Source organism: Paroedura picta, chromosome 2 (genome assembly GCF_049243985.1).
Source record: "Paroedura picta isolate Pp20150507F chromosome 2, Ppicta_v3.0, whole genome shotgun sequence".
In the NCBI taxonomy this organism is placed as follows: Eukaryota; Metazoa; Chordata; class Lepidosauria; order Squamata; family Gekkonidae; genus Paroedura; species Paroedura picta.
In genome coordinates, this window is record NC_135370.1 from 57,403,244 (window position 1) to 57,460,461 (window position 57,218).

At 41.9% G+C, this 57,218-nt stretch overlaps 2 protein-coding genes across 2 annotated transcripts; one reads left to right on the top strand and one right to left on the bottom strand.

Moving 5' to 3' along the window:
* The first annotated feature begins 1,451 nt into the window (after positions 1-1,451).
* Positions 1,452-30,719, top strand: LCT (lactase). Its single transcript, XM_077320204.1, has 17 exons — positions 1,452-2,094; positions 5,079-5,155; positions 5,950-6,036; positions 6,786-6,888; positions 7,321-7,399; positions 9,511-10,219; positions 11,956-12,601; positions 13,361-14,923; positions 16,317-16,585; positions 17,180-17,470; positions 18,085-18,283; positions 19,093-19,295; positions 21,000-21,097; positions 24,350-24,484; positions 25,089-25,312; positions 27,139-27,375; positions 29,767-30,719. Exons 1-17 carry the CDS (start codon positions 1,452-1,454, stop codon positions 30,003-30,005), a joined length of 5,802 nt encoding a protein of 1,933 aa, XP_077176319.1. The 3' UTR covers positions 30,006-30,719.
* Positions 30,720-30,861: 142 nt separating this feature from the next.
* On the bottom strand, positions 30,862-55,033 carry UBXN4 (UBX domain protein 4). Its single transcript, XM_077320216.1, has 13 exons — positions 54,730-55,033; positions 47,409-47,511; positions 44,807-44,835; positions 42,669-42,787; positions 40,295-40,433; positions 39,021-39,117; positions 36,984-37,038; positions 34,993-35,157; positions 34,179-34,306; positions 33,685-33,787; positions 32,527-32,658; positions 32,167-32,369; positions 30,862-31,462 (listed from the first exon to the last, which is right to left on the bottom strand). The coding sequence occupies exons 1-13, from the start codon at positions 54,809-54,811 to the stop codon at positions 31,324-31,326; spliced, it is 1,494 nt and encodes a 497-aa protein (XP_077176331.1). The 5' UTR covers positions 54,812-55,033; the 3' UTR covers positions 30,862-31,323.
* Positions 55,034-57,218: the final 2,185 nt, after the last annotated feature.

Genomic DNA, 57,218 nt, shown 5'->3' on the forward strand with positions numbered 1-57,218 from the left:
GAGCGTAACCATCTGGTTGGTATACCATGTGACCAAGTCACCTCCAGATGCCCTCCCAGCCCTGTTGGAGGCAGTGGCAGCCTGGATGTTACAGTTCTCTAGACTAGCGATCCCCAACCTGTGGGCCGCAGACCACATGTGGTCCTTCGACTAATTGGAGGTGGGCCCCGAAGGACGCCTTCTCTCCCCCCCCGGCCCTTTACTTCATCCCCCCCCCCAGCCCTTTACAACACACTTCATTGTTGTGGCGTGTCTGTATCTTATTTTGAATGGATGTTTAAACATTACCATAGCGATCAGAGAGCGTTAGGGCAGTGGTTGAGAGAAGAGGAGTAAACTACCCCCCCCACCGGGCCTCAGTAAAAGGCGTTGAGTGGTCCCCGGCGATAAAAAGGTTGGGGACCACTGCTCTAGACTACTAATTCTGGGAGGCTTTAGCATCCATGCTGAGCTACTGCCCTCTGGAAATAGGCTACACCTGGTGTCAGCCATGGCGATGCTAGGGCGCTCGCAATTTTGTATTGGCCCTACCCATCAGGCAAGCCACACTCTGGATCTCATTTTTGGTGCAGGGTTGAGCATGAATCGTCACGGCAAATGCCATGCCTTGGTCAGACCACTATGCTCTGAAGATGCAGCTAAGGCTACTGCTTTCTCAGTTGGGCACCAAGCAATGTCTAGCTTGCCCTCTTATGGATCCAATAGGATTCCTGAATGTTTTGGTGTGCTGAACATAATGCTCTTTACTGGACATAATGGTAGAGGTGGTCCTGCAGATACTCCAATCCTAGACCATTTAGGACTTTGAAGTTTAATACCAAAACCTCAAATCTGATCTGGTCTCCAATTTGGAGCCAATGCAGTTGGACAAGTACTGATGTCATGCAAGACCTCCCATATGTGTCTTTCCTAGCCCTTTTTCAGCGCCTATAATATGCTATTTGATTTAGAGATTAATTTAAAAGAGTTCATGGTATTTTATTTCTGCCTCCAGGCTTGGTACTCAAGCACAAGAGTTACAATATCCTTCATTTAAAGGGCACATTTTACATTGTTTGGTTAGTTTAAAAAAAAAACACTGAAAACTCATTCCTACTTCACCCTACCAATGGGACACTCTTAGCAGATTAACATTCCACCAGAAAACATGAGGAGAAAAGGGCTAATGCCTTCTGGTGTTCTGGACTGGATTTGCCAAGCACTTCTCCATTATCCAGCTCCATTTATTTGGGAAAACACAAAAACCAGATGAAAGCTGTCCCAGAATGTCCCGCCAAATAGCTGGCCCGGCAGTTAGTAAGCCTTGAACCTTTATTTTCACTATCTTGGTGCTAGTTGCTGATCGGCAACATTGGAACTGTGAGATAGATAATGCAAGTTAAATGTTAATTTTATTATCTGTGATCTAGCATAAATGGGATGTGAATTCTTGTGTCGCTTGATTAGCAGACATGGCGTTGGCTTGCAAAGTGGTTTTGCTTGTTCTGCTTCCTTGGCACTGTCTAGGGGAAGACTGGGAACTTGCAAGGAGGTTTGTTGCTCTGGCTGGGCCTCTTACTGATGAGTTAGTAAGTGATTTACACATGGAGAGGGGACGCGTAAGAGAGCCAATCTTTCCTTCCAGAACAACACAAACACAGTATCTTTGTCACTGGCGAACTCTCTCTTCCCTGCCTCCATATTTTTCCCACCTGTATGCAAGTGGTGTGACTCACTTTAAGATCTTCTTACCGTGGATGAGTATCTTGCCGTTGGGAACTGCCCAGAACCCAAATGAAGCTAATGTTGAGTGCTACAGAAAACTTCTCAGAATGCTCAGAGCAGCGAATCTGAAATCAGTTTTAATTCTGCATCAAAATCATCCACCAAAGTCTTTGGATCCGTTGAGGGCATTCGCTGATCTTTTTGTGGAATATGCAGACTTTGTCTTTGAGTCTTTGGGTGATTTGGTTGACACTTGGCTCACTTTCAGTAATCTGACTGAGATCGCAGAGAGATTGCCGCAGGATGGTTTACTTTCCCCACCTCTTCAGGTCCTAGCTTCAGCACACAGAAGGGCTTATAAGATCTACCACGAAAAATACTCTTCACAAGGTAAGTGGAATGGTGATGGGATGGGATATTTATTCCAGGGGGAATGGGATCAAGGCATATTGACTAAGGAGGAACTTGGGAGAACTGCCCTATATTTTCTTTAGTTGAATAAACTTGATTGGTTGTATAAGTCGGTGAGAGGACACAGCTATTGGTGTATATATGTGTGTTCTGTTTACACAATAAAAAGGGTTTAACTTGAACATTAGCACATGGAGGGATGGGGGTATTTAGGGACAGAGAATGTGCAAAGAACTGTGAAAGAACATCAAGGTCTAGTACAAATAAAACCCCAGCATGATCCATCAATTGCTCCTGGCAGTTTTCCATTTCACCAACATCTTTTCCCTGGACATCAGTTACAGTTCCTAAGTCCCTCACAGATAAATTCAAAAACAGCACTAGAGTAACACCTTGATTTAGATCCAACTGAAACATTACAAATGCATGACCCCCAGACCTCTTCAGGAGGCATATTTTGGAGAGAGCCAGGTACCAATCAGATGGAAAAGCAAGGAAAGAGCTGTATGTATGCCATTATGCCATACGAGGACCGATTCCACAAGAGGAATTTGCCCCTGGACAGCCTTTCATTGCTTGCAGGTTTTAGTTCTGCTTCCACATGATGTTGGCAGCAACCTGTAGCTGTGCAGGAGCTAGTGCGAGTTTTAGGCAGATTTGCTTTGAAATGAGGGAAATCGCAAAATCACGATTTGCCATTTCTTGCTGTGCTGCAATCTGGGTTGCAAACGGGGACAAGCCTGTATGGGCGGAGAAACGCGCAACAGTCTCAGCAGCATTTTGCCCACCTTCACACCTGCCCTCCCCTCTCCATTTCCAGATCAAGATTTTTTTAATGGCGCAGTCCACATTGTTGCAGGACCACAAAGCTACGTGCCCTCAATAAAAATAAAATGTTCTCTTAATTGTACTTGGAAATTTTGGGATCAAGCACCCAAAACACATTCCTGGCAGTAGGGTATTAACAGGGAAAGAGAGGGGAGAGTGTGATGAAGCATTTTTGCAAGCAGGAGGCATACGGGGGGGAAAAAGTTGCATCAAGCTTCAGTGATTTGGTAGAATAGTGGCTCTCTTTGGAAATAGAAAGCTAGGTTCCCCTGTAAGGCAAAGAGAAGGAAAAATATATATGATCATATTTTATATTAATAAATTTGGAAACTTAACCCATGTTAGCGAATCAACTGCAGAAGCCAAAATAGATGGTGTATCGCAGGACAAATTGCAGCCTTCTACAAGCAAAGACTTGTTGTTAGGGATGTCATCCTCAATTACATATACAATCTTTTTCTTACATGGCTATATTTTGTAATTTTCCAAAACAGAATGATTTGTTGATCGATCACATCTTTCCCCCTCCTATTTTACGTCACCCTTCTGTGAAACCTCCCCAGCCCATTCATCTTTCTCCCTGCCTCATCAACCATTTCTGCTTGTCTGTCTCTCCAGATGTTCTCTCTTCGCAGTTTCTGGTTGTCAAATCCCACACCATTTTATCCTTCCTCTCCAACATATCATGAAACCTCTCACTGTCTTCTGGCTCCTTTTTTTGCATGACTTCCTCCCTTCTCAGACATCAAAGTGTTTGTCGGGTGAGTTTATGCATGTCGTTTTGACCTCCCTCTCATACAACTCCAACACAATTTACATTCTGCCTTCTTGCTTTCAACGCTTGATGCTTATCCCCATTATCTTGACTTTCTTTTCTCCAACTCTTCGGACCTTATATAATTTGATTTGTGCACTCCTCTGAAAGAGCTTTAATAAAAATCTTTGACAACATCTTAGTCTCAAATTTCAGTTCCTGCTTTGTTTTCATCCTACACTCAATATTCTGTTTTCTGCTCAGCTCACTTTAGGATCTTTTCACATAAAGGCTTTCCACTGTTTTATTTGCAGAATTGCTGTGTTACTTCCCACCAAGCATGATTGTAACATCTTTCCCCCTTTTGTTATATTTCCATGATTTCCAAGTCATTCCTCTATGTTTTCTCAAATCAGATGATAGGTGGTTTGAGAAAGCACATTGAAATGGTGGGGAAACTACAGAAATATAACAAATGGAAAACAGTGTGATGAAGAAACTTGAAGAACCACCACAGTCCAGCATTCCAAAAAAGACTTATAACATCCTATCCTAAGCAGGAGTGGTTTAAGGATTTATGGTGCCTGTAACTCCACAGCCAGTTTAAGGATTTGCAGGGCCCTAGCTGAGTGATTGGAGACAGAGATGCCCCCCCAACAATGGAAACGGTGTCACTCCAATGTCCTTATAGAGGGCAAAGGGGGGGAGGCTACAGCCCTGATCCATAGGTGGGGTCACTATGTGGGGCCTCCGGAAGCATGGGGCCCATAGCACATACTGCATGGATAAACTGGCCCTTATCCTAAGAGCTCCTTCCTAGCTCTTTAATCTCTCATTCATTGTTTCAATTATCTCTATCAAAGACCTTTTGTAAACTTCTGAAGCCATTCTGCAATTCTATTATCATTTCCTGGATGAATTCAATAATCCTTTCTATACCTTGTGTATCATGCCCAGGTCTATCTTTCTATCCCTGGTCTTTCTGTCACTTAGATATTCTTCAATCAATTTGATTTATTTGATTTATTTATATTTACATACCACCGTCCCCTGAGGCTTAGGGCGGTTTACATGGAACTTTGCTTTGCTGACAGCTATACTTCCACTATTTTTTTACCAGTGCAAACAGGAGATCACACAGAGTTGAGATCACACAGAATCTCCAACAGGCCTTAGGGAAATGTGAATATGGGTTTAAGACTAGGCAACAAGTCCCTTCTTCATAAACTGACACCATATATAGTCACAGTCAATACTTTGTACAATTACGTACATTCACCATTCTACTTTGCCCCCAGAAAGAGCTGTGAGAGTTCTTCCTTCCACAGTAAATAATTTGAAATTATAATTATGTGATTTCTCCTTCCTCCTTGTCCTTCAGGTGGGAAAGTGTCTATTGCCCTAGATATCACTGACACCGGACTGGTGCCACCAGGATCTTTCTTAGCTTCAATTTCGGTGATGAATTTTTATTTTCTTGACAACCTTCCTACTTGCAATTTAGATCAATCAAAGTGGAGTCTTCTAGCTAATAGGGGCAACAACTGAGCATTTGGGTTAAAAATCAGAATACTGGATTTCTCCAAGCAGCTTGTGGGTCTGTCTCCCCTGCAAAGAGATATCTAAGCAAGCCATAAGGCCTGATTCAAACTTAGCTGTTTCTTTACACAGATATTATGCATTTATCCATTCCCATTTTGTTACATGTATTATCGTGGAGACTTGCAATTGATAGCAGATTTCCTGCAGTTATGTACCAGTGTACAAATATTATTGTATGGGAAGTGGGCTTAAATTTTAAATCCAAAACTCTGTACACTGCCATGCAAAAACACTGCCAAGGGGAACGGGATGATACCTCACCTGCTGTGCAGTAGTAGGTTATTGCAAATGGTCAAAGGCTGTTACAGTCTTAGACTAAAACGTAATACATAAATGACAATATTATCCTAAAGAAGTCAAATGATAAAAACTAGTTTGAAATAATGAAGTTACTATTTCTATTGTGTTTTAGTCTCATTTTTTTATGTCTGGAAAGTTCTGATGCCTGCACAGTCTAACAGAAGACCTTACTTTATCTGTATATCTAAGAGAAAACTTAACATCTTAACTGTTGAGCATTGTGCAGACTGATTTATTTTCTTCCTTTTGAAGATCACTGGGAGGGCCCAATCTGGATTTATAAATTATTTCGTGGAATAATAACTCTGTATTTTAAATACTGTCTGTGTTAAACTTTGTCTTATTTCCAGGATTCCCTAGATTTTATCTCTCTCAATCTCCAATATAACTGTAAGGGGGAAATGCTTTTCCAAAAGACACTGCTGAATGAACTGCAGGTAATTCTGAACAACAGTTACTTTCTAACTTTCTCTAGACCTTGTATATGGTCTGTTACACAAATACAGTCCATTTGAATTTAGGGCATTTATGACTAAAGTTTATCTTCTTAGCTCTCGATTTTAATATAAAGGGATTGAGGGATGATTCAAAAGACAGTGTAAGCGACAAGTGTTTTTTGATTTTCTCTGATATTGAACTGAACTGACAAACATGCTAATGCTACAATCAAACATAAAAACATTGGTTGGTTGGCAAGGAACTTATAGAAGATTTCTCAATTACTGCCTCTATGTCAACTTTTCTCAACTTTTTTTCCATTGAGAAACCCTTGAAATATTCTTCAGGCTTTGAGAAACCCCAGAAGTAGGATCTCCAGGTCCCAGCTGGAGGCTAGCATCCCTGCCACTGGTCAGGGGTGCCAGCCTCCAGGTGGGACCTGGAAAACCTGGAAAATGAAAGTTCCTCTTCAGACTGCAGGGATCAGTTCCCCTAGAGGAAAGAGCTGCTTGGAATGGGGATGGCCCATGGAGGTTGCATCAGGAGGTGGCTCACTCCCTGACCCCCATGACCTCCAAGTTGGTCCTCATTGGCATAGTACTCACTCTCTATTGACGACATATCCCAAAAGAGGGTCAATCAGGTAAGGAGTGAGTTGGCTGCATGCAAATTCAACTTAGTGATTCCAAGAATATATGGTATTGTCAATTATTATGTTTCTGTAGCTAATTTTTTTTTAACTTTCTAGTATGTCATGGGAAACATGGAAGTGTTGCTCTTCACTTTAAATTTCTATGAATGCTCTTCCATGCAAGAAGATCCATTTGTAACACTGGCTTCCATCTTTAGTGGTAAGTGTCTTTTGATTGGAGGAACTGTGATTTTGAGTAAGGGAAAGGATTTAGGGAACAGATGATCTACAAAAAGGGCAATACTGTGACCCATTGAGGTCAGCTCCATCAAAGAGGCTGATTTCAGCCAAAATGGGAGTTCATTGAAAAACAAAGAGTTCAAAATTAACAAAACATAAAGCTTATAAATTTGCTTAGGAATTCATCCCTGAGTCTCCCTTTGAAACTTTTTTGATAAAACATGGCAAGTCTTTTTCAGAATACCCAGGGAAGCTTAGAAACCTCAAAGCTGCTATTTGTACTGTAATTTGAAATTTGCATTAACAAACTGATTGATTTATTAGCTCAAAGCTACAAGATGAGGCTGAATCTAATTGGTTAAATTCTATACTTTTCACCTACACTTATTTTATAAATCTATATGTCTTCTAGGCATCAATAATGATCAAGTATTGGCAATAGGAGGTGATGTACAGGACCTACTGGACAGCTTCTCCGTTCACTCAGTTCGGTATATATTTTTAATTGTTTAATTGTTTAATTATTTGATTGTTTTTAGAATGATACTTTTGTGTGCTTATGACTACAGCCTTTACTTTGAAATAAACATAATATATGCTTAGGGTTGAACTACAAGAATGTGCAGTTTTTCTGTAGCCATTGTTGTTGTTAGTTGTGAAGTCATGTCCAACCCATCGCAACCCCATGGACAATGATCCTCCAGGCCTTCCTGTCCTCTACCATTCCACGGAGTCCATTTAAGCTCTCACCAACTGCTTCAGTGACTTCTGTAGCCATAGAGCTGGCTTTCTCGACTAGCATTTCATGAAACCCTGGGGTTTCTTGATAGCTCTGGAAGGGTTTGGGATAAAAATGTTAGTACAGTAGGTAACAATAACTTGGTTGAAGCATAATGACAATTCATAATTTGTCATTATATGAATGAGGCGTATAGATCCTTTGGTTCATGAGCTCCTTCTCCCTTTCTTTTCATACATGGTGGTAAAAGGCAAGAAAGCTCTTTCATTTTTTTAGCAAGCCACTGTTGACTGTATCAGCTATATCTTAAATAATAGCTTATTGTCTTCCCTCTACACTAGAAATTATAATTACACCTTTCTGCCAACTTTGTCATAATAAATGATCACAGAAAATGTCAATTATGATCACACCAATGATTTTAAATGCCACAATGCCTGTTCAGAAGCAGTTTGAGATCAACCAGGCAATGGGCTCATCTACAAGCTAGAGAAGCACTATCAGTGATCTGTGGGAAAACCAAACTGATTCAAATGCAAAATAGTTATTTGTCTGAATTATTTAATCGTAAATGGCAGCCTTTAACTTTTTTTAATATTGAGAAATCCCTGAAACATTCTTTGGGCTTTGAGAAACCCCCAAGTGGTACAGAGATGCAAGAATTTTTGGCCATTAAGGGTGGGGGAAGAGCAATGCGATGTGTACATGAGTGTGTGGGGGGGTCACCCTCTGCCCCTCGGTGCAGCTTAGTTTTGGAAGATAATAAGAATCTGGCTGCTGCAGCTCACTAACTGAAGATGGAAAACTTTGTGTGTAATATGTGTGAGAGAGACAGTCTGTCAAAGTGTTTTGAAGTTTCATCTTACCTGCACCAAGATCAAGTTTGTTTTATACAAATAAGTTTAGAGATTTGGCTTGATAGATCATTGTCTAATTCCCTGTAAGTATGTATGTCACTTTCCAGCATGAAAATTTATCCAAATGTTATAGTGTTGCAAGTTGGTGGTATTTTGCAGATCTAACAATTCTATCTAATTTATATAGATAAATTCAAAATGTTTGAAACTTCTGTCATTGGCAGTATTGTGAGGAAGGTTTAATGGTGTTTCACAGTCTACTAGGCTCTGTAGATGTGGTACCAACTGAATTGACACTATCCAGTGGTCTCCAACCCCCGGTCCGGGGACCGGTCCCGGTTCGGGGATCAGTCGGTACCGGGCCACAGCTCCTCCTCATCCTCCTTCCTGGCTGCTGCCTTGGGGGCTGCCCTACAACTCTGCCGCCAGCTCACCTTTGGTGCTCTCCAGTGGCTGGCAGCGCCCCCCAGAGGCTGGCGGGAAGTCAGGGGTGCTGGCGGGAAAGCAAGTGGAGCAGGGGCTCAGGCAGTGGCAGCGACGTCCCTTGGCAAAAGACTACCCCCCTCCGGGCCTCAGTAAAATTGTCAAGTATTGACCAGTTCCCAGTGATAAAAGCAGTGGGGACCACTGCTATAGACCATATTCTTTTGGATTGCCTTGCATTTTCAGAATTGAGAGCTGTATTGATTTTTCCTTCGCTGAAGCAGGACTCTAAATAAGTCTTTTTAGTTACTAAGAGATGAAGATAAACAAGTAACTTTGTGTCTTGTTAAATTTTGGTGGCTGTAGTAAAATCACATAATTGTGGTAGAGAAACTTAGGCTTCCATTTGAGTTTGTTCATGACTTTTGTTGTGAAAATAGTAATTAAGAAGAAACCTCTGTCAACAAACCAAAGTTCCATCTCTCACTCAAATGTCACAAATATGGTTCGACATTTTTGGACATGAACAGAAATTTAATCAGCACAAATTATAATTATTTATATATCATTTTTTCTTCTTTAGATTCTTCACAGAAGATTCAGTCAGCCAACAGAAACCAAAAGAGACAATAATACCTACTGTAACCCACCCCTCATCCTACATAAAAACCTGGGGGAAATTTGCTAACCAGACTAAGTTGGAGAGAGATTCTTTTTTGCATGATGTTTTTCCAGATGATTTTCTTTGGGGTACATCAACTGGATCCTTTAATATTGAAGGAGGCTGGGAAGAAAATGGAAAAGGAGAGAGTATTTGGGACAGATTTGGGCATCAAGGCTATGTCCACAGGAATCAAACAGCCAATGTTGCATGTGACAGCTACCATAAGACAGAGTATGATGTCTACCTGCTCAGAGGCCTTCAGACAAATATCTATAAATTTTCCCTATCATGGCCTAGGATTTTTCCCAATGGGACTAGGAGCAGTTTAAATCCTAAAGGGGTAGAGTACTACAACAAACTCATAGACAGTTTGCTGGATTCTCATGTTGAACCCATGGTGACTTTGTTTCACTGGGACTTACCGCAAGCCCTGCAAGACCTTGGCGGCTGGCAAAATGAGACCATCATAAGTGCTTTTGTAGACTATGCATCATTCTGCTTTGCTACTTTTGGGGACCGGGTTAAACTCTGGATTACCTTCCATGAACCCTGGGTCATAAGCTATGCTGGCTATGGCACTGGGCAGCATCCGCCAAGAATTGCTGATCCAGGGATGGCATCTTATCAGGTATCAACAGTGCAGTAGCTTGCTGCAATTTAGGAGATGTAATGATTCCATGGAGACCATACCTGCTTCTTTCTTTGCAGGTAGGACTAATATTGACCAGATTACCAGAAGGTATGAGAGAAGCCAGTGGAGAAACAAGAGAGGAGTTGAGAGGGAAATGTCTATGTTTCTAACCTATAGCACTGAAAAACCTTTTACAAGTCTGCTCCTATATGAGCTCGAAAATTTTGAGACTGCATGTCTTTCCGGGATGAGGATAAGAGAGTGAACTGAAAAGTATGTGGACTTGAGGAAAGGTGAAAGCAGTCAGAATTTAGGCAGGAATTAGTCAGAATTAGTCAGAAAGCCAAACAGGACACATGGTACTTTAAACAAGGCTAAGCAATGGGGCTCAGTAGTTTATGTTTCATCCGGGAGCCCCAACTGCTTTAATGTGATTCTTACTGGACCATCACTACTCAGATTATGAGTGTCTAATAATCATATAAAACGAGACAGTTGGGTAGAGGACGACTGTGAAAGAGTTTGCCAACAAATCTCAATTTATATCAAGCTTGTCATGATATTGGCATGTTGGATGGGTTATTGAATACTGCCTACAGACAGCTCTGCATTGGTCTGTTTTGAGGGTTATTTCTAACATCACAGTTGTTATTACCTGGAATATGCACTTACTAAGTTTTAATCACTGAGATGGAAGTTTTTTGACATTCAAAAGGAGATCTTTAATAGTCTGGAATAGAATCCTTATTATGACAGCTAAAATATCCAGTAGCACTTTCACATGTTTTTGTATGCTGTGGCCTAGTTCTTTCGGATGCCAGAGCTAGAATTGTGTCACAAGCCATTCGAGGAGAAAGTAGATTTCTACATATTCATTTTAAAAAGAACAGACCCTTATATTAAAATTGTACTAGTCCTACCTATTAAAAAGTTGAGTAAACTTTCCAAATAATTAGTTATTTTGATTTTAACTTAGTTTGTCACTCAGCTCTACCAGCCTCTGTTAAACCCAGTAAAGATTTTTAATGTTTTAACAAGATAGGGCTATGCCTCATTAATTTTATTTAGTCAGTCAATTATATTTGGCTTTTCTAAAGAGCTCTTTCAAAGCAAATACATATGGTCACCTATGAAGCTGCCTTATACTGAGTCAGACCCCACTCCAGACCCAGTCCATCAAGGTCAGAATTTTCCACCAGACTGGCAGCAGCTCTCCAGCTGCTCAAGCAGACATTACCTGCAACCTGACCCTTTTAGCTGGAGACACCCAAGATTCAACCTGGGATCTTCTGCATGCCAAGTTCTGCCACTGAGCCATGGCATCATCCTGGCAGCAGTTCTTCTCAGGGCCCACAAATCCTAAGTAGCCTCTAACTCACTTGAATATTGTTGAATTTCATGAATTGAATTTCAATTTTCTGGTTCACAATGCACCTGCCCTTTAAATTCCAAAGGATCGTTATCGTCAATGTATGTCAGGTCTAATACTCAGTGGACATTTGTCTTGGGCAACTTGTGCTCATGCCCTATACTGAAGCTGCCTTAAGCAATTAGACCATTGGCCTCTCTGCTCCAAATGTTAATAATCCCCAGAATCCCAGACACAAGATTTGTCCCAATCCTGCTATATGAGAAAAACGAGATTCCAAAGAATGGGCATAGGACGTTAAAAATGCAAAATATGTATTCTATTTCTGGGCTCTGTGGATTAACACTCTCTTCTGCCCCAAAAGGTGGCTCATGTTATTCTGAAGGCACATTCTAAAGCATGGCATGTTTATGACAACCAGTATCGTTCCAAACAACATGGGAAAATAGGAATAGTGTTGAATTCTGATTGGGCTGAACCCAAGTCTCCGGAGAATCCCGAAGATGTAAGAGCAGCAGAACGTTACTTGCATTTTATGTTGGGCTGGTTTGCTCACCCAATATTTGTTAATGGAGATTACTCAGACATCCTGAAATCCCAGATTCAACAGAAGAACCAGCAGTGCTCAACTCCAATTGCCAGTCTCCCTGCTTTCACTGACGAGGAGAAGGTCTTAATGAATGGGACAGCTGATTTCTTTGGCCTTTCCCATTACACTTCCTGGCTTATCAGCAATGCTTCAGCCAACTGTACAGCAAGCTATGAGAATATTGGAGGCTTTTCCCAAGATGTTGACCCCCTTTGGCCTCAGACAGCATCTCCATGGATTTCTGTGGTCCCTTGGGGGCTCAGGAGATTGCTGAACTTTGTGTCTCAAGAATACACAGGGACAAGGTTCCCAATCTTTATAGGAGGCAATGGTGTACCAACTGACACAGATGGAGGTGATTTTATTAATGATACGAAGAGAGTGGATTACTTTCGTCTGTATATCAATGAGGCTTTAAAAGGTAGGGAAATTTCTGTGTCTTGTTTCAGTGGACAAGTATGAAAATAATTGAAATTAACCTGTGCAGCCATAGTCAAGTAATTAATTGGCTTCTTCTCATGTTCCCTGCCCCACCCCCACCCCTGCACGCACACACCATGGATATTATTACCACACTGACCATGTTCTAGTAATTCTCTAGAACATGGCAAATATATCTATGGAAAGGGATGTTTTCAGGATAAATACTCACTGTTTGAGAAGGATAGATACAAGTATGTGGTGATTTTCTCACATGACTTTCAAAATCCAGAATTATAACAAGGGTGGAAATGAAAATCTGTTAGTTATAGGTTTGCCACATTCCCTTTGGAGTGGGATCTCCTGCCCAGCTAGCCCTTCCTTCTGGACAGTGGGAGAAAATGGAGGGACGGAATGAAAACGCTATTGTCACAGCCTCATTGTGCTGATGTCACTTCCAGAAATGATGTCATCGCAACACCTGTGATACTTTAGAATTCGATCAAAACTTCATAGTTAAACCATAGAGTTTTAGCTAAATGCTAGAGCACTGCTGTCAACATGATGACATCCTTTCGAATTGCACCGGAATTGAGGCCAGTATGTCCCTGGTGACATAGTTACAGCACTGGTGTGTGCCTGCCCATGAGGCTCCTGTCAGTTGCCCTTTATGCTCTAGATAGTGATGACTGTGAAATATTTAAATTGTTTAGATAGCTTATTGGAATTTACAACTAAATTACATTTTCTTCACTGGCAGCTATAAAATTAGACACCATTGATGTTCAGTCATATATTGCCCGGTCTCTGCTTGATGGTTTTGAAGGCCCTGCAGGCTATAGTCAACGGTTCGGCCTCCATTATGTGAATTTTGAAGATGCAAACAGACAAAGAACACCAAAAGAATCTGCCTATTTCTTTTCCACTGTTATTGAAAATAATGGATTTCCTACTACATTCAAAAGAAAGTATCTTCAGTCATTCAGAAAGAACATGCCCATTCCTGCAAGGCTACCTAGCTTACCAGCTTCTGAAGTTCCCTCCAAAGCAAAAGTGGTTTGGGAAAAATTCTCACGGCAGACTGATTTTGAAAGAGATTTGTATTTTTATGGCACTGTCTCAGATGATTTTCTGTGGGGTGTTTCCACATCTGCCTTCCAAATTGAAGGAGGTTGGGATGCAGACGGGAAGGGCCCTAGCATCTGGGATAACTTTTCCCATGTTCCAGGGAATATTAACAACAATGATACTGCAGATGTAGCTTGTGACAGCTACAACAAAGTAGATGAGGATATTTATTTACTAAGGGCCTTAAGAGTGAACACTTATCGATTCTCCCTTTCATGGCCTCGAATATTTCCCAGTGGAAGAAACCATTCCATAAATAGCTATGGTGTTGATTATTACAACCGGCTGATTGATGGTCTGCTTACTGCTAATATCACACCAATGGTCACTCTTCACCACTGGGATCTACCCCAAGCTCTGCAAGACATTGGTGGCTGGGAGAATCCAGTGATGGTAGAACTATTTGATAGTTTTGCAGACTTTTGTTTTCGGACATTTGGAGACAGGGTCAAGTTCTGGATTACATTCAATGAGCCTGCCATGATTTCATGGCTAGGCTATGATGCAGCAATCTTCCCACCAAATGTAAAATATGATCCTGGTTATGCACCCTACAAAGTTACTCATACAATATTGAAAGCTCATGCTAGAGTCTACCACACCTATGATCAGAAATACAGAGAGAGTCAGAAAGGTGTGATTTCTTTGAGCCTCAACATCGATTGGGTTGAGCCAAAGACCCTTAGTGATCCTCAGAATGTGGAAGCAGCTGATCGTTATCTGCAGTTCATGGGAGGATGGTTTGCACACCCAATTTTTAAAAATGGTGACTACCCAGAGGCAATGAAGTGGAACGTGGGGAATAGGAGTGAGCTACAGAAATTGCCATCTTCCAGACTTCCAGTTTTCACAGAAGAAGAAAGACAATATATCAGAGGGACAGCTGATGTATTCTGCCTGAACTATTACACCTCAAAAATTATAAAGCATAAGACAACCAGGCTAAGTCCATACTCTTATGAGCATGATCAAGAACGTGAGTTGGAGATTGACCCTTCTTGGCCTAACTCAGCAATTGATGGAATGAGAGCAGTGCCCTGGGGGCTTCGGAGGTTGCTAAACTGGATCAAAGAGGAATATGGCAACCCTCCCATTTATATTACTGAGAATGGGGTTGGAATAAAAACTGAATCTGATGTTGATGATACCAGCAGGATCTTTTACTACAAAACTCACATCGATGAGGCTTTAAAAGGTACAGTTGTTTTATTTAGCTACTTGGGTATAGTTATCTAGCTGTAGTTGTCCAACAGTTTAAAGATCAGCAATGCAATCAGGAAAAAAAAAAGACTGGTAATTTTTCAATTTTTCAAAGATGGCTATAAGTAGCAGGAAGATAGGTGGATATGTAAAATGCTTCCAAGTCACAGATGATTTATGGCAACCCCATTGGGTTTTCAAAGCAAGATGGTAACCCTGGTATCTGTAGGTAGTCTTCCATTCAAATGCTAACCAGGGCCAACTCAGCTTACCTTCTGAGATCTGATGAGATCTGCTGGGCTGGGCTATGCAGTTCAGAGAGGTAGGATACAATTATTAATTATTAAAATTATTAAAAATACAAAACTGGTCTCAATATAATCAATATCATTGACCAAATACTCAAGAACTGGTAAAAATAAAAAAGATTGACAGTATAAATGTGCTAATAATGTCTCAAGATATTCATTCCTCTTCTTGAGGCACAGTATGTTAAGGATGAAGAGAGAGGCATTGGCCTTCTTATAGCATCCTATTTTTACCCATCGAGACCCAGTTGTCATAAGTTTTTAATGGTTCTAACCCCATTTCAAACTAAAAGAATCCTGAGATGTATGACCAAGATAAAGTGCTTCTTCTTTTTGTAATGTGCTATTCCGCTAATACTTTTTTTTGACTGCAAGGGAGACAAATCTTCTCATCTGACGTCATCCCCACACCAACACACACACATTTATTCAGAACTCATTCAGATGTAAAAATATACTCCCGATTAACTGTACAGAGGATCAAGCTGCAAGTATCAGAGCTTTTCAGAGTTGAAATGTGTATATTTAATTATTGACATAATTTATTCCATTAGAAGATGAAGAAGAGTTGGTTCTTATATGCCGCTTTTCTCTACCCAAAGGAGTCTCAAAGCGGCTTACAGTTGCCTTCCCTTTCCTCTCCCCACAACAGACACCCTGTGTGGTAGGTGAGGCTGAGTGAGCCCTGATATTACTGCTCATTCAGAACAGCTTTATCAGTGCTGTGGTAAGGCCAAGGCCACCTAGCTGGTTGCTTTTGGGGGAGTGCAGAATCGAACCCAACTCGCCAGATTAGAAGTCCGCACTCCTAACCACTACACCATGCTCGGTCTCTAATGAGTTTTATTCATTAATGAGTTCCCTTTATATTAGTTATATTACTTATATGAAGGTATTAGAATAAACTGTACCACTAATTTTAGGTCAACAAAATAATCTATTACTTAGCAGAGTCTGAAAAGCCTCTTTTAAAGATATTACTCCTTTAGTGGGTACACTTGTAAGGCAAATAAATGTCTAATATGGCTTACAGTTTATTGTTACATTCATGCTGTACGTATTTTTTGTGCGTTGTTTTAGCTTACAAACTGGATGGGGTGAATCTTCGAGGCTATGTTGCTTGGTCTTTCATGGATAATTTTGAATGGCTAAATGGTTATGATCCAAGATTTGGGCTGCACCAGGTTGATTTTAACAATCCGAACAGGCCAAGAACCCCTAAACGTTCTGCTATATATTATGCTGAACTCATACGTAAGAATGGGATTCCACTCCCAAAAGAAGAGGAATTTATTTATGGAGAATTTCCAAAGAACTTTTCTTGGAGTGTGGCGTCAGCAGCCTACCAGGTGAGAAAATGATGCTTTAATACAGAACATTGTTTTGTGGAAGCTACCCAAAATTTCTTTTTGAGCTAAGAATGCAAACTGGCAAGGGAGATTTATTTATTTAATTCATTTATTTAATTCATCCCCCCCCCCAGGGAAGTGTTCTGAGGCAGTTGCCTCCTGGGAAGAAGCTGCCTGGGGGGGGGGGGGGAGATGGCTTCCCTGCTGCCCTCGAGGCGGCGGCTGCTGCACTTGCCGGGCGGCGGGCAAGCCACGGAGCCGCCTGGGGTGGGGTGGGGAAAGGATGGCTTCCCCGCCGGCCGCCGAGCGCAGCCGCCACCTCTTAGAGCGGGAAGGCCGCGCAGCTGACTGGGCGAAGGGGGGCGAGGACCCCTTCCCCCTGGACTGCCAAGCACACAGCTGTGTTTCGCGGCCGGGGGGGGGAAGCTGGGGTGGCACGGAGGGGAGGCCAGGAACGCCGCCTTGCACCGACGGGAGGGGGGGGCCCTTTCAAAGCCCGTTCTTATCAACGGGCTTTGAAGCTAGTAAGAAGATAAAAAATTAGTATTCAATTTGTTAATGGTCAGCCTCACTGATTAATTTGTTTCATTAAAGGTTGAAGGTGCCTGGAGAGCAGATGGGAAAGGCCTAAGCATTTGGGACCAGTTTGCTCACACTCCACTGAAAATCGGCAATGATGAAAATGGGGACGTAGCTTGCGACAGCTACCACAAGTTGGAGGCAGACTTGGCTATTCTGAAAAACATCAGAGTCACTCACTATCGCTTTTCCATTTCTTGGCCTCGGGTCCTCCCTGATGGAACCACCAAGTCTATAAATGAAGCTGGCCTGAGTTACTATGAAAGACTCATAGATGCTCTCTTGGCAGCCGATATCCAGCCACAGGTAAAGGCAGTGAGTTAGAATCCATACAATCCACATGTGGAAAAGAAGCTATGCTGGCAGTCAGATTGTCCATTAAATTACATCTAGGGCCCATCACAGCTTGATTTAGTCAGGTCTTCCCAGTTCAAATGCAATATCTTATCCTATTAATTTCATTTGCTTCACCTTAATTAACTGACAAATTAAATGGTTGTGATACTGCACAAGGGAAAGATATTAGAGGTTGGAAACTGTTGCTATGAGTTTGTTCAACGATCGATTATTGGAATCTAAGTGTCTGCCTTTGGCACCATCCCCCAAAACAGACACAATGTCCTCAGTCAGAAGTTTTCCTTTATTACTGTCCCCTTCCACCACTGTGTGGCCTTTCTTCCAAACCCTGGAAACTGTGGGTTTCCCCATCTGCCTGCCAGGTCTTTGCACCAGTTCTACCATACATCTGCCATACATTGTGGACCATGTATCTCTCTCTCTCTCCATTTTACTTGTATGAGTGCCTAGGAGGGTTGGAGTGGGGTGAGCTTGAGAAGAATTTCAACATTCAGTGACCTTGTAAAGCCATGTAAAGCCTTGTAAATGGCCTTATGTCACTAAATCCATACCTCTATCTCTAGGTAACTATTTACCACTGGGACCTCCCTCAGGCCCTCCAAAACGTTGGAGGGTGGGAAAATGAGACCATAGTCCAGAGGTTCAAAGAATATGCAGAACTTCTCTTTCAGAGACTTGGCAATAAAGTGAAATTTTGGATAACTTTAAATGAGCCCTATGCCATTGCTAATATCGGTTATGGCTACGGAGTGTCTGCTCCAGGTAAGGCTGCTGGGTTGATGACTCTCTTTCTTATCTGGGAGACAGATGCTGGGACAGGGGGGTGGAATCCAAAAATAGTCACAGTTCAGCTGGAGCTCATGGCTCTCCTAACAGTCCATCAGAAGCAAGGCAGTACAAGTTACTGACACTTCTAAACGCCTAGAAATTCTGTACATTTGAAACAAGTGGAAGTTTGGGCTTCAGTTTCGGGTTTTTATCTGTGGTGTCTGTAAAATGGGATTTAGGTGTTGCATCTGCAGTCCTGCAGGGCAGGGGTTGTCAATCTGTGGTCCTCCAGATGTTCATGGACTACAATTCCCATGAGCCCCTGCCAGCAAATGCTGGCAGGGGCTCATGGGAATTGTAGTCCATGAACATCTGGAGGACCACAGGCTGACTACCCCTGCTGCAGAGGACTGAGCTTGAGGTCTGAGACAGCATCGTAATTCTGTGAATGTGATTGGCCAGCATGTGGCTGGATCCTGTTTGCTGGATCAAAATTAAATTGACCCAATAGCACACACTGGCTGGAAGATCTTTTGTGCGGTATGGGTATTAATTTGGGATTCTTGCAGGGTTTATCTAGTTCCATTTTAGTTCTTCTGCCTCTTGTACCACCATGCTAGGGCCACAGTAAAGAGCTGAAATGAACTCCCAGTGTCCTCCTGGTCTCTGAACTCACGGATTTAGCATTGCAGTTCTTCCCTTCCCTTTATCCTTGTCCCGGGGATGCTGCTGCTGCTTACTGTTCCCTTGGCTGGGATTATGGGCTGCAGCGTGATCCAAATCTAATTTCTCTGTCTTCCTAGGAATCTCTTTTAGACCAGGCCGAGCTCCTTACATAGTGGGGCACAACTTAATAAAGGCCCATGCAGAAGTCTGGCATCTCTACAACGAAACGTACCGTCCAAGGCAAAAAGGGCTGATTTCTCTTTCCATCAGCGTAGAATGGGCTGAACCAAGGAACCCTTCCAAACAGGAAGATCATGATGCTGCCAGGCGCTATGTCGAAGTAAGAGGACAACTTCATTTTCTCCAATTTTTTTTAATCGCTTATAAGAGTGACCCAAACATTAATGCATTGGGTTGGATCCCACAGATCTGCTCCAGTAATGCTGGCACCTTCCTCTGACTCAAAGCACTTTTGCGATACCCAAGAGATTCTTCTGCAGGGAAGTTCCTCTTGTGTCAAGGGAAGGGGCTGAGGTTAAGGGAACAGATCCCTGGGATTGGGAGGCATTTATATCATTACACAATAAACATACACAGACAGACACACACACACACTAGTGTTGGCAACTGAACTAATAAATGCCTAAAGGTTTGGGGGTGGAGCCTGGGGAGGGCATGGTGTGAAAAGGAGAGGGACCTCAGCAGAATATAATGTTATACAGTCCACCCTCCAAAGCAGCCATTTTCTCCAGGTGAACTGACCTCTGAGGTCCCACAACAGACACCCTGGGAGGGAGGTGGGGCTTAGAGAACTCTAAGAGAACTGCTGAGCACAAACAACTCTAACAGAACTATGACTAACCCAGGTTACTCAGCTGGCTGCATATGCAGGAGTGGGGAATCACTTGGATCTCTAGATTAGCCACTTTTAACCACTATACCACTCTGACTCTCACATCTACCCTTTGCTTGATTCTAGATTTTGCATTATCCAGTTGTGGTTATAATTACTGAACATTTTTCGGTTTCCCCCATTATGTTCACAACAATCCTACTTTGAATAACTTACTGAAAAAGATCAGTGGATTTTATAGGCAGCTTCTATAATTAATTCTGGTTAATTTAAACCAGCCTTTCTCAACTTTTTTACAGTTACCCCATAAGTGGTGTGATTGTGCAGAATATGGCTGGGAAGCATAGCTGTGTCCATGCCCACCATGGGCCCCTCCCCTTCCCACCCCCTCCGGGCCCTAGTTTTTGACATGAGCTTGACATTTGATGGTGCATGACTAAGCCCCAACATTATGAGCAAGGTTTGGTCAAATTTTGTCCCATTTGCTTACCTGTATTGGCTGCCTATTCTCAGGCTCTCTGGTTTCACAAAGCTAGATCCAAATATTATGCTAGGAGGCGAGGAAAGGAGTTAGGAGGCCTCTGGTTTAAAAAAATGCCTCCCTCAATGACTTTTTAAAAATGGATTGTTGGTTTTATATTCATAACTTATTGTTAAATTGTAAACCACTCTGAGTAGGACTGACAGAGTGGCATAGAAATCTCCTAGATAAATAAAATGCCAAGCATACAAATCTCATACACAGAGATTCTTTTATTATCTGAAAGCAACTGCAATTGTCAAGAAGCCTGGGGAAAGGATTCTGCCTCTTTAATAGAGGTTTAATGTGTAAAAACTGACAACTGAAGGTTTTCTGGGCATGGAAGTAATTAGCCACTGCCATGTAATCAACCACAGCCATGCCATGTTGTCACTATGAAAGGCACATGTTTTTTCTACAGGCACTTGGAAACCCTAAATGCAATGGAGCCATATGTTGCATACTGGGCAGGGTTTCATGCAAGTCTGACCACTAAAATGCACAAACTTGACTCAGTTAATTTTGCACTCTGCCTTTAAAACAAACTGGCAGAGATATGCACAAAGGAAAAATGAGTACCTTTAGAATTAGCTGTTGTTGGCTCAATAACAAGCTCTGGATTCAGAGACATTACTTAATTTAACATCCTCTTTAAAAATCCCCCATCTTAGTTCTTCGCTGGTTGGTTCGCTCATCCAGTCTTCAAAACTGGTGACTACAGTGAGTTGATGAAAAGGAGAATACAAGAAAGAAGCCAGGGACAGTCACGGTAAGAGACTGGCAGATCATGGACTATGACAGCTCCTTCTGCATTTGTGTTTGTGTGTTTGTCGCATGGCATGCCACAGCTGTGGCTTTCATGCTGTAGCACTATGGGAAGAGAATGGTAGATGAACCTGCCACTTGGGGTACATAATGATAGTGAGTGAGGAGTTGGTGAGGATCATAACTAATATCAATCATACTTTATAAGTAACTGTAAACACATGAAATTGCTTGATACTGAGCTGGAACATTACTCTGCCATTATCTACTCTGACTTGCAGCAGATTCCCAGGGTGTTGGGTTGAGGGTTTTTGCACTCCCTGTGTCATAAATGGAGATGCTGGCAACTGAACCCTTCTGCATGTAAATGGATGCTGTGACTATGCATTTTATGAGGAGGGTCACATAGCATATTAGGAGAAAGAGAGAAAGCATTTAATGACCAATTGACCAGGGATGAGTCTGCACTGACATGTTTTTTTGGGCTCGGTCCTGCTGATTTTCGTTGGATTCAAACTCGGATCTTCACAGCAGTCTACAACAATTATTTCCCTGGACTGGAAAAAGAGTTAATCCATCTGGTGTAATCTGCACCCAAATAGGCTCTTCTCCCTGGAAACTGGAAAAACCAGTTTTTGCAGGGGCTGATCTCATAGATTTTTTTCTCCCCCCTTCCTTGGTTTGATTGGTGTGTTGATTGGCTGATTGACTGGTTTCCCGCAGGTGCAGCCCCCTTAGCTTCTTGTGGTTTCATTGAATGCTTCCCCCTTAAGTGATTCGATAAGCGTTAATATCAGAAGAAAAGACAAGCTGCCTTCGTTTTAAAAGCAACTGTGTTGATAGCTCAGTTAGTAAGCTATTTGCCTTGCAACCACAACTTTATGAGTTCAAGGCTGGGTGTTAGTCTTTTCCCCCCACACAGGAGTTTTATTTAATACTAGTAAAAAAAGCCCGCTGTAGTAAAAATTCAGTGGGTTCTAGCGCCCCCCCCCACGGGGGGGCAGGGCAGAGAGGGTGCAGGTGGCCGTGAATCTTGGGGACAGGTGACAATGGCTTCCCTGGGCAAGAGGGAAGGGAAGGCACCTCCTCCCCCTGCAGCTCCTGTTGTTCACGTTGCCTCAACGAGGTGGTGTGTTTCCTGGGGTCAGGGAAGCCACCGCCTCCCACCAGCGGCTCCCATGGCCCCGGGAAATACACATGTCAGTGCTGGAGATGCAGATGCAGTAGGTGGGGTTGGGAAAAGCTGAATGAAGTAGCCCATCTGTACCCATAATGGAGTGCCATGGGTTCTCATTTTTCTGATGAAGCAGGGAAAATCCACTCTTGGATATGCTGGGGAATAAGTAATTTGACTCCTGGGTCAATGCTCAGGTTTTCAGATGACGGGGGAAATCCTGACTGGAAATCAGTATCAAATGTAGAAGGCTTTTGTTTATCTGAACCCAACCAGCTTTAAAAGTCCAGTGCAGATAAGACCCAGTACAAGGAGAGAAGCAGCCGAGTCCACTAGACTTTGGTCATCTTACTAAATTGTGGAGTCAGTTCAGAGCCGTGACAGCCATTTGGAGCTGCGACCTGCTTGATTATTTTTATAAATGAATGTCTGAAGAAGGCTGTGGCTGAAAAAAATTGCTAGAACTGGTGGCCTTTTTAATGAATCATAGCCATTTTGGTTGTTGGACAGAAACAACTGTATTTTGTCATGGTTAATCAGTACATGCTTACACAGTAATTGCTGTGTTATTGTGCTTTGTTATCTAACTACTTTGACTTTGTTCATACTTTGTACAGCATACAGCACTGAAAAGGGAAGGATAGTACTTGTTTGCCACTCAGCCTTTCACTCCAATGCACGTTAGAAGAAGAAGAAGAAGAGTTGGTTCTTATATGCCGCTTTTCCCTACCCGAAGGAGGCTCAAAGCGGCTTACAGTCGCCTTCCCATTCTTCTCCCCACAACAGACACCCTGTGGGGAAGGTCAGGCTGAGAGAGCCCTGATATCACTGCTCGGTCAGAACAGTTTTATCAGTGCCGTGGCGAGCCCAAGGTCACCCAGCTGGCTGCATGTGGGGGAGTAAAGAATCGAACCCGGCTCACCAGATTAGAAGTCTGCACTCCTAACCACTACACCAAACTGGTTACCCAGGAAGCCTTTTCTGCCCATTATCTGCTGCAGTTCTTGTTCTTTATCTTTTCCCAGCTATGATTGTCCAAATATCTATGACTGGTAGAAGAAACCACAGACTTTTGACAGGCATCAGAAGGGTCCACACCCATCTAGAAAGCCTCTCTCTGCCTGAGTGTTTTCTCCCCTTGTTGAGCAGTTTTCCTGTTCTGGAGGGCAGCCTGTTCTCTGTTATTAGCTCTTTCTCCTTCCTGGGTTTTTAGTGGAAGTGTGCTATGGCCGAGGGAAGCAGGAAGGCATGTAGGGATGCCAGACTTCATGGGGGGGGGTCACCTATTACCAGCTCACATTTCTCTACCACTGGCCAGCTAGCTGGCAGGGTGGGAAAAGATAATCCACCTAAAAAGGAGGAATGCCTGGCATTTTGGCTAAGTGCCTATGCAATCTGAAAGTGACACAGGCCCACTGGGGATGACGCTTTGGGGTTTCTGGGAGGGGCAAAACCTCTAAGTTGGAAGCTAATTCTACCATTAGAGTTTGCTCAAAAAACAGTGTTCTCCCCACGTGCCCGTATCACTTCTAGTTCATGTAGGCACATCACTGAAATGCTGGGCATTCCTCCCTGCTCTTGGTTAGTGCATCATCCCCACCCTCCACCCATCTGCCAGCTGCTCAGAGGCACCTGACAACTCTAAGGTCATGGCAGGTGAGATACAAAGAGCAAGGACTCTCTTTCTCTCTTGCTTTAAAAGTAGCTGCAGGAGAAGGTAGATGCTTTGTCTGGAAGCCTAGAGGCCAGACTGATTTTTTTTAATGACTTGTATGTGAAGAAACAACCCACATTTCATTTTCTTTCATCCATGATATCACAGAAGTTTATCCAAGGAATACACCAATCACTGCCATCAAGTCTTAGTGACTGTGTAGACGTGAATGCAGTATTTCTGTCCTTTGGATAAAGTGAAGGGTATGCACATTATACTTTCCAGTTAGGCTGTATTTCTTTTACCAAGACATTGCTTTCCAGAAGAAATCAGTAAGAATGATGTCAATGTAAGTCTTCCATTTTGTTTATTGTAGACCATTCAAGGCTCCTTCTCCCTTGACACTTTCTTTTGTGTATATGAAACAGACTCCCTCAATTTACTGAAGAGGAAAAACAGAGGATTAAAGGCACCTTTGACTTCTTTGGCTTGAATCATTATACCACAATATTGGCCTACAATTTAAACTATCCTGCTATTATTTCATCCTATGATGCTGATAGGTAAGAGGTGACTCCATGCCATTTCTATCAGTGGCCAATAATGAGAGCATGACTTTACATGAGCGCATCATTTCTTAGGATCCAATTGCTGGACTTCTTTTTTGTTGCTGGGAGAGTCAGAAGCATTTTTGCTGTGGTGTGAAAAGTCTTCACTGTTTCATAGGATAGACCTTCGATCTAATAGGAGCCTTGTTACAGTTTGAAGGGAGGCTATTCAAATATCTGTAAATTATGTTTTATATCAGAGTGCTCACCTGATCGAGTTTCTAAGCAACAGGCCAATGGTATTTTTGATCTTGTAGGCAGGTTAAGATCATTCAATAATTGATGTTTTTCCATGCTAACACGTGATTTAATTCATGGGTTTTACCTTCACAATTATACACAGTAGGTTATGTTGGTGCATTATACAGCCTCCCCACACCCTGATAAAGCTTCCTGCAGAGTAAATTGAACTTCCCACGTGACCAAATGTGTTACTGCTGGCCAATCTTCTTGACCTTGTAGACACTAGTATGAAGAAACAGTGGCGCAAATACCAATGCACAGGTCAGTCTTGTCCCGTATTATATAAATAGCAATCATGTTCTCTTCTACTTGCCAGAGGTGTGGCGTCAATAACAGACCGCAGCTGGCTGGGCTCTGGCTCCTTTTGGTTGAAGGTGACCCCCTTTGGCTTCAGAAAGGTCTTGAACTGGATCAAGGAAGAATACAATAATCCGCCTATTTATGTGACTGAGAATGGGATATCAGAACGCGAAGATGGGGGCTTCAATGATACGTGGAGAACACATTACTTAAAGAGTTACATTGATGAAGCTTTAAAAGGTACAAACAGGGCTTCTCTCTCTCTGTTGGTTTAGACTTTCTCTTATTTCAGGGAAACCACATTTACATGCATTAACAGCTCTGAAGCTTTTTGCTTTTTTTGTATTAGCTTAGGGAAGGATTTGGGATAGAAAACCTGCAGACAAGACTTTCCTTACCCATAATTTTTCTGTTCTGCATCACTGCCAATGACTCACACCCCTGCCCTGAAGTGTACATTTTTAACACTGTAGGGAGGAGCGCTACCAAGAGAGGAGAATTTGGAGAGAAAACACAGTGGATAAAGATTTATCATCCCTGCGTCTTGTCAGTTATATGGCCAAAGTATTTTTGGTGTCAAATTGGTTTTTAAGTAAAAACAAACTTTTGGGCACCCTTACAGATTTGTTTATGTCGCCTGATGCCTGGCCATCTGCAAGCTATTAAGAATTCATAGTATGTTGTAAATCTATGTTTTTGTATGGAGTGCTGCTCATGTTTCAGTAGCACCCTGGTTCAACTTAAGCTACAACAGGTGCTGTGTAACATTACGTCAAGGCAACTGGATAGAGTAGGTTATGTCATTCTTTTGGTGACAGTGATGAGTAGGGCAGTTTTTCCCCAGCTTCCAACACTACCAAGGCCATAATGATGCCATGAAATGATGTCTTTTTCAGAGATAACCCATCTGCTAGGTGAACTTAGTGTAGTCAACCAGTGGTCTTCAATATGTCCATGGATTACAATTCCCATGAGCCCCTGCCAGCAAATGCTGGCAGGGGCTCATGGGAATTGTAGTCCATGGACATCTGGAAGACCACAGGTTGACTACCCCTAGGCCCTAGGGCACCAGTAGTGGAGCAGCACCTACCAGCCTTCTCACTCTCCCATTCCCTCTGGCTGGCCACTGCAGCCCAACCGCAGCATGAGGGTCTGTCCTGGAAGGTGCTCCTGACTGCAGTGGGTGGCTAGTGGGGAGCATATTCCCTCCTTCTGTCAGGGAGTAAGGCGGACTTGGTGCTCTTCTTCCTTCCTTTTGACATGTCTTGCTGCCTTGCCTCGTGGATGTGAGGAGGTGGGCAGCAGCTGCCCACTGTGGTGTGGAGGGATGGTCACAATCTTCCCAACTCCCTGCACTGTGGGGGCAGCTTGGCTACCCTAGTCGAAGGCACTCAAAATAATTGAGCCAACACTGGAAATTTCCATTGAAGGGATCCAGTGGTCATTGTAAGACACAGTTGTAGTTGCACAATGCTGGGCAGGTAGTAGCACTTGCTGCCACATATCTGGGTCCTAGTCTGTATTCAGACATGATAAAAATTGATTTGCTTATAGTTTGAGTAACGAACTCTGGTTACTCTACTAGAGACAAGTAACAAATCCTGGCTCATATGTAACTGCTTGGTTAGGGATGTGCATTTAGATCTTCCTGAACTCAAAGTATACATGGAAAGCATCTTAATGGTATTTTCCGGGTACATTTTGGCATTCCAAAATTATCTGGGTACTTTTCAGGAAAAAAACTCCTGAAAAATCCTGGATATTTACAGGAAAGGGAAGATCGGAGGAAGCAGTCTCTTTAAACCAGCCTGATTTAAAGAAAAAATGGGGGAAACAGTTGAGATGCTGCCAGACAGCTCCCTACTTCCCAGCTCTTCCACCTTCTACTACAAAAAAGTGTGTATTCAAAAATGTGTACTCACACGTCAAAGGTTTTGTGAATGGGATATATTGGAATCTCAAGCTTTACTCTCTAATGATTGTTATAAGATGTATATCACCACCAGCTACTTTGGAACTGTACAAGCCTGCACTGTGAATCTTCCCCATTTTGTTTGCCTGTGCAGGAGTTGTGCTCGATGGTGTGGATTTGCGAGGTTATACTGTGTGGTGCTTGATGGACAATTTTGAGTGGGCAGTAGGCTATGCAGAAAGGTTTGGGCTGCATTATACCAACTACACACACCCAGCTTTACTCAGGATTCCAAAGGAGTCTTCAAAATTTTATACGTCTATCATTCAGTGTAATGGCTTTCCGGATCCAGCCACTGGGCCTCATTTGTGCCTGGAGTCACAAACTGAAGGTAAATTATCAGTATGGATTAATGACTGTAAAGAGCATCTAAATATTTCTGAAGCTATAATATCTTATTGTGCGTGTAGTGCACCAAACCAGCTTGTTCAAACTCCTGCTAAGGAAATAATTGTCTTATAACGTTAATGATCTGATTGCAGAAGTAGTGGTAGCATTAGTGGTCACAAAACTTATTTGAGCTTTGCTCCCTTGAGGTTTTAATGGCTCCATCTGTGAATATGATTTTGAGCGGGGCTAGTCTCCAAGTTTAGATATTAAACCACAGCAGTATTGTCAGAAGAGGCCAGAGGGGATTGTGCAGGTTGGACTGGATTCAAGACAAATGATCAGCCACAAAGCGATGTGGCGAGAGGGTTTCTGTACTTAATCCCATTCATCTTGTGCTTGGGCATGCCGTGTGAAAATGAATACACAAGCCCTTATAGGGCTGATACTTTGTTCTTACATGAGAATAAGACTTTGCTCTTACAGATTGCATTAGACTGCTGTTCGTTGTTCTGCTTATCCTGGGATTTTTAAGACAAGCAAAAGCTCAGGCTTGATTTGGATTCTTCATACGATTTTACTGTCGGAATGCTCTGCATGGGCAGGGGGACTATGATTTTTATTTATTTCTTAGATTTTTATCCTGCCATTCCCTGGAGGGCTCAAGGTGGCTCACAACAGGTTTAAAATATCTGTTTTAAAATCTGATTTCATTATAAAAGATCTATAGCTACCTCTGCTTGAATAAGCAAATAAGGGGGCTGGGGGCTGTGTGGACCATTGGTAGTGGTGCCTACTGGTGGACTTTTGAACAGGGTTCAAATTCAGCTCTTTGGCATGGTTTGCATCTATTGTGGGGAGAAGGGTGTTTGTAAGCCACTTGGGGACTCCTCCTGGTGAAAAATGCGGTATAAAAAGCCAGCTCTTAATCTCTTAATTTTTTGCATAAGAAGTGAGCCACTGGTACTATCTAAACACCGCCCACGGCGCTGTGGGCGCCACGGACTAAATAATTCGTTAAGGCCTTCTGGGGCGGGATGTGTCCATGATGAGGAAGGGTCCGGATTGGACCCTTCCTCTGGACAGACAATCGGAGGGACAAATCGGCAGGCGCGATGCACCTGCCGATTGGTCCCTCCGATTCCCAGCCCCAGCAACTGCGAGCCGCGCGCAGCGCAGCTCGCAGTTGCTCCTGGCCTGACGCAGTGAGAGGCATGAAGCGCCTCTCGCTGCGTCAGGCCGCCACCAGACGGAGCCCCCGGCAGTCGCGCAGAGCGCGGCTGCCGGGGCCTCCCTGCCTCCGCCGCCGCCGCTGAGAGCCGACGACACAGGGAGCCACTGCGGGACACGCCAAACTGTGAGTTCCTAGCGCCCGCTGTATCCCTCATACAGCGGGCTATATTTCTAGTTTTTTATAAAACCAAGGCTGGCTCATCAGCTGCAGGATTTGCATAACTTTAAAAGACACAAGGTGCAATAGTTTAGGGTAAGCCACTTCCCACTGAAACAAGTACATAGGAACACAAAGGTACTGTTGCATTACTTTGTTCATTTTGTACAGACTAGCTTAAAAGATTTTCAGTATAAAGTGAAGCCACTGTTGTGACAGCAGGAAGTGGGCTTCTCAAAAATATGTGGCTTCAAAAGCTTCTTGCTCACAGCTTACGAAGTAAGGTAGCATGGACCTCCTTCACCAGATCAATGCAAATATTGCTACAACACAGTACTGTGCCAAGGTTACAATGTATGTCTGACTCCATCATTGAGGGCTCTTGAGTAGTATGGCTGAGAAACTGAAGGTAAGGAGAAGACGTTTTTTCTTTGCACTTGGGAGAACCCACTACTTGAAAACCGAAAGTACAAATATGTTTCCTTTTCAGATGCTCAAATGCAGTAGTTTGCTTACAGTGATAATGTTAATGGGTTGAAATTATGAATTCAGAGGCATTTTCAGCTAAACATCCAGAAGACGTTCCTGACAATTAGAGCGGTTACTCAGTGGAACAGGCTTCCTCGGGAGGTGGTGGGTTCTCATTCTTTGCAAGTTTTTAAGCAGAGGTGACAGTCATCTGACAGAAATATTTATTCTGTGAACTTAGGCAGATTGTGAGTGGGTGGGCAGGAAAGGATGTGCCAGTGTTGTAGCCCTTCCTTACATACCCAGAGAATTGCTGATCACCACTGTGGGATGGTAGGTAAATTTCCTCCAGGTCTGGAGATTTTTGGTGTGTGTGTGTGTGGGATCACTTGGGCATGAAATTGGGGTCACTGTGGGTGGGCAGGTAGTTGTGAGTTCCTGCATTGTGCAGAGGGTTGGATTCAATGACCCTGGAGGTCCTTCCAACTCTGATTCTCTGATTCTGTGTTTTCATGTTAACTAATGTTCCTCTTGCAGGCATCACCACTTCTACGCCTACACGTACGGCAACTGCTGGCATCATTACAGGCATCATTGCAGAGACAGTGAACTTCTTAGGACTGGAGTTGGCTCTAGCTGAGGCAAAAGTAGCCCTTTATGTGCTGTTTGTCCTATTGCTAATGGCTACAGTAGGGCTTGTTCTTTTTTCATTTGCATACAGGAGGATGACCAAAAAAGTCCACAAAAGAATTGCCTTAGAGTTGAGTAAAATGTAAACTGTATTATGTATCCATTTTAATTGATCTAGATTCATGGTTCCTAAAATGGCTGCTGCATCAAAGGCAGGAATGTACTAAACTGTTCCTCAATTAACAAGTGAGGTGGATATTCTATGAACTTGGGGATCAGAAGTTTGTGGACCCCCTTTTTTACCAACTAAAACAACATATCTCAAGTTTAACAAAACTGCATATAATGCAAAAGAAAACAAAAGAGATGCCAGAATGATTTCATAGGACATAGGGTCCAGGGTTTGAAACAGAAAAGATAATTTAGAGTGAGGCTGAATCAGGACACAGTTTTGCTATGGACTAACTGGAATCAGTGACCTCTGCACTAACCATATGTATACTTGTGTCTGTAGTTGAGCTAGGCCCTGTAAATGTATTATTATGTAAATAAAGAAACTTGGCAAAGATAAGCAAGGTTTAACGGTTTCTAAAGTGCAAAACAGCAGGAGGCCAAGGGTGGTCAAAACAGAGTTGGATATCCCTGTCAACTTGCCTCTGAATTACAGGTGAGGGAACTGAGATGATCTTGCTCAACTACCCACTCTACCACCAGAAAATACCAAAGAAGTAAATTTGGCTGCTCATTACAATGGTTTGTACAAGCTGCTATTAGTCTTCCGGACTCCACAGTAGACTCTCTTTCTTATCATTTACTTCCTTGTTTGTAAATTCACAGTCATTATGAGCTCTCTGTCTTGGGTGAGGCATCAGTTGATATGTCCTGTATTCCTGCTTCAAAAGCTACAACTTCGATTAGAGTAAGTACATGAATGGGGTAATGCAAAGATGGCAAAAGCCAGGAAATGTACCAAGGAACATTTTCTAAATAAAGAACTTAGACTTTATTGGAAAAACTTTTATTGAATGCTTAGAGATTAAAAACCTATTAGAACTGCTTGAAGTTGCTAAAAGGAAAAAAAAATAAGTTACCCAATATGCTAGTTGTTATGGCTTCTGCTAGTCAATCTCATGTCTTAGAGTCTGGGATTCCGGTTTGTTCCAAGATCAACAGAGGGGAAAAAAGTGCATATGAAATGATAATAGGGTGGTTTAAGTATGAAATTCTGAAAGCTAATGGAAGATTAGGATTTCTTTACATTCTTTGAGCCTTTGGCAGTAGTTACATTCAAGTATCCAGATTTAGTTTTGGATTAACACCTTGCATGTGCCATGATAGGAATAAGGTAAAGCTCAGGCAGCACACCAGAGAAGCCCACTTGTGCAGCAGAAGGTTTAATAGAATTAAATCAAATAAGGGGAAAAGAAAACCTCAATGATTACTGTGCACAGTTTACTTGTAAAACTACATTTGTTGAGTTGAATTCCCGTTCCAAGTATTGTTATCATCTTCGCCATCATCCTGAGTTCTCAGTCTATAGATTTTGCCTTCTTTTTTGAATTCTTCACCCCGCTTGTCCAGTACTCGTTTCCTGACCACTTGCCTAAATAAGAAAGAAAGGCCTTCTGAGAACAACATCCTACAGTAGTGCATCAAAGAACCATTCATCCAGCTATTCTTCCACGCTATCCCTCCACTGCAAAATTCATAATGCTTGTACTGGAAAGGTAATTGAGCATTATCTATTCTTTTCAATGTGGCACAAACTTGAAAAGACAGAACAAAAATGAACATATAGTAGCCTCCACCAATTCAGACAGCCTAAAGAGATATACACTTTCTGGATTCCTCCTGTAACTCCATAAGTGGAAACTGCATCAGTGAATCACAGTGAAAAAGAGATTTGGTAAGGAAATGTAAAAAGCATCAGACAGATCCAAATGCATGGCTTTAGGGTCAAAACCAGCATGCTGAATTGATGGGAACAGTGTAATCGCAGTAGCATTGCCGGCTGTGTGCTCCTGGTAGCTGGCCTTGACTAAGGCACGGATCCACTCTGGCTAGATCGGACTGAACCAGGATTAGACAGTTGATGCACCAGTCAAAGCTGGGCTAAAGCACTTTTGTCCACGGCAGCTGCTTGGTTTTCTAAGGTGACTGCTGTGATAGTAGTACTCCCCAGCTGCAAACCTGGCTTTTCATGGGCAGCCCAGCCCCATCAAAGCCAGGGGAGAGCGGAAGGCTCTGGTCTGCCTTTCTACTAAACTGGGGGTAACATTGGTAGCATGCTAGTAAATGCACTGGTACCTGCTTGATTCTGTACTGCTAGATGAAGGATCTGAGTGTTCCTGCTGATGAGGTCTTTCGGAAGTCTGGGAAGGAGGCGGACTGCTAAACAAGAAGTTGCTAATAAATCGCCAGACAGCTATCAATGGGTAAAGGACTGTGCCAAGAAATTTCCAAAAATCTCCACCAGAAGTCTGCACGGCTGCTGTAGCTGATTTTCCTGCCTATTTATGGGGAAAAAAATTGACAATCATTTTAAGAACTGTAAAATGGACACAAATTGTAGAAGAAACTCAATATCTATGTGCAGAGCCTTTGCTGCACCATCGTACAATTTAAATGTTTTAATACTTCTGCTCTTTATGAACAAGATGCACTTACCGGCAACAATACTACTGAAGCGCTGGGGGCAAGTTCTAAGTCTGACAATTTTCTGCCATAATCATCTTTGGTAAATTCCCTCCTGGGGAACATTGTAGCCAATGAGAAATTACCATATGTGTTGCCAACTGTCTGTAATGACACAACAAGCTAGTTAAATATTTGGACACACAGAACTGGGGGAAAATACCAAACTTTCCAATGTAATTCCACCATTTAAGTGATTTTAAAGGGGGAAAGGGGATTTAATGTTCACATGACCATCTGTCTGCCATCTTTCTCTATTTTCTGAGTCTGCATATGACCCAAAATAAAACAAGGGAACTGTCACTTTAGACTCACATTTGGAGAATACTGGAGAATCCTAATTTGCTGCCAGGCCAACACCAAAGCTGTACGAGTATAATTTCATTTAAACTGACATTCTCTGTAGCACATGCCAGCATGTTCTCCATGAATAGTTACAGCTAACATTATTAGAAATATTTATATGCTGCCTACTATCTTAAGATAATATCTGGCAATCCCTTTCCTTGTGAACAAGACTAAAGATGGGTTCCTAATAGGTGAACACAAACCCGGGGGGGGGGATGGAAAAAATTGTGGAGGGGGGTGGGGACACATGGAACCCATTTCGGGGTATTGCCGCAACCTACCTCACAGAACTGCTGTGAGGGTAAAGTGGAGGTGAGTACAACAATATATGCCCTTCCCTGAACTTCTTAGAGGCAGGGCAGGATAATAATGTACTAAATAAATAAATTCCATAAGATTTTCTAAGCTCACAGTGCTTGAGTAGGCTGATTTTTGCCGCAGATCCTGGTCATCTCTCCTGAAAACTGATCCTCAATTTCTCTTAACACAAACCCTTTCTGAAGTTTCTACAGCCTTTAACTAGCTGTTTTGGGAAGATTTCCTCACTTTTTTGGGTAATCAGTATTATAATTTTTCTGTATACCTAGGGAGTCACCCAGAATAGGTAGGGACCCTTATTTTGCCTTTGGGTGACCCACTTTTGTTGGTTTTATCACCCACAAAGCCAAGCCAGACGGTTTTAACTATTTTATTAGTGGTAAACATCTGTAGCTGTTCTAGAGGATACCAGCTACCAGCTTGCTCTATTAGGCCACCACACCAACTACTCCAGTGCTCATTTACCTGGGCAGCAAACCGTCGAGCCTCTTCCAAGCGAGCATCTACAGGGAAGTTATTAGTAATGGATGATCCATCTGGGAGGCGGAACTGAATTCTTGCTATGGTACTGGGGAAGATATTTCAGGTTAAGGATGATGATGATATTGCTCAGAAAAATCAGTGCATGGCACAATTCCTTTAAAATCCGACATTCAAAGACTAGGTATGTTACATTGGAAAAATGCACCCTCTGCATTCATTTCAAGCAAGAGTCCAGTTACCTCAGAGCTGTGTAGCTCTAGCAGTGTGCAATGCTGCAATGCACAGAACAAATATATTTTCTGCCAAGAAAGCTAACAAAAGGCCAAGGAGACAAAAGAGAAATGCAGCCACTATGGCCTGATAAAGGAAAAGCGAGCACGTGATGGTCAAGATTAACTGCTGGCAGAAAGCAAAGAATACAGTTCGGAGAGCAGGAGGCTTTTTTGAGGGACTGGACAGGTATCTAATGAGCTCACCTCCTCTCTATCTGCAAGGCTTCCTTCTTGGCTTCCATTTCAGCCTGCTGTACTTGGAGAGCAGCCGCTTTTGCTGCTTCTGCGTCTTCCTGTGCCTTTGCATAACGGGAGGCTCTTTCAGCACGATCCTTCATAAAAAATAAAATATGCATTAAGGCACGGGTTATGATGGCTCTGTGAGGAGAATTATCAGGGACAAAAATTATCAGCAATTTTATATTAAGCGCAACAGAAATTCAAAATGCAGTTTAAGGGGTAGTCAACCTGTGGTCCTCCAGATGTTCATGGACTACAATTCCCACGAGCCCCTGCCACGAGGGGCTCGTGGGAATTGTAGTCCATGAACATCTGGAGGACCACAGGTTGATTACCTCTGCATTAAGGCACCCCTTGCATAGTGACAAGAACAATGAGTTCATGTTTTCACCTATTATAAACATTATCTTCTATCCTCATGTGAATGCATACTCTGAAATAGTCACCCTTTTTTTGGGCCATCACAAGGTGATTTTATACTGACATCTAAGGGAGAGGCAGATGAAAAACGTGTGCCGATATGCTTGACAGGTATCATTTTTGAAAATTGCTGAAATAATGGCCCATGTATTAGTGTGTTGAACCATTCCCACACAAAACTCCAGTCAAATGTATGTCAGCCACCAAATGACTGAAAGAGCAACTCATCATGGGACCACACACACAAGCCACCTATTTTTCAAAAATTGCTTTTAGAATCAGTTTATCCACCTCCTAGTATATTAGTGATCCTTTCAAGGAAATACTACATTTTACCAGATCCCAACAGAACTCTTACCAATGCAATCTGCTGTTTGATACGTTCCCGAGCAGCTCTATCTTCGGCTTTTTCCCTGTTCTTTTCTTCCAATATTCGTTTTGTCCGTTCTTCTTCCTGTTTTCTTTTGTATTCCAACATATCTTTCCCAGTTTTTCTTCTTTCGATTTCTTTCTTGATTTCTTTCTAAAAAGAAAGCACCTTTCCTAGACATTAAACAAACACTTCCACTCACAGTGGTGCATTCCTTAGAGAGTGAGATGTTCTTCTATCAGAAGAATGCACTGCAGAGTGGCAGGATTTGTTTTTATTACTTCATTTCCAGTTCATCGGTCTCATAAAGAGTCAAAGTAGAATAGTTGTTTCTAGGTAATAAAAAACATTACACTTTCAACACGCCATTAAAAAACAGCAACCAGTGGAAGACTGGCAGTGCTGCTTGGCTGCTGCCACTGACAAGTTCGCTCCTTGGCGCCCTCTCTGACCCTGTTTCAAACTAGCCCTGTGGTTCACTGCGGAGCTATGGGAGAGGAAGAGGGAGGTGAGATGGCTAGAGTGAAGGGGGACAGCCCTTCAGTGGTTGCACTCCTTTCTCTGGCACTGGACACAGAGGATCCTTTTTAACTCCCTTGTGGGGTTCTGCAGGGGACAATACTCTCCCCCACTTGGTTCAACATCTTTGTGTGCCCTATGGCCCAGCTGGTCTGGAGTTATGGGCTGGGTTGTTACCAGTATGCAGATGAAACCCAGCTCTCTCTCTTTATGGACAGCCGCCCAAACACTTCCCCCCCCCCGGACATATTTGCCCTAACCTATGGCTGGATGATTGGAGCAGAGTTGCCTGAAACTCAACCCCTCCAAGATGGAGGTCTTGTGGCTGGGCAGGAAGGTGGCAGAGCAGTGCACCTACCCACTATGGCATTTTCCCATCTATGCCAAGCTCAGCTACTAGTGCCCTATCTGTCATCAGACTGCTTGGCCACCGTGATTCATGCAACAATCACCTCTAGACTGGACTTCTGTAACTCGTTCTACGCAGGCCTACCCTTGTCCCTGACCTGAAAATTGCAGCCTGTAAAGAATGCAGCTGCATTAGTTGCCAGTTGTGGCCTGGATTAGGTTCAAGGTTTTGGTGTTAACTTTCAAGGCTACATGCGGCCTGGGCCCCAAGTACCTGAGGGGCTGCTTCTCTTTATGCCCCCTGCAGAGCTCTCCGTTCTGTGGGTGCTAATTTGTTGGAGATTCCTGCCTTGAGAGAAGTTCACCTGGCCTCAATCACAGCTGGGGCTTTTTCAGTCCTGGCCCCAACTTCGTGGAATGAACTCCTGGGAGAGCTAAGGACCCTGTTGGTGCTGTCAAAGTTCTGCAGGGCCTGCAAGATGGTGCTCTTCTGCTAGGCCTCACCAGGTAGAGAAAGGAAAAGACTAGAAATGATAACTTCTAAGATTTAAGAGGTCCACATTGCTGAGATACTCTCAGTTCACACCTGTCCTGGCTCTTCCTTTTTTCTCTTGGGATGCATTCATTACCATAAAAATGGCCACCAAACTCTGAACTTTGGAATTTCGAGGCAGAAAGTGGCAAGGGTTATCTCTCTCTCCATTTTTACTGGACTATCTATACAGTTTGAGTTTACCTCCTGGGAATTCAGAGCGTAAACAAGCATTAACAAAGGAAAGTGGAAAATTCTTACAGATTCCTAGGTTGAAATGTCATTCACCACAATCACATCAAGGAGGTCGTGCCACTTCAGAAAACCCATAGGAATGGGCAGCCCTCAATCTTACCCGTTTGTGGTGTGGCACCTTCAAAGGACTCCATTCAAATGAGTGAAGTTGTTGCAGTGGAGCATATTGGGAGAGGCAGAGCAACAGATATGCAGGTCTCAGCCTATGAAGCACTTTCTAGAATTCAAGCCGCTGATATAAATATATTGCAGACTAATTTTTTGCTTTAAATAGGATTCTTGTTCAAGAAAAAGCCCGACACGGAAACTGAAATTAACCTTCTACCTGTTCTTCGTCGTTCTTTTTCTCTTCTTGCCTTTGTTCAAGTTTTTTTGTTACTCTGGAAAAAAAAACATATACCAAATAAATAAATATTTTATTTATATACTGCTCCATCCTATAAGTTAACAACGTTATAAAACAAAACATAGTAAAATTATAACAATAAATAACAATCTTACATTAAAAACCACCTTCCCTCATTAATTCCCTGTGTTTTTTTTTCAGAATTTTGGAGGGGTCTTTGTTGGTGGATGTTTCAAGTACTTCGTGATGTCATAGTCTGGCCTCACAGCTCACTTTTGCAGGCCATATGGAATTGTTTGAGATTCTGACTTTATCTCCTCAGGCAGATCATTCCACCAGGCTGGGGCCAAGACCAAAAAAGCCCTGACTAAGGCCAGCTGTGTCTCCCAGGGGCCAGGAACCCTGAGCAGATGATCATAATGCTCTTGGGGGGGGGATAAGGGAAGAGGCAATCCCAAAGATACAGAGGTTCCAGACCATTTAAGGCCTTGAAAATTAAAGTCAAAACCTTCAAGAAGCTATGAAATGTCACATAAAAGAGTGCTTACACTTGGCCTTCTAGAAACATGAAGCGAATTCTATTAAAGAAAATCATGTTAAAATAAAACAATTTCAATTTGGGGTAGAATATATTTATGATGTTTTTAACTGCAAATACGAGTGTCTCATTCATGTTAATACAATCACTCATAATGTATTATATTTGTTGCTGATAACTATCTTGCTTGTACATGTGACCCACCATGAGTTTCTGAAAAGAGTAGAAGATATGAGTCAGAGAACTAACTACTTTAAAGAAACACCAGAATCAGTACACTGTTGTTCTTAACAACAAAATTCTCTTTTCCAAAAGCAATATTCCTTGGCTTTTTGGAATAATATTTAATTCATACACTTAAATGCAGGTAAGCATCAAGACAACATTCTAAAACCACTTTTGGAATGTTACTGAAACTACAAATATTTAAAGGTTCAGAATCCCTACCCATCTATAACCTATGGTCTGATCTAACCAGCAAGTACAGTAGCCATTTGTATTTGATGTGTGTCAAAGTATAAAACAGAGAAGTGATGTGTACTTTGCCCCCAACGACTGCAATCTAATTCAAAGAGGCAGACTACTAATATGTAGAAGAAGATTTGATTTGATGCTACAGCAGAGCTGAGGAACAGTTTGCTAGCAGCAGATAGCAGAGTACAGAACAGGATTCTACTGAAAGCCATGTAATGGCTGCCAGAGCAACTGGGTTTGAAGGCAAAACACAAAAATTGGCTTAATGGACAGCAGAGGACTTACACTGCATCATAGTTCCATGCCTGAGCTGAGCTGAGCAACTCAGATGGCAAACTACTTTTCAACTCTCTTTTCTGCCAGTGAGTTGATTTTGTTATGAATGCTTTTGTTTTGTCTTCTCTTGCCCTTGTTTCCCTCCTCCCAGCACTGGCTGCCTTCCTTTATAATAAGGCTTCCTCTCTTGAACCTTCTTTTTAAAAAGTATCGTGATATCTCAGCTTTATTTCTTCCTTGCCCTCGTGGCTTATCCAATGCCAGGTTTCCCCACAGACAACTGCTAGATTCCCCACAGACGTGTACCGTCTCTTTCCACTGTTGCTGTAGAGTGCCCTTTCCATATAATCCTTCAAAATTAAGTTTCCATTCCCATCCCTGTACAGAGAATAAGCAGCAGTGTCTTTGTGCCTTAGACAGGAATTTCTTTCATTTTTGTTATGTGAAGTATACCTGATATAATTCAGATGCTCTCAAAATGTTCATAGACTAAGGTCCATTCCGATACTGAGTATCGTTGGAAAGTATTAGGTGGCACTTTAAAATACCTATACTTTTTATTAGCAGTTCTTAAAAAAAGACATCAGCAGGACTGATGCTTCAATCATATGACATTTTTTCTGCAATTATATTTGTACAAATGATCCGTGAAATTTTTGCCAAATTCATTTTATAGAAAAGCAATGAAACTTGCAACAAAACATTTAGAAAGAAAATCTGAAACCAACCTTTCTACTTTGGCAGTGAGGTCATCTGCAGTCTGTGGTTCTGCTTTTCTGTCATTTTCCTCAGGAAGCTTATTTGTCTGGACTGGATTTACTTCAGCTTAAGATAGGGTGAAAATCAGAAGGGGGGGGGGAGAGGGAGAAGGGGAGAAATTGAACAAGAGAAAACTGGTAACTGTCTAAAACTTACAACATTCATGAACTGTAAACACTCAGCTACAAAAACAAGCTATTAATAATTCAGAATGGATCATCGCTATTTAGAAACAAGCAGGTGGTGGTTTCCTGCTCCGGGGTGTTGTTGCAGGCCATTAGGTAGGCAGGGCTTTTATTTTTATCTCATATTAGTTTAGCTTTTATCTATTTATTTTAATTCCCTTTATCTCAGCCCTAGGATTTTACCTCTGCTCTGTTTTGCTGAGTTTTTATTCTGGGTTGTTTTTTCCCCTTTTATCTTTGTTTTGTAGGTTCAGTGTTGAAGTTTCCCTTCCCTCCCTTGTAGGGGATATGGACATGTAGGATTGGCTGTAAAAACAGTTCAAATGCTTTCTCATGCAGACTGCTCTCCTCTTCTCTACCATTTTCCTCTTTTGAGGGATTAATAGTGTTTTGGGCTGTGAGGAAAATGTTCTGAGTGAAAATATGCACATATTTTCTCGTTTGAATGTGTCTGTGTGGGGTTTTTTTTTGTATTTTATATTAACTGTTTGCTCCATTGCTTTTCATTTTTAGTTTTAGAATTATTGTTTTGGAGGCACACATTATTTGCCTCACTTTGAAGCTGTCCATGCAGTATCATGTCGCCAGGCAGTTTTGGCTTAGAAAAATGGTATGGGGAAGTCAGAAGCCCCTCTTCCCTGAGGCTGTGAGCCTGAGTCAAACTGGGTCCCTGCTTTGCTTTAAAAAGTAGTTCCCCAGACTTAAGTGCTAGACTAAAAAAAAGAAAAAAAAGTATTATCTGGCCCATAACTGCTACAAATGCCCATGTGTAATTAATACACTGGTAATATGCTGTCCACACTATTTATCGTGGTGTCACTTTTCACTCAGTTGCGCCCATGCTCCCCTAAGAGGAGGCGATGCAACTCTTTCTACACGAGGGAGAAGCATGGTGAGGACGGGCAAAGGTAGGAAGGGTGTACATAAGTGAAAGCAACAGATTAACAAGGAAGACATGAGAATGTTTATTACAGCTAAGTGAACAGCTGTAATAGCCTTTAGATTACATACTGATTTTAAGAAAGTCAAAAGTGACTTTATTAACTACTATTACTTACAAGCTGAAAATACATGAAGGCTTTCAGAATGTGCTTCGATAGGCTCAGATGTTCGTGATCCAGAATCATCTGTTTCATTATGCAGAGAGGATGAACATGATGCAGGACTTTCTAATGCTTCATTTTTTAACGTGTGCATCTAAGGAAAAAAAGTATGCAGAGAAGTTTTAAAATTCAGGACTACTGTTTTTGATGGCTTTGTGGAGGAGTGAAGAGTGCAACAGCGGCTAACTTTTCAAGGCCAACATTTATTTCCTATTCTGTCTAGTCTCCAAACGGTAAAATTAGGGCCATATTCGATGAGACACTGGAGATCCAAGACGGGAATGGCTATATATTTAAAGGGGTATTAATGGCAGTAGTTGGACAGCCTGCGTTACACATAAGATGAGAAATCATTCTGTTTGCACTATCAAGGCAAACAGGCAATGAGGAAATGGCAAGTTACATTGGGCAAACCCTGCATATGCATTGCCACATGGGTGATGGACATAATTTAAACAGACAGAAGAGCCAAACATGAGTTGCAAGTTTCTCATCTAGATGCATTAATAAATGACAATCAGCAGGACTTACTTTAGCTAAGTCATCCTATAAAGCAAATACCATAAGAATACACTTGTGCAGTTTCACCATTTAGAATCATAGAATTAGAAGAGACCTCCAGGATCTTCTAGTCCAACCCCCTGCAGAATGCAGGAAATTGACAACTACAACTATAAAAGAAAAATAATTATTTTTCATAGCTTCCCTAAGTATATTGCAAAGCCTGCTGAAACACAAAATTTCATAAGCATACTTTAGAAAAGCATTCTACATGTGAATTAGCTTTTAAAAAAAACCCTGTCCCTTAAGAAATTTTTTCTGGTACTTGAAAAACCTTCACTAAGTGCTGGAGAAGATATTTGGATTACCAGCTTCTGACCAGACAGAAAATTTCCTTTTTAATTTGTTCAACTTAATATTTCTGGCAAAGCCTAGGAGGAAGATCTGGTCTCATGGCTTAAGTGCCACTCAACGCTTAACACCCACTCAGGGTGGCTGTCCAGCCCGAGTGCCTCCTCCTTGAACCAGCCTGCCTGCCTTCTGTCCCCCACCCCTGACCACCCCCTCCTCCTTCCACTTCCTTCTGAGGCTTGGAGGCTGCAGATCCCTGCCGTGTGAGAATTGCCCCTGCCAGTGAGTTCCCTTCCCGGGGACCTACAGCCTTTCCAGGTCCTGGGAGGAGAGAGAGGCCATCCATGGAGTTCTTCCACCCCATCCCCCCAATCTAGCACCCGTTGTATTCCTGAATGAAATGGTCTTGACCCCTAGTTACAAATATATTAATGATTTGCCAGAGCTCTGTGGAATGATTATAAAGTTGTCAGCTGTGGGTACTGGAGATAATGCAATACAAATTAAGGGAACTGCAATTTCACAATTTCACAAATATAACTAACTTAAAATGTTTTTTTTTCCCAACCTATGATTCATCTATTCCCAATAAACTAAAGAGGCTGGGAAACTAGAAACTTTTGTTTCAGGGAATTAAACTTAGCTCTACTCCAAGAATAATATTTTAGCCCTCTAGCTCAAGTCCTTCCCAGGATGCTGGTACATTTCACTCTCTTTGCACAACATAGTTAACCTCAACACATAACCCAGTAATGAAATATTATTTTTATATTTTAAGATTCCAGCAAATACTAAAATTATGTATAACTACCACTAAATATAAATTCTGAGCTCCACAGAGATTAAGGTTTTAGCACAAAATTTCAGTGACACTGAGATAATTTTTACTACCGTTTCCATAGTCCTTTCCAATTTCCTGAAAGAGGATTTAGTTAAGTGATAATCCACATAGCAATCTGGAAAGCTGACCATAACAGCAGCTGTTTTTATATACTTAGTATGAAGTATATAAAGATGCATTCTGATGTTTGAATTCCACAAGGACATAACCCCTGGTCCCAAGGAATTCCCCTAAATCTACCTGCTAATGCCCACTAAAAACCAAGAACATTAAAATGGGCTAATGAAAATAATGGGCAATAAAGTAAGAATAGAAGGGTAGAACAATATGAAAATAGGCAAAAATTCGAGGTATATAGTGAACAAAGCTGCCTGGCATCGGGTACAAGAAGCTATAATTACTCATGTTTTCCTGTAACTGAAACACAAAAGAATTGATAAATACCCAGTTCAGCAATTTAAACCTATAACTAAGCAAAACCTCTATGATTAAAAATATTTTCTTTTAGCAAGCCACATCATAGAGGTTTCAGTAATCCAACAGGCATAATTACTTCTGACTTGTACAAATTAAACATTAAAGTATTGGGGTTTTTAGAAATAGTTCACTGTATTGTAAAAGGTCTGTCATCATCACCTGTTTGACTTTATTGATTCTTGAAATAAGTTCCTCTGCGGAAACACTGCCAGCAATTACTTCCAAAGGGATTCCATTGTCTCCTATAAAGAAACTGGATGGAACACACACTACAGGATCTATACAGTAATAGTTAAGGAGGATATGTATACATATACACCCAACATTTGTAATATTGCACAAAAGTAAACTGGAGAAGAATAATCTATACATCCAATTCTGAAGTGTGAGCAGATCTATGAATACCTAGATCCTGGATTGCACTCACACTGAGAGAAAAGTGAGAGTTGTCTTCAAATTTAGGGGACCCTCCCTCCCGGTTGCTGGAAACGAAATATATATTGTGGGTTTAATCTTTATCCAGAACAATAACTTCATTGTGAATTTGCAGTCAAACTTGGCACACTAAGTTGTTTTTCCTAGGATCTGTACAAATCTATTTATCGGAAAATCAGGGGAGGGGATAAATTAAAGCTAAAGTGCATATGAGCCAAATTAAAAAAATCAAATTATGAATTATCTAATGGCCTAAAAGTTTTAAAAAATCTGTATTTGCATCAGGTAGTACAATGTGAAAACAAAACTGAACATAGAGTGCCATCTTTTATTCTTTACTTGTTTGTGTGCAAATTTGTTTTATCTGAGGAGAGTCACAGGACTGGACCTTAGCAGCTTCTCTGTTGGTATAATGGGTCAGCAGCTGTCACCTCCTCTTTGTAGGAAGATACAGAGGAGTAAGGCCCTGCAGAGCTGAAATACCAACCAGAGCAGCAAAGCTGAGAGAGAGACCCAACGGAAGAAGAATCAAGTGAGAACAGTTCCCAGATACAGCCACGCTGCTCAGAATGTATGCAGAGGCCACAGCCTCAGTCATCACCAAGTTCTCCTGAACGAATGAAATGTACAAGGAGGTAACAGTTGACAGCTCTGGAGAGAAGGAGTGCTCGCCTAATGGCACATCAGTGATCAATACTGGTTCCTGGAACAGAGTCTTTACAGGATCAAGACTGAGGTGCTGATAGAAAGCAGCAAGAACCTATACTTGGAGGATGAGGAATTCATTGGGAAGAAGTGACACCCAGGCTTTGGGAATAAGTCAGCAAAAGGAGGCAGTTACAAGGAATATGCTGAACAAGGCTTGGTGTGGAAGCAACTTTGCTTACTATTCCCTCTGCGAGCTGATTCTTGCTGCCTGGTTTAACCTCGTGCTTGCTTCTCCTGTTTGAAACCCAGACTCTGTATCCTCCCCTGTTTTTGGACTATGAACTTCAGACCCTCCTTTCCCCCTGACCTTTGAACTGAATCTTTTACCACTTGACTCTGGACTGGTTAGTAGACCATGCTCTTGCATTCTGTCTTACATGACAAAGAGTGCTTGCACTCGAAAGCTCACACCTCGAATAAATCTTTGTTGGTCTTAAAGGTGCTACTGGACTCTGATTTTATGTTACTGTTGTATTTGTGCCTGGGTTGAATAGTATTGTGAATGAGACAGCTGGAGCTAGAGTGAGGAGAGGCAACAGTACCCAATGCTCCTTCTTACTACACTGTCCACTCAATGTTGCGTTTTGTTCAGATAGATTACCATGAAGTTGGCAAACAGAATTATGTGGACTATACAAATAATCTCCCAGTGGCTTTGAATATAGCTAAAAGCGCATTAACTGGTTTTGGAGCATGTATTCCAACTCAGTACTTTACTTCAACTACTGGCTATAAGAAAAACTCTGAGATTATTTACATAACATATAAAATTAACATGGCATGCTTTTTAAAGTTTGTTTACTCAAAACACACAAGCTTACATTCCAATTGACCTGCACAGAAGTTTTACAGAAAACCCACATCACTGACTACCTTGTGAATACTACTTCTTGCAGACAGCTTCCTGGCCAAAAATATGACTGAAAATGCAGAGAGGAAAGGGTAATGTCAAATTAAGGAGGAAAGGAACAGAAATGAGAGATTAACAAAACTATGGACAAAATCCAGCCATTTGCGCCCTATAAGGAAGCAAACCAAGGATAGCACAACAGTACAGCTACACTGGTTCATTTACATCTTATATTTCTGGAACAGGTTATTAGTGGTAATTCCTGTTAAAAATGCTTATTTTAAAAAATCTATCCAAAGGATACAGATCTGTGAGAACTGCAGGCAGGTTTCACTGTTTAAAAAAAAGAGTACTAGATTAGCAAACGACTATCATTCCAAAATGTCATAAAATTAACATATCATTGTACACCAAACTTGGACAATCCTTATGAGATACCAAGGAATTAGTTTCTGTTTCTATTAACCACTGCAGTAGATTTATGAGATGCTCTCAGAATTGAAAAGAACATATTAGCACATTCTCCTTTTTCTAAAAATTAAATAAAGGAAACTGGACAATATTAATTTTGACCTTATTACTATTACTATTATTATTATTAAATTTCTTACCCGCCACTCTCGGCAAGCCAACTCATAGCAGGTTAAAGCATAAAAACCCACAACGTCCCATTAAAAATTATAAAACACAACATTAGAAAAACAACCTGGTGGAAAAACCCCAATCCATCCCTAGTGGTATTCCTGCCCCCAGGGTAGCTATGTTAACCAACGTCACCCATGGTGTTCTAGCAGGTGACATAGCTTCCTAAGGAGGAGCTCCCAACTAGATCTTCCTCCGGCCCCTGCCTCAACCATATACGTGGTGGAAGAGGTCTGTCTTGCAGGTCCTCTGGAAAGCAGACAGTTCCTGCAGGGACCCCAGCTCTTCTTTAAAAGTTTCTCTGCACATGTTCTACAAAATCCTATTATTACACTATCCAGTAAAAAGTGTTAATCAAGGGGAGGAAGAAACGTATTTAGTTAGAGAGCCAAACTATATACTCTATGTACAGTTTAACAGTCATTTTCCCCTACAAACTGTGTAGGAAAAGGATAATCAAAAACAAAGGAGTAATGGGAGAGCACTTAAACACTTTTTGCAGTTGAGCAGCTTTGAGAAAGGCACATACATATCTGACTTCCTGTGAAAGTTGATTTGCTGGGGTGGAGAAACAATGAGGAACAAAGGCAATTTGATTCTGTTTGTCCGATGTCAATTATCATCTCCTGATATATCTTTTTGCAGAATAAGAGAATCTTGTGGCTGCATGTACACTTTTTTTTTAATGTGTAGCTGGCGCACACATCTTTTATATGCTGTTTCTTTTTTTTTTTTTACTTTTCAAATAGTAAGAGAAAGATCAGCAACACATCATTTTATGACCACGTGAAGCTACTTTAGGCAACAAAATTCATTCTGCTCAGCATAGTCAAATGACTGGCAGTGACTCTCATTGAGCTCAGTTAGAAAAGAGATCCTTTAATTAGATGAACAAAGGACAACTGAAGGCATGAAACGGAATTATGTAAACGTATAGTAATAGTTGCATCTTCTTAGCATTCACTTCTTAAAAAGTTCTTCAAATGATTGATGGACTGTTAAAAATTTGGACAAAGCATGGTAGCAGATTATCTCCGACACCATCTATATTAAAATCACCAATCGAAGCTCATTCCAGCAAAGCACAACAAAAAAGATTGACTTGTTTACGATACAAAGAACTTTTAACAAAATCCAGCAAGTTCAAAGAATGACATGTTTTAGAGAAAGGAGGAGTGGAAATCCAATGGCTGGAATATAACCAACTTCTATCTAGGTTCAAAGCAGAATTCCAGCATCCATTTAACTTAGAGGCTCCAATACCAGAATTTGAAAATTTACTAATCCAAGAAAAACCCCACTTACAAGGACTAATATATAAACTTTTACTGAAATATGAAGATGGAACAGATAAAACCATGCATGATCAAATGGATGCAAAATATATATGGACTAGAATTCCAAAGCTTACCCACAGTCAAATTCTTAGAGAAAACTGGTATAAAATGTTCTATAGGTGGCATGTAACACCAAAAATGATTGTTGCAATTGCAAAAAGTTGTGGTAATAAGTGTTGGAAACGTGCAAATAAAGTAGGTTCTATTACATGTGGTGGAAATATGAAAAAATGTATAAGTACTGGGTTAAGGTTCATACAATAATGCAGAAAATGTGGGATTTGAACTTTCCTATGAAGCCGGAATATATGCTACTAAGTTTACCACAGCACTGCCTCCCAACTCACACAAGAAGTCTATTCTTCTATGCGACGACGGCAGCAAGATTAGTGCGGGCTAGAAAATGGAAAAAGCATGAGCTACCGTCAATAGAAGACTGGTTGAGCAAATTGGCGGATCTCGCCAAGATGGCTAAATTGACATTAATAGTTAATGGAAAATCAGAAGAAGCCTTTCAGGAACAATGGGATCCTCATCTGAACTATCTAAAAAGGTAAACCAGATGGGGAAAGGAACGGGTTCTAATATGCTTAGATTCTAAACAATTGCTTCACTAATGTTTATTATATGTATTTACTCTATCTTTATATCCTTATTATATGTATCTACTCTATCTCTATCTGTATCTACTGTATCTATTTCTATCTTTTCTGGAAAATTATATATATATATATATATATATATATATATATATATATATATATATATATATATATATATATATATATATATATATATATATATATATATATATATATATATATATATATATATATATTTAATGATGATGTCTTGAACACAGAGCAGTAATTTAAAGAGTAAATGATTACTGAGACGCAAAAAACAGCAACAGCAGAAGTTACAAACCTTTGCATATCAATTTTAATAGCCACAAAGCCATCCGCCGCTGCATCAGTCACTTTCTCATCCTCCCAGCTAGTAGTCATCTCTGTGGACTGTTCATCATCCCCTGTGGAAAAAGAAGATTTTTTTCCAGATATGCTAACCTAGATTAATTACACTATAACATATTGTTAATGAAATTCTACTGGCAAAGTAAGTTAATGATTTCTAGGCAAGAGCCATCACACACAGTTCAGAAAACCATAGACAACCCACTCCCTGGGTTCTGTTTAAAGACAGATACAGTTCTGCCCACTTCCCAATACTTTTTAAGTAGCACAATATGGGCTCAGGGGGGGGAAAAACAAAAAACAACAACCTGCAAACTACTTCTATATAATCTTATTTTTCTGAAATTTAATATATCAAATATACTTACTAATTCATTATAATGGATTTTAACAATATGGTAGGATGCATTTTAAGTGTTCAAATTTCTGTCTTTCCTTATGAATAAAAGGAGCTATGTGGCATCTTAAAATTTAACAGATGCATAGTACCAAAATGTTTGCTGAATTAGAATTTAACATTATGTTTAGTTGCTGTAACCAGGACTTAAACTGACAAAGTTATAAGTGTTTTGAATGAGCAGTGTAGCTTTGAGTTTTACAACTAAGGGTACTTTTTTGCATTCTGCTGGCCTTCCATCATTGGCCTCTTGCCCTGCCCTCTCCTCAAGCAATCTATCTATAGACTACTGGGTGCATCTTTTTAAATTTGAGATTCTACTAGTTTTTAATAACTTTCTTAATATTTGTTTATTATTGTAAGGTGCCCTGAACCCACTGTGGGATGGGCGGCTAATAAACTGAATTTATAAATAAATAAATTTTACAATCAGATATAATAGGAGGGAAGGGAGCAAGCAGACAAGCCCCCTTTCACACAAGCAGATCCCCTACCACCTCTCAGGGACCCTTGGGCAAGGATAGCGGGGGTGGGGGTGGAGGACAGTCTATTAACTGCATCTACTTTCAGCATTCCACAAACAGAAAGGTGGCCAAGAAATGTCTTAAGTAAATGTGACTGGAGGGAAAATGCTAGAAATATAATAATAACACATGAATATACAAATTCAACTTATCTTTAGCATTTCCGTTTAATTGCTTTGACTCTAAAGATTAGAGTCTAAAGGCCTATCCTATGGAGTAACTTTGTACATAATTGTGGCGTTAATTAGATTAGAATAATGCGGATTCTTTGACAATTTATTGACTGTTTAGTTTCCCCCTTCAAAAAACAAATCTTATTTGGTTTCTTACAGTGCAATCGAGTGAACAGGGACTGACAAAATGCAGCCTTATTTTTTTCAAGGAAAAATAAACCATCAATGAAAAAAAATGTTCATATAAAATTAATAAAAATTGTGGTTAGAATACAGGGAGAGGGGAAAACAGAGGGGGGGGGAAACTTTTCAGCATATAGTCTTATGGTTCAGCAAACCTGACTTGCAAAATCAAAGTGTGCAATGAGATCTCATGTTGTTTACCCATTAGCTTTTCCTTTGACTTAATGTTTTATAAATAACTCTGGACATAAAAATAATTGCTAAACATTTGTACGTAAAGAATTGTGTTGGGAAGAAAATATCTTTTCAAGTAATTGTCAATAGATTAACTGGTATCTCGGAAGAGTGCTTAAAAACAGCTTTGTAATATTAAAAGGGGGGAAGCATAGAAAAAGGGTTGAGCACATTGCTACCAGTGATAACTTGCATATTTCAGAATTACTTCCCAAGAGGGATCAGCGAGAGAAAAATAAAGTGCTCTAGCATGTAGATTTCCCAAAGGGGTGGTCATCATGCAATTCAAAGTGCAGAGGACACAGAAAACATATCCTGTACAAGTTTCACAGGTCAATTTATAAAGTGATATATAATTAACTATTTGGAACTGAGAGATTTCAAATCATATTATGGATTTAACTCAGAACCAACAATCCTATTATTTCTTTTTAAATAAACTATCATCTTAAAATCAAAATCTAAGTATGTTATAAATAACAAAATTCATATAGCAAGATTACAATATTTCAAAGGAAGCATTCAGAGAGTTAACATCCTTATATTTTTCCAAAACATGTACTTTAAACTGTCTATTGTTCAAGAAACTTGTCATATAACCTACTGCTACATAAATATATATTCTTGTTAATCTGTTCAGATATGCTACCCTCTATACTCTACGTAACCATTCTGAGTTTGTGAGAATTTTTGTTACCTTTTACAACACATATTTGTACAGTGATTTACAAATTTAACATTGGGGTAAGTGGGAAGCAAAAATGGCAGTGGAAAGTGCCCCAGTCTATCCCCCACCCTTCATGAAGAGGGGAAGGACTAAAATATCAGTCTCTCGCTGCTGCCACAGTGAACTAGATTTCTGGTCCAGCCTGATGTAAGGAGCGAGAGATACTGTAAGCAGGTTGGATGCCCTAGATCTGTGCTGGATGGGGGAGTCATCATGACTTGCCAGAGCAGGTGGTCCAGGCACTTGGTATATCAATGGCTCACCTGCCCTGCAGTGTGCTGGGTGATGTATATAACCTTTGTAACTCCATCCTCGTTATACGCTGGTGCTTGACTGTCAGTTTCCTTGAGTTTTGAGAGGATGGTCTTCAGGTCAGTCCCAAAAGAATATTCTTCTTTTTCATGTTTGTTAGTAACTCTTACCTTCAAAGCCTGATTGGTTTCCTGTCCAGTACAAGATGGCCTGGCTTATCGTAATGTTTGGGATAGCTTGATTAATGATTTAGAATCATAGAGTTAGAAGGGGCCATACAGGCCATCTAGTACCTGAGTGGTCCTGGAGGATCAGCCTAAAGTATCCAGGATAAGTATCTGTCCAGCCACTGGTTGAGAACCACCAGTGAGGGGAAGCTCATCACCTCCTTAGGCAGCCTATTCCACTGCTGAACTACTCTGACTGAATCTCCCCCCACATATCTAGCCAATACCTTTCTACACATAACTGAAACCCATTAACAGGAACTGTTCCCTGCCCTCTGCCAAGTGACAACCTTTCAAGTGACAACTTAAAAAGAGCAATCCTGTCCCCTCTCAACCTCCTATTCTCCAGGCTGATCATTCCCAAGTCTCTTAGCCTTTCCTCATAGGCTTTGGTCCCTAGGTCCTGGATCATTCTCATTGTTCTCCTCTGAACCCTCTAAATTTTGTCCACATCCTTTTTGAAATAAGGCCTCCAGAACAGCACACAGTACCCAAGGCGCATTGCTCCAGGTGCAGATCAATATGGAATGCACCAGGATTAAGACATCTTGTGATTTTGATGTGATGCCTCTATGGATACAGCTCATGATGCATTCACCTTCTTTATTGCTGCATCACACTTTCTGCTCATATTTAGCTTACAGTCCACAAATACCTCAAGATCTCATTCACAGACACACACACCTACACTTTAGTGTATCTCCCATCCAATATGTATGCTTCTCATTTTTGTGACTCAGATGTCAAAATCTGCACTTATCCTTGTTTAATTGCATCTTGTTCTAATCTGACCACTTTTCTTGGAGTTCTGCTGTGTGTGTGTGCGTTTGAGACCCAGCAGATGGGAGCTTTGCCTATTTCTTTAAGCTTGATCATGGCTTATTAAAATCTCCTTGTGAGCAAAACCTAGATCTTGCACATTGTTTCCTTGGAATTTCTGCAAGCCTTGGAGCTCCTGGAAAGAGTCCTATATAGGTGGCCAGCTTGCTTGTGGTGATGATGGCTGTGAATGCCACCCCACACAGGATGCTTCTAGAGCATGACATTACCAAAAGATCACCAACTGGAATCTAATTTAAATTTGGTAGACGTTTATCAAGTGATATGACTATATATGGTCATGTTGACCTCCCCCCCAATGACCAATGATGGGCCTGGATGGGGTGGGGAGCTGCCCTGGGTGGGGGTGTGCACAGGTATACTCCCCAACTATATTCTGCATGACTGAGTCTCTTCTGGGGCTTCTTGACGCCTGAAAAGTGTTTCAGGGGGTTCTTAACAGTAAGAAAGTTGAGAAAGGCTGGATTAGAGGGCTGCATTAGGCCTAGGAAGACTCAGATTCAAATGCTTGTTTTGTCATGAAAACCCCACTAAGGTTTTAAGTAAGTTACCACTCATCCAACATACTACACAGTATTGTTGCATGGATAAACTGAAGGAGAAAACTACATACACTGCCCTGAGCTAATTAAAGGAAGGGTGGAACAAAAATGGATTGTAGTTAAAAATCTTACTTTCAATGGTGCCATTTTGAAGAAGGCTGAACATCACAAATTAAGTTTTACAAATGACCACTGCCAGCAGCTTTTGTACCATACACTGTACAGCATGCTATGAAAGCTGCTATCATTAGTTTGGTTAATCATATAATACTACATAGGAACAAGATACTTTAAGCAGTAGTTTAGTGAGGTACAAAATGACCTAGAGAGTATCTGGGAAGCCACTTTAATAGCGGATGTGTAATTCCCATATAACCATATAAAAAGTAGTCACCTTAACCTCCAACTATGTGATTGTCTGAAATTATCACCGTTCCACAAGGGCATGAAAATGTAGTCTAGTCTAGTCTACGAAAGAAATAAAACTACGGTTAACTGTACATCAAAGATTATGGACAATATATCCACACCCAGGTGATTATGGTACAACACACCTTTTTAAACGTCTACCAAGTAGCTTCATCTGTATCCATTTCTGGTGCAGAGCAAAATGTGAATTCTATTGACTTGCTTTCCAAGTCACAACAGAATTAAATAGAATGATCATAACATACAGCATGAACAAGACAGTAACTGCGTGACCAAAAAGGTTTGACTACCATTTTACAATAAATAAAAACAACTATGTGCTTTGTGTGCATTTTTCTGACCTTTGTAGAAGTAGAATGATACAACCCATGGCATAATATTACCGTAAAATGGCAGATCTGTCACACTTAAAATTATTATTATTATTAATATTATTGTACGGTTATTCATGTTATAGTTTCATGTATTGTTCATATGTTCCATGTAAACTGCCCTGAGCCTCTGGGGAGGGCGGTATATAAATATAATAAATAAATAAAATGTGCTCATGTCCTAATGTAACAAGTGAGTACATAAACAAAGGTAAGCAAAATTATGTATTTTCATGAGCTTTTAAGCACATTATAGGATATTTTATAAAATACAAACTCAATAGGTTTATATAGTCATTAATGTAGCATCAGCAACCTGACTGATAATCACACCCAAACACATGCAATATAGTTCAGCTAATACAGGAATGTTATCAACTCACTGATTTAAATGGCAGAGTTACGGATAAATTTATTTGTCTTGTTGGACTTTATAAAGTTTCTAACTTGGTTGGAATGGAGTTGTTTCCGATAGAGCATTTCTGCTGGCAAAATGATTTCAGTCCATATGTAACTTCCTTGCCTCCTCCCTCAAGCACCCTAAAATACTGTTTTAGGAGTTCCTTCATGTCCCAAAGTATTGTGCTGCAGCAGGAGGGAGGTCCACAGGATCATAATTTTTACGTGGAAGGAAGACTTGCTGATACCAGTATACTGTTATTTAGAATTTATAGATTTGTAGACTTACAAGGAGCTCATTATTATGAGCTGCTAATATAATGAGGGAATTTTTAAGAAGGGTGGAACCTTCCTAAGATAAAAGGTTTAAAGAATATGATCTATAACCACTAACAATGATTTAAAAAGAAGAGACCTAAACAGTGATTGCACATTGTAGTTTTGTAGTTTCCTGGAACTGCATCTAGTTTGGTAGTTTTCAGGGATTGCAGCTCCCATTTCAAGTTCCTTTACCATACCATAGGTTTGTGGGTAGAGCTGTGTCTGTACAGTCTAGCTATCATAAGCATGTAACACATACTGAATTTGGAATTTAGGAAAACAGAACTGTGCTGAGAGTATTCTATACTATATAGATAAAAGTCAAAGTCATCAAATGATACACTCCTAGACACCAACATGAGGCCTAAGATTCTTCCATGATGAAATAATTGGTGGTGGGGGAATAGCAGGTGCCTAGCAGGTGTCTGATGCACAAACTACACTCTACACACACACAGCAGTCTGAGTCTTTAATACTTCTCCCTCCCCCAAGGCACACACATAATAGGATTCACTGCAAGATCAGCACAGTGAAGAACCACCACCAGAGCTGATTTTGTCTCTCCTGCTTCTTACTGCTCAAAGGAGTCTCAAAGTGGCTTACAATCACCCACCCTTTCTCTCCCCACAACAGACACCATGTGAGCTGAGAGAGCTTTGAGAGAAATGTGACCTATCCAAGGGCAACCAGGCAACCAGCTGGCTGCATGTGGAGGGGTGGATAGTCAAACCCAGTTTGCCAGATTAGAGGCCACCGCCTCTAAGCAGGACACCAAGCTGGCTCTCAAGTCTAAGCGTAAGAAACAAACACAGCTCACTTTTTCTGCAAACACTGCCTGCATTTCCCATTGCTTCACAACACCAAACTAGCATTTCAATTTCTTCCTTCAAGCCATCTTGGAGCAACATACAGTGATGTCCACTTTAATTTACACATTTAAATAAACACGACAAAGGATTTTCATGACCCAACAGGCCCTCCCACATGCAGGTCATGAAATACAGAAGGTGGAGCGCCAGGCTAGCAGACCCAGCCTCAGGGCACCTAGATGATCACTGCATATATGGGGGGAAACCACAACAACAAGGGAAAGTGGGTCTGGAATATCATGTGGAAAGATATCCTGATTGCTCAGCTCTGAGAACAGAGTGTACTACAATAAAAAATGGATGCTTCGTGGAGCCCATTCCTTCTAATACTATAGACGCCACAAGGAATCCTTCCACAGAGCAGCAGCTATATTAGTTTAATGATGATTCACCAGTTCAGGCCACAACCACTTTGTGGAGGTGACCCCAGTGGCATTATAGTTGCCAACGCCTCCCTCTGCAGCCCAAGCAACTCAGACTCCTTTTCTGAGAGGGCCTCCCGAATCCCTCTGTGGCAGAACAAGGGACCCTTGACGAGCGCGCCGCTATGCACGCCAAAGTCCCCGAGAGGCTGCGGCTCAAAGCCCAGGCACTTCAAACGCTTCGGGGGAAGCAGCTGGAAAACCCACCGCTCTGCCCCCCCCCGGGGGGGGAGGGGGCCGGGACAGACTCGACGGTGCGGGGCCTGAGCCGGACTTCGCGCAAAGCAGACCCCCCTCCCCCCCCGCCTTTTTAGCAGCGGAAGAAGGGCGCGAGACACGCAGCAAGCGGAGACGGGCCCGTACCTGTCACGAACACCACGAAGACCGCGCCACGCTGCTTCGCGGCAGCAATGGCGGCCGGGATGGTGCCAGGAAACCACAGCATGATGGCGGCGGCGGCGGCGGCGGCGGCGGCGAGCACAGCTGACGGTGCGGAATTGACGCCTGGGCCGAGCACGCGCGCCCCTAATCGCTGCTCCTCCTCCTCCGCCGCCGCCGCTCGCCCCCCTCCTCGGCCCAACCGCCCGTTTCCCTAGGCGCGCGTGCGCGTCACAAACGTCAGCCCCGCTTGGGTTGGGGACGACTTGGACCTGGCTCCCCCGAGCCTCTCTCTCTCTCTCTCTCTCCCCCCTAGTCTTCCCGTCGTCCGCCTCCTCCCGGAGTATCACGCATGCGCCCGAAATGCAAACAGGGCGTGCTGTCGCGTGCATCCGGGGGAGGAAGGGGCTCGGCTGCCTTCCTGCGGCTGGAAGCGAAGCATGACACGCTGGGAGGACAAGGTAAACCTAGCTGCGATTCGCGACCGCACATTCCTCCGGCCGGCCGCTGGCGTTTAGCGACCGCAGTTTCCAGGCGGTTGACGAGAACAGGAGGCCGGGGGAGTAGATCAAATTCTGGCATTGGTGTCTTTAATTAATTTTTTTTAATTGACGTGGGCTCGTTATCCGACTCAGCGATGTGATCCGCTTCCGTTTAGGATGGAGCGTGCGGGCAGCTGTAGCTCCATTAAATCTCGCCTCCACGCGCAAAGCTCGGGTTCTGCCGCCTTAGAAAGTACACGACGGGGGGAAAAGGCCCAAGAAACAGGACTGCCTGGAGAGCTTCCAGAATGACAACTGATGTCCATATGGCAGAGACCAGTTCCGCTGGAGGAAATAGATTCTTTGGAAGATGCATTGTGCCTCCTCTCTTCAAACTCAACTGGCTAATTGGCAATACTACCAAGAAGTGACCTCCCTTTGGCCTGTTAGCAAAAAGTTAGTGCAAAAAGTAGCAAAATGTGATCATAAAGATGATCATAAAGGTTTTTGTGATCATAAAGGTTTTTATGATCTCAGCATTTTTGCAAGTGTAATTTGTTTGCTGGGGGGGAAAACACCCCACTGAGGACCATTGCTAGGTTTGCCAACTCCAGTTTGGGAAATTCTTGGAGATTCATGGATGGAGTTCCAGGGATGGTGGGTTTGGGGAAGGGGAGGAACCTCAGAAGGGGTTCACCATCCAAATCAGCAATTTTCTCCAGGGATGCTGATTTCTGGAAATCAGTTGCCATTCTGGGATATCTGCAGGTCTCACCTGAAAGCTTTCATCCCTAACCACTGTTGGGGGAATGGGCTTGCTATGGCCTGAAGGCACTATTCCACTCTGCCCACACCAAGGATTTCCCCAACACCTGGAGAGACTTGTCTCTCTATGGCAGGGGTAGTCAAACTGCGGCCCTCCAGATGTCCATGGACTACAATTCCCAGGAGCCCCCTGCCAGCATTCGCTGGCAGGGGGCTCCTGGGAATTGTAGTCCATGGACATCTGGAGGGCCGCAGTTTGACTACCCCTGCTCTATGGTAACTCGCTGCCACCACCTGACCTCTGTATGGAATAGATCGCGGGGAAGGTCAGGATTTCCAGCTTTCCTTCCCAGACCTGAGGCTTTCCCTCTTTGTCTCCTGCTGCCCAGTGCTTTGTCACCACAGGGCCAGTTTTGCCATCTGGGGACCCCCTGGAGGAATAGCCACTTACGAACTACCAGCCTACCCCTTCCTGGAGCTTCATCTACAATAAAATGCATTAAAAAATTGAGGTCTGTGTAATACATCAGACCACTAGTAGCACCCAAAGTTATAAGGTATTTATGAAGAAGAATGTGTACATACTTTTAGCACAGCGCTAGATTGAGCAAGGGATCAAAAAGAAATGGGCAAAATGCAATCCGTTTGTTTCTCTTTCTCTGCATACCCTATTGCTAAAATATAGGACAGGCTCCTTAACGTAGGAAGTTCCAAATCTGTACAAAGTTTCTACTTAAGCTTTCTTCAGCTGTACAGATGGGTACATGGTCCATGACTGTTTCTTCCAGACTTGCTAAAAGTTTTCAAATAATTTTAATTTAAGCAATCGTAAATTGATAAATTTGAATTTAAGCAATCTTGAATAAATTGATAAACATAATAATAATAATAAAACTCAAAAAATCAATTGTGATGACTTCACATCTATTTTTTGTTCTTTCTCTTTTCATATATATCCTTCTTTGATTGGTGTTAAACTTTCAATAAAATCTCCTGCCTACTCTGATGGACAGCACAAAAGAAGAGCCTCTTCCTTCCAGGAATTTTATCACCTCTCTTCCCTTCCCATTGACCAGGTCATGCCTGGTCGAAGAGGCTTTTCCTGGAAATCTTTCTGAAGCCTTTCTGGTATTTCATAACTAGTTGGAGAAATGGAAGAGCCTGACCCAACCATTATCTCTCCTGCTAGATCTTTTAGGATTTGTAATGAAGGTGGGCTAAGAGACG

Coding starts and splice junctions, on each gene's coding strand:
- UBXN4 (XM_077320216.1), bottom strand. CDS start 54,811: ATGCTGTGGTTTCCTGGCACCATCCCGGCCGCCATTGCTGCCGCGAAG. Junction 44,836..47,408: donor ATTAAAATTGATATGCAAAG/GTTTGTAACTTC, acceptor TTTTTTAAACAG/TGAAACCTGCCTGCAGTTCT. Junction 40,434..42,668: donor GAATCAATAAAGTCAAACAG/GTGATGATGACA, acceptor TTTTTTCCTTAG/ATGCACACGTTAAAAAATGA.
- LCT (XM_077320204.1), top strand. CDS start 1,452: ATGGCGTTGGCTTGCAAAGTGGTTTTGCTTGTTCTGCTTCCTTGGCAC. Junction 6,037..6,785: donor CACTGCTGAATGAACTGCAG/GTAATTCTGAAC, acceptor TTAACTTTCTAG/TATGTCATGGGAAACATGGA. Junction 7,400..9,510: donor TTCTCCGTTCACTCAGTTCG/GTATATATTTTT, acceptor TTTCTTCTTTAG/ATTCTTCACAGAAGATTCAG.